General features: G+C 40.8%; 5 protein-coding genes across 5 annotated transcripts in view; 1 reads left to right on the top strand and 4 right to left on the bottom strand.

The window, feature by feature from the left end:
- Positions 1-18,560: 18,560 nt before the first annotated feature.
- On the bottom strand, positions 18,561-30,391 carry LOC311047213 (uncharacterized protein). Its single transcript, XM_084059859.1, has 6 exons — positions 30,013-30,391; positions 29,208-29,284; positions 27,984-28,166; positions 23,569-24,213; positions 22,686-22,945; positions 18,561-18,901 (listed from the first exon to the last, which is right to left on the bottom strand). The coding sequence occupies exons 1-5, from the start codon at positions 30,259-30,261 to the stop codon at positions 22,687-22,689; spliced, it is 1,413 nt and encodes a 470-aa protein (XP_083915985.1). The 5' UTR covers positions 30,262-30,391; the 3' UTR covers positions 18,561-18,901; position 22,686.
- Positions 30,392-40,098: 9,707 nt separating this feature from the next.
- Positions 40,099-42,685, top strand: LOC311047203 (chemerin-like receptor 1). The gene is made up of 2 exons (XM_084059849.1): positions 40,099-40,152; positions 40,944-42,685. The coding sequence occupies exon 2, from the start codon at positions 40,950-40,952 to the stop codon at positions 42,072-42,074; it is 1,125 nt and encodes a 374-aa protein (XP_083915975.1). The 5' UTR covers positions 40,099-40,152; positions 40,944-40,949; the 3' UTR covers positions 42,075-42,685.
- Positions 42,686-45,009: 2,324 nt separating this feature from the next.
- Positions 45,010-48,245, bottom strand: LOC311047178 (nuclear factor 7, ovary-like). Its single transcript, XM_084059816.1, has one exon. It carries the CDS (start codon positions 47,934-47,936, stop codon positions 46,509-46,511), a length of 1,428 nt encoding a protein of 475 aa, XP_083915942.1. The 5' UTR covers positions 47,937-48,245; the 3' UTR covers positions 45,010-46,508.
- Positions 48,246-61,282: 13,037 nt separating this feature from the next.
- LOC311047355 (uncharacterized protein) lies at positions 61,283-70,405 on the bottom strand. Its single transcript, XM_084060046.1, has 5 exons — positions 70,321-70,405; positions 66,622-66,749; positions 64,741-65,016; positions 63,004-63,370; positions 61,283-62,629 (listed from the first exon to the last, which is right to left on the bottom strand). The coding sequence occupies exons 2-5, from the start codon at positions 66,659-66,661 to the stop codon at positions 62,059-62,061; spliced, it is 1,254 nt and encodes a 417-aa protein (XP_083916172.1). The 5' UTR covers positions 66,662-66,749; positions 70,321-70,405; the 3' UTR covers positions 61,283-62,058.
- A 443-nt stretch (positions 70,406-70,848) lies between these two features.
- The window catches only part of parp12a (poly (ADP-ribose) polymerase family, member 12a), a 13,895-nt gene continuing 12,654 nt past the window's right edge, over positions 70,849-72,089 (bottom strand). The window contains exon 15 of the mRNA XM_084060231.1: positions 70,849-71,990. Within this exon, the coding sequence (XP_083916357.1) occupies positions 71,731-71,990 (260 nt within the window). The 3' untranslated portion in view covers positions 70,849-71,730. The remainder of the gene's footprint in view (positions 71,991-72,089) is intronic.

Genomic DNA, 72,089 nt, shown 5'->3' with positions numbered 1-72,089 from the left:
AAAAAATTCACAAAAAAATCACTACCAATCAGCTTTAAATTGCCTGAAACGTGCTCCTAACAGGTTTTTGGGGGAACAATTTTTTTTCTGTTTTCGTCACTCGTCACTTTTCGTCACTACCGAAACGGGAAAATAAATTCACAAAAAAATCACTACCAATCAGCTTTAAATTGCCTGAAACGTGCTCCTAACAGGTTTTTGGGGAAACAATTTTTTTTGTTTTCGTCACTCGTCACTAGTCGTCACTACCGAAACGGAAAAAAAAAATCACAAAAAAATCACTACCAATCAGCTTTAAATTGCCTGAAACGTGCTCCTAACAGGTTTTTGCGGGAACAATTTTGTTTCTGTTTTCGTCACTCGTCACTTTTCGTCACTACCGAAACGGAAAAAAAATTCACAAAAAAATCACTACCAATCAGCTTTAAATTGCCTGAAACGTGCTCCTAACAGTTTTTTGGGGGAACAACTTTTTTTCTGTTTTCGTCACTCGTCACTTTTCGTCACTACCGAAACGGAAAAAAAAATTCACAAAAAAATCACTACCAATCAGCTTTAAATTGCCTGAAACGTGCTCCTAACAGGTTTTTGGGGAAACAATTTCTTTTCTGTTTTCGTCACTCGTCACTTTTCGTCACTACCGAAACGGAAAAAAAAAATCACAAAAAAATCACTACCAATCAGCTTTAAATTGCCTGAAACGTGCTCCTAACAGGTTTTTGGGGGAACAATTTTTTTCTGTTTTCGTCACTCGTCACTTTTCGTCACTACCGAAACGGAAAAAACAATTCACAAAATAATCACTACCAATCAGCTTTAAATTGCCTGAAACGTGCTCCAAACAGGTTTTTGGGGGAACATTTTTTTTTCTGTTTTCGTCACTCGTCACTTTTCGTCACTACCGAAACGGAAAAAGAAATTCACAAAAAATCACTACCAATCAGCTTTAAATTGCCTGAAACGTGCTCCTAACAGGTTTTTGGGGGAACAATTTCTTTTCTGTTTTCGTCACTCGTCACTTTTCGTCACTACCGAAACGGAAAAAAAAAATCACAAAAAAATCACTACCAATCAGCTTTAAATTGCCTGAAACGTGCTCCTAACAGGTTTTTGGGGGAACAATTTTTTTTCTGTTTTCGTCACTCGTCACTTTTCGTCACTACCGAAACGGAAAAAAAAATGCACAAAAAAATCACTACCAATCAGCTTTAAATTGCCTGAAACGTGCTCCTAACAGGTTTTTGGGGGAACATTTTTTTTTCTGTTTTCGTCACTCGTCACTTTTCGTCACTACCGAAACGGAAAAAAAAATTCACAAAAAAATCACTACCAATCAGCTTTAAATTGCCTGAAACGTGCTCCTAACAGGTTTTTGGGGGAACAATTTTTTTTCTGTTTTCGTCACTCGTCACTTTTCGTCACTACCGAAACGGGAAAATAAATTCACAAAAAAATCACTACCAATCAGCTTTAAATTGCCTGAAACGAGCTCCTAACAGGTTTTTGGGGAAACATTTTTTTTTGTTTTCGTCACTCGTCACTAGTCGTCACTACCGAAACGGAAAAAAAAAATCACAAAAAAATCACTACCAATCAGCTTTAAATTGCCTGAAACGTGCTCCTAACAGGTTTTTGCGGGAACAATTTTGTTTCTGTTTTCGTCACTCGTCACTTTTCGTCACTACCGAAACGGAAAAAAAATTCACAAAAAAATCACTACCAATCAGCTTTAAATTGCCTGAAACGTGCTCCTAACAGGTTTTTGGGGGAACAATTTTTTTTCTGTTTTCGTCACTCGTCACTTTTCGTCACTACCGAAACGGAAAAAAAAATTCACAAAAAAATCACTACCAATCAGCTTTAAATTGCCTGAAACGTGCTCCTAACAGGTTTTTGGGGGAACATTTTTTTTTCTGTTTTCGTCACTCGTCACTTTTCGTCACTACCGAAACGGAAAAAAAAAATCACAAAAAAATCACTACCAATCAGCTTTAAATTGCCTGAAACGTGCTCCTAACAGGTTTTTGGGGGAACAATTTTTTTTCTGTTTTCGTCACTCGTCACTTTTCGTCACTACCGAAACGGAAAAAAAATTCACAAAAAAATCACTACCAATCAGCTTTAAATTGCCTGAAACGTGCTCCTAACAGTTTTTTGGGGGAACAACTTTTTTTCTGTTTTCGTCACTCGTCACTTTTCGTCACTACCGAAACGGAAAAAAAAATTCACAAAAAAATCACTACCAATCAGCTTTAAATTGCCTGAAACGTGCTCCTAACAGGTTTTTGGGGAAACAATTTCTTTTCTGTTTTCGTCACTCGTCACTTTTCGTCACTACCGAAACGGAAAAAAAATTCACAAAAAAATCACTACCAATCAGCTTTAAATTGCCTGAAACGTGCTCCTAACAGTTTTTTGGGGGAACAACTTTTTTTCTGTTTTCGTCACTCGTCACTTTTCGTCACTACCGAAACGGAAAAAAAAATTCACAAAAAAATCACTACCAATCAGCTTTAAATTGCCTGAAACGTGCTCCTAACAGGTTTTTGGGGAAACAATTTCTTTTCTGTTTTCGTCACTCGTCACTTTTCGTCACTACCGAAACGGAAAAAAAAATTCACAAAAAAATCACTACCAATCAGCTTTAAATTGCCTGAAACGTGCTCCTAACAGGTTTTTGGGGGAACAATTTTTTTCTGTTTTCGTCACTCGTCACTTTTCGTCACTACCGAAACGGAAAAAACAATTCACAAAATAATCACTACCAATCAGCTTTAAATTGCCTGAAACGTGCTCCTAACAGGTTTTTGGGGGAACATTTTTTTTTCTGTTTTCGTCACTCGTCACTTTTCGTCACTACCGAAACGGAAAAAGAAATTCACAAAAAATCACTACCAATCAGCTTTAAATTGCCTGAAACGTGCTCCTAACAGGTTTTTGGGGGAACAATTTATTTTCTGTTTTCGTCACTCGTCACTTTTCGTCACTACCGAAACGGAAAAAACAATTCACAAAAAAATCACTACCAATCAGCTTTAAATTGCCTGAAACGTGCTCCTAACAGGTTTTTGGGGGAACAATTTTTTTTCTGTTTTCGTCACTCGTCACTTTTCGTCACTACCGAAACGGAAAAAAAAATTCACAAAAAAATCACTACCAATCAGCTTTAAATTGCCTGAAACGTGCTCCTAACAGGTTTTTGGGGGAACATTTTTTTTTCTGTTTTCGTCACTCGTCACTTTTCGTCACTACCGAAACGGAAAAAAAAATTCACAAAAAAATCACTACCAATCAGCTTTAAATTGCCTGAAACGTGCTCCTAACAGGTTTTTGGGGGAACAATTTTTTTTCTGTTTTCGTCACTCGTCACTTTTCGTCACTACCGAAACGGGAAAATAAATTCACAAAAAAATCACTACCAATCAGCTTTAAATTGCCTGAAACGTGCTCCTAACAGGTTTTTGGGGAAACATTTTTTTTTGTTTTCGTCACTCGTCACTAGTCGTCACTACCGAAACGGAAAAAAAAAATCACAAAAAAATCACTACCAATCAGCTTTAAATTGCCTGAAACGTGCTCCTAACAGGTTTTTGCGGGAACAATTTTGTTTCTGTTTTCGTCACTCGTCACTTTTCGTCACTACCGAAACGGAAAAAAAAATCACAAAAAAATCACTACCAATCAGCTTTAAATTGCCTGAAACGTGCTCCTAACAGTTTTTTGGGGGAACAACTTTTTTTCTGTTTTCGTCACTCGTCACTTTTCGTCACTACCGAAACGGAAAAAAAAAATCACAAAAAAATCACTACCAATCAGCTTTAAATTGCCTGAAACGTGCTCCTAACAGGTTTTTGGGGAAACAATTTCTTTTCTGTTTTCGTCACTCGTCACTTTTCGTCACTACCGAAACGGAAAAAAAAATTCACAAAAAAATCGCTACCAATCAGCTTTAAATTGCCTGAAACGTGCTCCTAACAGGTTTTTGGGGGAACAATTTTTTTCTGTTTTCGTCACTCGTCACTTTTCGTCACTACCGAAACGGAAAAAACAATTCACAAAAAAATCACTACCAATCAGCTTTAAATTGCCTGAAACGTGCTCCTAACAGGTTTTTGGGGGAACAATTTTTTTTCTGTTTTCGTCACTCGTCACTTTTCGTCACTACCGAAACGGAAAAAGAAATTCACAAAAAATCACTACCAATCAGCTTTAAATTGCCTGAAACGTGCTCCTAACAGGTTTTTGGGGGAACAATTTCTTTTCTGTTTTCGTCACTCGTCACTTTTCGCCAGTACCGAAACGGAAAAAAAAATTCACAAAAAAATCACTACCAATCAGCTTTAAATTGCCTGAAACGTGCTCCTAACAGGTTTTTGGGGGAACATTTTTTTTTCTGTTTTCGTCACTCGTCACTTTTCGTCACTACCGAAACGGAAAAAAAAAATCACAAAAAAATCACTACCAATCAGCTTTAAATTGCCTGAAACGTGCTCCTAACAGGTTTTTGGGGGAACAGTTTTTTTTCTGTTTTCGTCACTCGTCACTTTTCGTCACTACCGAAACGGAAAAAAAAAATCACAAAAAAATCACTACCAATCAGCTTTAAATTGCCTGAAACGTACTCCTAACAGGTTTTTGGGGGAACATTTTTTTTTCTGTTTTCGTCACTCGTCACTTTTCGTCACTACCGAAACGGAAAAAAAAATTCACAAAAAAATCACTACCAATCAGCTTTAAATTGCCTGAAACGTGCTCCTAACAGGTTTTTGGGGGAACAATTTTTTTTCTGTTTTCGTCACTCGTCACTTTTCGTCACTACCGAAACGGGAAAATAAATTCACAAAAAAATCACTACCAATCAGCTTTAAATTGCCTGAAACGTGCTCCTAACAGGTTTTTGGGGAAACATTTTTTTTTGTTTTCGTCACTCGTCACTAGTCGTCACTACCGAAACGGAAAAAAAAAATCACAAAAAAATCACTACCAATCAGCTTTAAATTGCCTGAAACGTGCTCCTAACAGGTTTTTGCGGGAACAATTTTGTTTCTGTTTTCGTCACTCGTCACTTTTCGTCACTACCGAAACGGAAAAAAAATTCACAAAAAAATCACTACCAATCAGCTTTAAATTGCCTGAAACGTGCTCCTAACAGTTTTTTGGGGGAACAACTTTTTTTCTGTTTTCGTCACTCGTCACTTTTCGTCACTACCGAAACGGAAAAAAAAAATCACAAAAAAATCACTACCAATCAGCTTTAAATTGCCTGAAACGTGCTCCTAACAGGTTTTTGGGGAAACAATTTCTTTTCTGTTTTCGTCACTCGTCACTTTTCGTCACTACCGAAACGGAAAAAAAAATTCACAAAAAAATCGCTACCAATCAGCTTTAAATTGCCTGAAACGTGCTCCTAACAGGTTTTTGGGGGAACAATTTTTTTCTGTTTTCGTCACTCGTCACTTTTCGTCACTACCGAAACGGAAAAAACAATTCACAAAAAAATCACTACCAATCAGCTTTAAATTGCCTGAAACGTGCTCCTAACAGGTTTTTGGGGGAACAATTTTTTTTCTGTTTTCGTCACTCGTCACTTTTCGTCACTACCGAAACGGAAAAAGAAATTCACAAAAAATCACTACCAATCAGCTTTAAATTGCCTGAAACGTGCTCCTAACAGGTTTTTGGGGGAACAATTTCTTTTCTGTTTTCGTCACTCGTCACTTTTCGCCACTACCGAAACGGAAAAAAAAATTCACAAAAAAATCACTACCAATCAGCTTTAAATTGCCTGAAACGTGCTCCTAACAGGTTTTTGGGGGAACATTTTTTTTTCTGTTTTCGTCACTCGTCACTTTTCGTCACTACCGAAACGGGAAAAAAAAATCACAAAAAAATCACTACCAATCAGCTTTAAATTGCCTGAAACGTGCTCCTAACAGGTTTTTGGGGGAACAGTTTTTTTTCTGTTTTCGTCACTCGTCACTTTTCGTCACTACCGAAACGGAAAAAAAAAATCACAAAAAAATCACTACCAATCAGCTTTAAATTGCCTGAAACGTACTCCTAACAGGTTTTTGGGGGAACATTATTTTTTCTGTTTTAAATTGCCTGAAACGTGCTCCTAACAGGTTTTTGGGGGAACATTTTTTTTTCTGTTTTCGTCACTTGTCACTTTTCGTCACTACCGAAACGGAAAAAAAATTCACAAAAAAATCACTACCAATCAGCTTTAAATTGCCTGAAACGTGCTCCTAACAGTTTTTTGGGGGAACAACTTTTTTTCTGTTTTCGTCACTCGTCACTTTTCGTCACTACCGAAACGGGAAAAAAAATCACTACCAATCAGCTTTAAATTGCCTGAAACGTGCTCCTAACAGGTTTTTGGTGGAACAATTTTTTTTCTGTTTTCGTCACTCGTCACTTTTCGTCACTACCGAAACGGAAAAAAAAAATCGCAAAAAAATCACTACCAATCAGCTTTAAATTGCCTGAAACGTGCTCCTAACAGGTTTTTGGGGGAACATTTTTTTTTCTGTTTTCGTCACTCGTCACTTTTCGTCACTACCGAAACGGAAAAAAAAAATCACAAAAAAATCACTACCAATCAGCTTTAAATTGCCTGAAACGTGCTCCTAACAGGTTTTTGGGGGAACAATTTTTTTTCTGTTTTCGTCACTCGTCACTTTTCGTCACTACCGAAACGGAAAAAAAAAATCACTACCAATCAGCTTTAAATTGCCTGAAACGTACTCCTAACAGGTTTTTGGGGGAACAATTTTTTTTTCGTTTCGGTAGTGACACCACTGTCACTACCAAAACGGGAAAAAAATTACTAAGTCCAGAGCTCGACGAATGTTAGGGACCAAAAATAAAGTCACTACCAATAAACTTTAAATTGCCTGAAACGTACTCCTAACAGGTTTTTGGGGGAACAATTTTGGCCTCCACACTTAGTGATTTTTTCGGATTTAACTTCGTTTCGGTAGTGACACAATGGTGTCACTACCGAAACAAAAAAAAAAATTACTAAGTCCAGAGCTCGATGAATGTTAGGGACAAAAAAAAAAGTCACTACCAATCAGCTTTAAATTGCCTGAAACGTGCTCCTAACAGGTTTTTGGGGGAACATTTTTTTTTCTGTTTTCGTCACTCGTCACTTTTCGTCACTACCGAAACGGGGAAAAAAAATCACAAAAAAATCACTACCAATCAGCTTTAAATTGCCTGAAACGTGCTCCTAACAGGTTTTTGGGGGAACAGTTTTTTTTCTGTTTTCGTCACTCGTCACTTTTCGTCACTACCGAAACGGAAAAAAAAAATCACAAAAAAATCACTACCAATCAGCTTTAAATTGCCTGAAACGTACTCCTAACAGGTTTTTGGGGGAACATTATTTTTTCTGTTTTAAATTGCCTGAAACGTGCTCCTAACAGGTTTTTGGGGGAACATTTTTTTTTCTGTTTTCGTCACTTGTCACTTTTCGTCACTACCGAAACGGAAAAAAAATTCACAAAAAAATCACTACCAATCAGCTTTAAATTGCCTGAAACGTGCTCCTAACAGTTTTTTGGGGGAACAACTTTTTTTCTGTTTTCGTCACTCGTCACTTTTCGTCACTACCGAAACGGGAAAAAAAATCACTACCAATCAGCTTTAAATTGCCTGAAACGTGCTCCTAACAGGTTTTTGGTGGAACAATTTTTTTTCTGTTTTCGTCACTCGTCACTTTTCGTCACTACCGAAACGGAAAAAAAAAATCGCAAAAAAATCACTACCAATCAGCTTTAAATTGCCTGAAACGTGCTCCTAACAGGTTTTTGGGGGAACATTTTTTTTTCTGTTTTCGTCACTCGTCACTTTTCGTCACTACCGAAACGGAAAAAAAAAATCACAAAAAAATCACTACCAATCAGCTTTAAATTGCCTGAAACGTGCTCCTAACAGGTTTTTGGGGGAACAATTTTTTTTCTGTTTTCGTCACTCGTCACTTTTCGTCACTACCGAAACGGAAAAAAAAAATCACTACCAATCAGCTTTAAATTGCCTGAAACGTACTCCTAACAGGTTTTTGGGGGAACAATTTTTTTTTCGTTTCGGTAGTGACACCACTGTCACTACCAAAACGGGAAAAAAATTACTAAGTCCAGAGCTCGACGAATGTTAGGGACCAAAAATAAAGTCACTACCAATAAACTTTAAATTGCCTGAAACGTACTCCTAACAGGTTTTTGGGGGAACAATTTTGGCCTCCACACTTAGTGATTTTTTCGGATTTAACTTCGTTTCGGTAGTGACACAATGGTGTCACTACCGAAACAAAAAAAAAAATTACTAAGTCCAGAGCTCGATGAATGTTAGGGACAAAAAAAAAAGTCACTACCAATCAACTTTAAATTGCCCGAAACGTACTCCTAACAGGTTCTTGGGGGAACCATTTTTTTTTTCGTTTCGGTAGTGACATCACTGTGTCACTGCCGAAACGGAAAGGAAATTACTGAGTCCAGAGCTCGATGAATGTTAGGGACCAAAAAAAAAGTCACTACCAATCAACTTGAAATGGCCTGAAACGTACTCCTAACAGGTTTTTGGGGGAACAATTTTTTTTTCGTTTCGGTAGTGACACCACTGTCACTACCAAAACGGGAAAAAAATGACTAAGTCCAGAGCTCGACGAATGTTAGGGACCAAAAATAAAGTCACTACCAATAAACTTTAAATTGCCTGAAACGTACTCCTAACAGGTTTTTGGGGGAACAATTTTGGCCTCCACACTTAGTGATTTTTTCGGATTTAACTTCGTTTCGGTAGTGACACAATGGTGTCACTACCGAAACAAAAAAAAAAATTACTAAGTCCAGAGCTCGATGAATGTTAGGGACAAAAAAAAAAGTCACTACCAATCAACTTTAAATTGCCTGAAACGTACTCCTAACAGGTTTTTGGGGGAACAATTTTTTTTTCGTTTCGGTAGTGTCACTACCGAAACGGAAAAAAAATGACTAAGTCCAGAGCTCGATGAATGTTAGGGACCAAAAAAAAAGTCACTACCAATCAACTTTAAATTGCCCGAAACGTACTCCTAACAGGTTCTTGGGGGAACCATTTTTTTTTCGTTTCGGTAGTGACATCACTGTGTCACTGCCGAAACGGAAAAGAAATTACTGAGTCCAGAGCTCGATGAATGTTAGGGACCAAAAAAAAAGTCACTACCAATCAACTTGAAATGGCCTGAAACGTACTCCTAACAGGTTTTTGGGGGAACAATTTTTTTTCCGTTTCGGTAGTGACACCACTGTCACTACCAAAACGGGAAAAAAATTACTAAGTCCAGAGCTCGACGAATGTTAGGGACCAAAAATAAAGTCACTACCAATAAACTTTAAATTGCCTGAAACGTACTCCTAACAGGTTTTTGGGGGAACAATTTTGGCCTCCACACTTAGTGATTTTTTCGGATTTAACTTCGTTTCGGTAGTGACACAATGGTGTCACTACCGAAACAAAAAAAAAAATTACTAAGTCCAGAGCTCGATGAATGTTAGGGACAAAAAAAAAAGTCACTACCAATCAACTTTAAATTGCCTGAAACGTACTCCTAACAGGTTTTTGGGGGAACCATTTTTTTTTCGTTTCGGTAGTGTCACTACCGAAACGGAAAAAAAATGACTAAGTCCAGAGCTCGATGAATGTTAGGGACCAAAAAAAAAGTCACTACCAATCAACTTTAAATTGCCCGAAACGTACTCCTAACAGGTTCTTGGGGGAACCATTTTTTTTTCGTTTCGGTAGTGACATCACTGTGTCACTGCCGAAACGGAAAAGAAATTACTGAGTCCAGAGCTCGATGAATGTTAGGGACCAAAAAAAAAGTCACTACCAATCAACTTGAAATGGCCTGAAACGTACTCCTAACAGGTTTTTGGGGGAACAATGTTTTTTTCGTTTCGGTAGTGACACCACTGTGTCACTACCGAAACGGAAAAAAAATTACTAAGTCCAGAGCTCGATGAATGTTAGGGACCAAAAAAAAAGTCACTACCAATCAACTTTAAATTGCCTGAAACGTACTCGGTTTTTGGGGGAACAATTTTGGCCTCCACACTTAGTGATTTTTTCGGATTTAAGATACAGGACTAACAAACTCAAAGTTCTTAGTTCAAATCCACCATTTACATTTTTCCAAGTTTTTACCTGCATTACCACAAGCAGAAACATTTGTTTTTGCTTTTCTTTTTCTTTTTCTTTTACATTTTCCACGTTTTGCCTGGTTCTTGTAACCTAATGTTTGACTGAAAGCCCCATTAAAGAACAGATTAATCACAGTAGAGCAGCGGTTAAGATGCAGTACTCGCTCACAGAAGGTTATGGGTTCAAAACCAGCATGGAAATTTTTCCAACTTTTAACTGGCTCTTTTACGTTTATCTTACCTTTCACTGAACACCCCGTAATTGAATAGATTAAGTACAAACCACAGTGGTGCAGTGGTTAAGGTACAGGATCTGAAACCAGAAGGTTCCTAGTTCAAATTCAGCAAGGAAATCTTTCCAACTTTTACCTGACTCTTGCACCTTTATATAATCTTGCACTGAAGAGTGCGCAAGAGAACCAATAATGTTTACTTAGTCTGCTCTTTTTACCCTCTACACCTATACATCTTTGCCAAAAATAGCAGATCGGCTATAAAGTTCTCCTCAGAAAAGGGATGCTAGGGTTCAAGTGGTTAAAGGACGACTTCACCACTTTTCAACATATCTTCATATAATAGGTCCTCACTAATGCTCATGATAAAATTATACAATTTTTTTCTACTTGGTCTGTGTCTCATAGGAGGGCTGTGGACAGTCCAGAAACCCGTCTACCAGTGACATCATCGTTAGGCAGGATTTTTTTTTCCAAACGGATTACAATTTTTTTATTCAGATTTTTATTAAGGCGAGAACAATGGGATCTATTATTGCATTGCAACTTTCCAGGAATACAAAGCCTGCAGTTTCTATTAGCTTGGATTCCTCATCGATGATGTCACTGGTAAACGGGTTTCTGAACTGTCTACAGCCCTCCTCTGAGACACAGACTGATTAGAAAAAAATTGTACCATTTTATCATGAGCATTAGTGAGGACCTATTATATGAAGATACGTTGAAAAGTGGTGAAGTCGTCCTTTAATGTAAAAAAATAATAATCATAGCACACAAAGTTTTGGCGGACCCCCTGTAGTAACTCAGAGGACCCCCTAGGGGTCCCGGACCCCCTGTTGAAGACCCCTGGTGTAGGTATATTTTGCTTGTTGATCTTATTTGTGTTTGGTTTTTCCCACGCTTTGTTTCGATGTCCCACGTCCTAATTGATTGATTAGCTCCTGCTGTGTTTCCCCTGTCACCTTTAGTTTATGTCAGGTGAGGTGTGTGTTTGGGCAGCCTGGCATTCAGTGAGAGAATGGGGGTGAGCTAGGCTCAATATTTTGAGTTTGGGTTTGAACCCCTAACCTCTGGTTTGAGAAGCAACATATCTCTAGCTCAGGGGTGGGCAACTCTGATAATGGAGAGGGCCACTATATTTCCACACTCACTATGCCATTCTATGTCACACAAAAGTTGTGACGCGTTTTGAGCTTGTAGATCGTCTATTTTTGCTATTTTTTTTTTATTGGAATCCTGATTTTTTTTTGCTACTTTTGAATTGGGATCCTGAAAAGTAACATTTGTATTTAATTTGAAATGCATTTAGTTATACTTATATTAACCTTATGAACTTAATTACAAATACATTGGACATAAAAAGACAATAGAATTGTAATACTAGTCATCAAGCTACTAATATAGACTGAAGTAATTAAAGCGGGTCATGTTTGCATGTTTGGAATTGTAACAGCTGAAATCAATAATATATCAGTATTCTGATATTAACCTGCGGGCCGCTTTAAGTGAGGGTGGGGGCCGCGTGTGGCCCCCAGGGCCGCCAGTTGGCCATGTATGCTCTAACTGCACCAATGGGGTTTCTTAGTTGTCTAATGTCTTGTATGCTCTTCAGCAATGGTGGGAGAAGTAAGGCCCAGCATCCCTATTCTGGCGGCAAACATTTGTCAAGATTTACAATGTGTCGACGTGTTGTGATCTTGTAGATTGACAATTATTTGTGAAAAGATCTGGTGTAGATGGTAACAAGGCAAGCGGGAAAGTAAAGTTGCAACTTTACTAAGAATAGAGGGTTTAAGTGGTGAAGTTAATGTAGAAATACACTGTGCATCTAAATACTAAAAGGATAAGTATTTCCTTCTCATCTGAATGTTTCATGTCTCTGTGGCTCAAGAGATGTATCACTGTGAATGAACCAAAGAGTTTAAGGTTCAAAGCTCCTAAAGAACATTTTCATTGTCCATCTCAATCCTGAAAAGGTGGTTTAAGTATTATGTTCTCAGTTGCATGGTTCATGCCACCATGGCTCAAGAGAAAACTCTGGGTTTATAAACCGAAGGTTTAAGGTTCAAAACTCCTGGAGCACATTTTCACTGTCCATCTAACTTCAAAAAGGTGGTTTAAGTATTACGTTCTCTTTTGTATTATCCATACCTGTGTGGCTCAAGAGATAAACACAGGGTCTGAAAGCAGAAAGTTTGGGGTTCAAAGCTCCTGAAGAACATTTTCACTGTCCATCTAAATTCTAAAAGGCGGGTGAAGGATGACGTTCCCAATTGTACTTTCCATGCCAGCGTGGCTCAAGAGTTAAACACAGGGTCTGAAAGTAGAAGGTTTGGGGTTCAAGGCTCCTGAAGAACATTTTCACTGTCCATCTAAATTCTAAAAGGCGGGTGAAGGATGACGTTCCCAATTGTACTTTGCATGCCAGCGTGGCTCAAGAGTTAAACACAGGGTCTGAAAGTAGAAGGTTTGGGGTTCAAGGCTCCTGAAGAACATTTTCACTGTCCATCTAAATTCCAAAAGGCGGGTGAAGGATGACGTTCCCAATTGTACTTTCCATGCCAGCGTGGCTCAAGAGTTAAACACAGGGTCTGAAAGTAGAAGGTTTGGGGTTCAAGGCTCCTGAAGAACATTTTCACTGTCCATCTAAATTCTAAAAGGCGGGTGAAGGATGACGTTCCCAATTGTACTTTGCATGCCAGCGTGGCTCAAGAGTTAAACACAGGGTCTGAAAGTAGAAGGTTTGGGGTTCAAGGCTCCTGAAGAACATTTTCACTGGCCATCTAAATTCTAAAAGGCGGCTGAAGAATGACGTTCCCAATTGTAACTTCCATGCCAGCGTGGCTCAAGAGATAAACACAGGGTCTGGAAGCAGAAGGTTTGGGGTTCAAGGCTCCTGAAAAATATTTTCACTGTCCATCTAAATTCTAAAAGGCGGGTTAAGGATGACGTTCCCAATTGTACCTTCCATGCCAGCGTGGCTTAAAAGATAAATCAAAGGTTCACAAACTAAAGGTTCGAGGTTCAAAGCTCACTCAAAACAACTACTAAATAAAAACTAAAAGGGTAATACAACAAAAAAACAATGGAGCTGTGTTCAATACAAACTGGTGATGAAAAAAAACAATAAAAAAATGTTTCAAACAAATTCATGTGAAAAAAAACAGTGGCCATAAAATCACAAAAAATACTAAAATAAAAATCTTTAATTAATATGTAAATGTATTAAGCTCCTCCCCCTGGAGGTGGGCTCCCTCCATGCTCCTCCCTCTCCTACCGGAGCTAAAAGAGGGCGTGAGGAGGGAGGCGGGCTTCATCCATGGTTCTCGCCTTAAAAAGACCGAAAATTGAGATCTTCCCTGACCAAGATTCAAACCCACGACCATCCACTTGTGAAGCCTATGCTTTATTCTTGCACCACCAGGCCTTTCACATTAATTAGGATTTTGAGGTTATATTTAAAGTTAAAGCGAGAGGTGACAGGTCAAAAGATGTAAATCCACAGCAAACACCTCTACCCCTGACAGAATAACTGGATCTACTAGATACACCCTCTGATGATCAGGGAAAGGGTTCATTATGACACGACTGAGATTTAGGTTGTTTAAAACCATCTGTTAGAAAACGTTTACTCTGGCTGAGTCTGAACCCAGATTTACACTTTCATTGAAAGGAAACAGAGAGATGTTTCGTAATGTCATAAAAAATTCATACCCTTTTTGTCATTTATAAATTCCTTAGTTTCAGATGATCAAAACTATAGCAGTTTTGGTGTTAAATCAAGTAGGCTACATTGTTCTCACTTTGGACTGGACATTCAAAAATATGTCTTAAGTTTTCAACTATAGTTCCTCAAACAGTGCTGTATTATGACCACAGATCCTCTATGATTAACTGAATTAAGTTTAAGAAAATACCACTTCGCACTCATGGCATGCAGCATATCAGAGGTGGGGACTTGGACTCGAGACTCGAGACTCGACTTGACTTGAAGTCCCGATTTTGATGACTTTAGACTTGCTTGACCAAATCAAAAATAGACTTGGACTTGCTTGGGACTTGAATGCCAAAGACTTGAGACTTGACTTGACTTGAACGCTAAAGACTTGAGACTTGACTTGACTTGAGCCCTCTTGACTTGAAAATTCAAGTCTTTTCAAGTCACTTTCAAGTCACTTTCAAGTCACTTAAGCAAGCCAAAAATGTTTAAAAAGTGTGCATCAACTATATGTTATTAGTCAGAAATCCCGGCCTTCAGTGACACTTAGTGTAGTGTTGCCAAAGCTGCTTATCTACCCTAACCTTTGGACAAAATTTGGTTTGTTTTTGGCTTGTTTTTGGAAGTCGGTTCGCTTGTTTCTCTCCCGATACTTGGCAACACTGGCCCACATGTTGCACGTTACCAAACAAACCACTGGTGGTTTGTTTGGTAAAGGTGGTTTAAGTATTACGTTCTCTTTTGTATTATCCATACCTGTGTGGCTCAAGAGATAAACACAGGGTCTGAAAGCAGAAAGTTTGGGGTTCAAAGCTCCTGAAGAACATTTTCACTGTCCATCTAAATTTTGAAAGGCGGGTGAAGGATGACGTTCCCAATTGTACTTTCCATGCCAGCGTGGCTCAAGAGTTAAACACAGGGTCTGAAAGTAGAAGGTTTGGGGTTCAAGGCTCCTGAAGAACATTTTCACTGTCCATCTAAATTCTAAAAGGCGGGTGAAGGATGACGTTCCCAATTGTACTTTCCATGCCAGCGTGGCTCAAGAGTTAAACACAGGGTCTGAAAGTAGAAGGTTTGGGGTTCAAGGCTCCTGAAGAACATTTTCACTGGCCATCTAAATTCTAAAAGGCGGGTGAAGGATGACGTTCCCAATTGTACTTTCCATGCCAGCGTGGCTCAAGAGTTAAACACAGGGTCTGAAAGTAGAAGGTTTGGGGTTCAAGGCTCCTGAAGAACATTTTCACTGGCCATCTAAATTCTAAAAGGCGGCTGAAGAATGACGTTCCCAATTGTAACTTCCATGCCAGCGTGGCTCAAGAGATAAACACAGGGTCTGGAAGCAGAAGGTTTGGGGTTCAAGGCTCCTGAAAAATATTTTCACTGTCCATCTAAATTCTAAAAGGCGGGTTAAGGATGACGTTCCCAATTGTACCTTCCATGCCAGCGTGGCTTAAAAGATAAATCAAAGGTTCACAAACTAAAGGTTCGAGGTTCAAAGCTCACTCAAAACAACTCAAAACAACTACTAAATAAAAACTAAAAGGGTAATACAACAAAAAAAACAATGGAGCTGTGTTCAATACAAACTGGTGATGAAAAAAAACAATAAAAAAATGTCTCAAACAAATTCATGTGAAAAAAAACAGTGGCCATAAAATCACAAAAAATACTAAAATAAAAATCTTTAATTAATATGTAAATGTATTAAGCTCCTCCCCCTGGAGGTGGGCTCCCTCCATGCTCCTCCCTCTCCTACCGGAGCTAAAAGAGGGCGTGAGGAGGGAGGCGGGCTTCATCCATGGTTCTCGCCTTAAAAAGACCGAAAATTGAGATCTTCCCTGACCAAGATTCAAACCCACGACCATCCACTTGTGAAGCCTATGCTTTACTCTTGCACCACCAGGCCTTTCACATTAATTAGGATTTTGAGGTTATATTTAAAGTTAAAGCGAGAGGTGACAGGTCAAAAGATGTAAATCCACAGCAAACACCTCTACCCCTGACAGAATGACTGGATCTACTAGATACACCCTCTGATGATCAGGGAAAGGGTTCATTATGACACGACTGAGATTTAGGTTGTTTAAAACCATCTGTTAGAAAACGTTTACTCTGGCTGAGTCTGAACCCAGATTTACACTTTCATTGAAAGGAAACAGAGAGATGTTTCGTAATGTCATAAAAATTCATACCCTTTTTGTCATTTATAAATTCCTTAGTTTCAGATGATCAAAACTATAGCAGTTTTGGTGTTAAATCAAGTAGGCTACATTGGTCTCACTTTGGACTGGACATTAAAAAATATGTCTTAAGTTTTCAACTATAGTTCCTCAAACAGTGCTGTATTATGACCACAGATCCTCTATGATTAACTGAATTAAGTTTAAGAAAATACCACTTCGCACTCATGGCATGCAGCATATCAATCAAATCAATGATCAATTATAGGCCGAGCTCCATACTTCGTTTTGAGGTATTCTAGTGACTCAGGGATAACAAATTACATAAATTCAACCACTTAAATGTAATGTATATATTGCAACAACCAACCAAGAGTGTTGCAAACGGCTGAGTTTGTAACAAAATGAGGAAACTCACACAAACAAAGAACGTTTAAATTATTTTATTGAAACTAACTTAACCCCATATGGGTAACCAGTGAGCCTCAGGGCTCAATACTAGTGTATTTTCTGTTTTGTGTTATTATGAGGAAAGTTTTGACTGAAAATAGCCGATCGACAAGCTCACAACGGCTATTTTCTGCTAAAGCTATACCGACAATACGGATACTGGGGTGGTTAACAGTGCTTAAAGGGCAAGACCACTTTGGTAGAGGTTTGGGTTGTGTAGTTACCTTGCCATGATGCATCTCCAAAGGTGGGCAAGAAATCTAAAATAATTGCTCCATTGATAATAAAAAAATATGCTCCTCATTGAATTACATTGTAGGCTGAAACAGCTCTCAAAGTCACTCTTTTAGCACAAACAAACGCAAATAAAGTTGATTCAGACTATATAGAACATCACCAAACCCAGTACCGTTTGTTTTTTAAATAAAAATGCTAACATCCTGTTGATTTTGCTATTTTTATTAAAAAAGAACTCGGACTGGATCCGCGGATCTGGATCTTCAAATAGTAAAATCAACAGGAAGTTGACATTTTTATTTAAAAAAAAACAGTACTGGGTTTGGTGATGTTCTATATTGACTGAATCAGCTTTGTTTGTGTTCGTTTACGTGCTAAAAGAGTGACTTTGAGAGCCGTTTCACCGTACAATGTCAATGAGGAGCATATTTTCAATTATTATACAGCAATTATTTTAGATTTCTTGTTCACCTTTGGAGTTACATCATGACAAGGTAACTACACAACCCAAACCTCTACCACAGTGATCTTGTTCTTTAACAAGCAAAATCCAAAAGGCTGGAGCGCTCCCAGTGAGCTTCACGGTGAGGGAGAGAACCAGAATGAAGTCCAGCCACCTCTTTTATAGAGAACAATCCAGGTGGGCCAGATCTCCACTGATGACACACTCCACCCTCCAATCATTCTGACACACATGACACATGGTTAGTAACCATGACAACCACACCAGTCACCCTGACAACCCCCAGGGTTGTCACAAGAATTAAATATAAAAATAGATAGCTGTGCTGAAGAGCGTGCAAGAGAACCAATCAGGTATGAACCACAGTAGTGCAGTGGTTAAGATACAGGACTAACAAACCGAAGGTTCTTAGTTCAAACTAGCATTTACATTTTCCCAAGTTTGTACCTTCATTACCACAAGCAGAAACATTTGTTGTTGCTTTTCTTTTTCTTTTTCTTTACATTTTCCACGTTTTGCCTGGCTCTTGTAACCTAATGTTTGACTGAAAGCCGCATTACAGAACAGATTAATCACAGTAGAGCAGCGGTTAAGCAGCAGTTTAACTGAAAAATATATATATATCACTCATGGCATGCAGCATACTGTACATTAATGAACAATTATTAACTGAGCCAAACTGCATTCAGTTTTTTAACTGATTTTACTTTAGACAGCATTCTGTCTGTTTGACTTGAAATGTACATTGAATTGATGCCAATCACCTCCATTCAATGTCTTTCTTACAACATAAAAACCTCATGACTTACTATGCTATGTTCAATATAACCATCAATATAGTAGAAAAAAACTCATGTCATAGGACACTACATAGTATTATATTAAAGTTGTCATGGGATACTGTCAAAAAAACATGGAAAGATGGGTTTTGATTTCAAGACATCTTTATTGACACAAATGCATAATGAATAAACATATGTAAAAAGTGCTCCTTTTTGTGTGTGTGTGTGTGTGTGTGTGTGTGTGTGTGTGTGTGTGTGTGTGTGTGTGTGTGTGTGTGTGTGTGTGTGTGTGTGTGTTGGGAGGACAGCAGATATAATTATTACAGAAAACAAGAAAATCAATAATAAATTAATTAATACAATGTCCAATTAACATATACAACTAAAATATGGGTGTATGGAACCTGTTTTTAATCTCAAATAATGTTGTTTTGCGGTGTCATGTCCTTTGATAACACTCAGGCAGGGTGTGGTGTTAGGGTTAAATTCTTACCCTCTGGTAACATTCTGGCAGGGTGTGGTGTTCTTGTGGTGCTAGGGTTACATTCTTACCCTCTGGTAACATTCAACCAGGGTGTGCATGGTCTATATACTGTAGAAGGTGGAGTTCTCTGCATCAGGATCCTGATCGACTCCCTCAACAATGGATCCACACTGAAGTCAAACACAAAGGTCATAGGTCACAAACCGATGCACACAGTGATATTTATAAGCCATTCATTTCACTGGGGCTCTTTTACAACAGTAGATGATCAGATCCTACAGTCATAGACAGAGCAGCCAGAGAGTGGTCACCGCCCGTGGGGTGGTGGGGAAGATTTTTTATAATTTAGTGCCCACCTGTGGTATGTTGGGTCAACTATGCAGTGGTGGAAAAAGTACTCAAGTAAAGAAGTAAAGAACAGTAATTCTTTACTTAAGTAAAAGTACCAATACTGCAATATAAAAATACTCTGTTACAAGTAAAAGTTCAGGATTCAAAATTGACTTGAATAAAAGTACAAAAGTATTGGCATCAAAATGTACTTAAAGTACCAAAAGTAAAAGTACTAAATATTTTCAAATAGCCTACAGTATGTATAAAATAGGGCTAAAGTGGTTAATGTATATTTCATTATATCATAATTTATATCTGAAAAGTAACTAGTAACTAAAGTTTTCAAGTAATTGTAGTGGAGTAAAAGTACAATATTTGCCTCTGAGATGTAGTGGAGTAGAAGTAAAAGAATTGGAAATTGGAAATACTCAAGTAAAGTACAAATACCTCAAAATTGTACTTAAGTAAATGTACTAAGTTACTTTCCACCACTACAACTATGGCCCTTTGTGGGTGATTCGGATTGCACCTCTAATGTACAACTGTGTTCAAAGAAGTTAACAACTAACATTAAGTGTGTGTGCGCGCACAAATTGTGAAAAATGCGGAATGTTTGGGAAGCAAATGTTTTCAGATGGGGTTGACGGCCAAATACATAGTAATTTTGGGGTCCTTGACATGAAATTATTTGAGAAGCACAAGATTATGAAGCATGCCCAACTTTGCTGGAAAAAAAGCCCAAAGTCGCTTATAATAAGTGGACATGGCAATTGTAATCGGATGTTTTCCATTGTTGCTATTGTTCTTCAGAATTTTGGCTGTGCACGGTACCGCTCTGAGTTGTCCACCTCCTCCTTGATTAAAAATACATATTTTTTCCATAATGAGCACTTCACCCATGAGCATTAGTAATGACCAATTATATGAAGATACGGTTTGAAAGTGGACGATACTGGATGAGCAACAGGTTAGTTAACAAGAGTGTTATATTTTTGTATAACGGAGGGAGAATCCGTTATACAAAGGAAGGAGCATTTCGCCCGACGATTTTCTTACCTTTTTTATGATGTTATAATATCCTAGGACGAGTGGGTACACTAGAGAAATTTCATAACTCCAACCGGGTCAGCCGCAGTTAAAAACTTGCGTGCCTATGGGACTTGCTCTAAATCGTGTATTTTAATATCTATTTGTATTTGTTTTTTTCAGGTGAATGTGCCCCACCGTAAGTCTCACTTTTGCGACACTAACGGTGGGGCGCCGGAAGTGTCGCAAAAGCGAGACTTAGGGTGGGGCACATTCAAGACAAACACGTTGCTTAGTGTTCAGTCACTATGAACATTAGATTTCACCCGGGGAGAAAAAAAGCTATTAAAATACACGTTATGACATTTCTCTACAGTACCACTCATGCTAGGACAGGGGTCTTCAACGTTTTCAGGCCAATGACCCCCTAGCTGAGAGAGAGATGAAGCAGGGACCCCCTCTATATCGTATAAAATTGTGTTTCAGATTTTTTTTTTAAATGATTTCCGTGGTCTGCTTTTTTTCCCTCTACACCTATGCCTCTTTGCCAAAAATAGCCGATCTACAAGCTCACAACGCCTCGCAGCGCGAGGCGTTGTGAGCTTGTAGATCTGCTATTTTTGGCTGAAGTTCTCCACAGAAAAGGGATGCTAGGGTACAAGTGGTTGAGGTAAAATAAAAAATCATATCACACAAAGATTTGGCGGACCCCCTGTAGTAACTCTGAGGACCCCTAGGGGTCCCGGACCCCCTGTTGAAGACCCTTGTCCTAGGATATCATAACATCATAAAAAAGGTTTAAGGGGTGCTGAATCCAAATCTGATGTATGCCCAGCTTGAAAATGGCTACAAATGCCTCAAAATTGACCATATGCTGCAACTGGGTCTTTTCAAAGTCTGGGTCTTTTCAAATACATATACTGTATGTACATAATATTTTGACAGCCGACCTAATAAAGTCATGGGACATGTCAGTTGGTTGGAAAAACGTATTCACCAATACATGACAATGTACACAATACTATATATCTGAGCTTCAAGCCATTTCCTCACATTTGATCTCAAATCAGAATATGGCATTATATATCCCCCATACAGTATGTGTACATTGATTGATTGTGTTTCTTGTTGTTGGGCTAAATAAAAGTGAGAATCAATTCAGTAGTCCTGCATACTGTTATCATGACTAATATTTACCCAGCGTGACAATATTAAAGGTAGGGTAAGTGATATTTTTGGGTTAAAACAAAAAGTATTTTGTTAAAAGGTTAAAACACTATATTCTGATAGTAATCATTGCTATAGAGTGTTTGTTCAGTAACAGGAGTCTCCCCGTCTCTCCAGCTCTTTAATAAACAGAAAATCCATTTTTCGGTAGGTGTCAAAATCTCAGCCAATCAGGAGAAAGTACCCATTTTTAAGCTTAATTTGTATAGTGTTCCAGGTCCAATTTTATCTGCTCATTTCTTAGTGTCATCACTTCCAATTTCACTTGTTTAATATGTATCCTGATTGAGTTCTCTGTCCTGGTTGGATAAAATTGGAAAAGTAACTGAAACGAAAATGTTTCAGTCTCTCCACATAAGAGGTGGAGAGACAAGGAGACTTTTACTGAACAAACACTCTATAGCAATGAGTACTATCAGAATATAGAGCTATTTAACACTTATTTTAACCAAAGCAAATCACTTACCCTACCTTTAAGTTACTAAATGTGACATGGAACCTTGACAACAGATTAGGTTATAAACAATTGCCACACAATCATCACAAACAAGGCAACTTTTGCACTTTTTAGTGTCTCTGTCTGAGCCACATGGAACTTCTTAGTGTCTCTGTCTGAGCCACATGGAACCTAACGTCCCTATTCCTAACCAGTGGGGAAAAATAGCTGTATCTAAAAGCTCACAACACGTTGCAACGTGAGCTTGTAGATCAGCTATTTTTTGGTGAGGATACACTGTCAAATTCTCAGTGATAATTTAACTCTTAAGATTGTACAAATGGAACCAGAGCCTGTAAGGGTCCATTTGGTTCCCAACAAACAATCATGTCGCTCGCTGGGGACCCTTGGAACCTCCTTAAAAGGAGGGGAAAAAGGACCAATTATAGAGCTCTGGGGGACCATTGTCAACAAGTATATACTGTAGGGGTTTAACCCATTGAGACCTGAAGCCGATTCTACATGTCTCCTAAATCTCAACAGTTTTCTGAAAAACGTATGTTTCTATATCAGTGGTTCTCAATCTTTTTCATGTGAAGGACCCCCAAAATGATATGTATTTGGCCGCGGACCCCCATCAAAATATTTTGTTCCAGGGACCCCCCAGAAGCAAAGATTTGAGTTACAAACGTTCGCTTTAAAAAATATATATTCAAAGATTTGCACACATTTTCACGATTTTTCAAAAATAGCAGATCTACAAGCTCGTAGCGCGGCACTCGTGCCGCGCTACGAGCTTGTATATCTGCTATTTTTGAATAGCCCAAAGTGTAAAATAATGCTTTTTAGCGCAAATCTAAAAATTACACAGTTCCAGGTCTTAATGGGTTTAAGTGATTACATTCATGGGTGAGTGAGAGGGTGACTAGTACCTTAAACATAGTCGTTCAGCCAAGCCACAGCAGTGGCCGGTGAGTTGAAGTACTCTGTGAACTTCTCTCTCACGGAGAGAGCCTCTTGACTGGCACAGTGGCTCCCGACCATTCCGACCGGGCGGAGAGCGTCTGCGGTCTCCACCGCCGGAGGAGCCGCGTGGGCGGCCGTGTCCTGCTGGTCCCGTCTGAGGAAGTTGTGCAGGACGGTGGTGGCTCTCACGATCTTCTGCGCGGTGGCGGGGCTCACCTCCATCACCCTGTGTGGTTAGGGATTATCGTGATATTAAAAAAACGCTCACAATAATCGTATCGCCGAGATTTTAATTTATCGGGAAATTGTAGAGCTGTGCAAATTCAATACCACTTAAACCCTCTGTACTTGATAAAACGGACCATAAAGGAGCATTTGGTATGCTCTTATTTCACTCTACACAAATACAGTCGCCAAAAATAGCAGATCTACAAGCTCACAACGTGTTGCAACGCAAGGCGTTGTGAGCTTGTAGATCGGCATTTTTTGGCGAACGTTCCCCCCAGAATAGGGATGCTGGCCCGTTCAAGTGGTTAACAAAAGTGGCAGCGGTGGCCTAGTGGTTAGAGGGGCGGCCTTGATACCGGAAGGTCCCTAGTTCGATTCCCCAATTCATCACATCAATCATGAATCACCGCTGAATAGCCCTTGAGCAAGGCTTCCATGCAGGGTCCGGCTGGAAACAAGCTTCGTGCTTAGTCCGACACCCTGGGTAAACAACAAACTTTGCTTTGCTTTGTGGCATTTTAAGTTTTAAGCATATTTTGATAATCGTGATAAAATTGTTAATCGCAATAAGTTTTTACACAATAATCGTGCCATGAAATTTTCGTATCGTCCCATCCTTACCTGTTGTACACTCTGAACTGCGAGGCCAGCTGGCCGAAGGCGCTCTCCGCCACCCCCCGCGCGCGGGACAGGTGGTAGTTGAAGACCCGCTGAGCGTCCACGTGAAGGGGCCTCCCGGGGAACGGACAGAGCACGTTCCGCTGCGGAGCGAGCGCTTCGTCGGCCGCGAAAACGTACGGGACGGGTCCCAGGTGCTCGGCGGTCTGGATGGGCGAGTCGTCCGGCAGGTCGAGCGTTCCCTCGTGCAGGGCCTTTCCGAACTCGGACGCCGAGAGGATCTCGCCGTCGCCGCCGCCGCTGCTCCTCCCGAAAGCCCCCACGTCCGCCGTCCGGAACAGGCCGTTGGCGTCCACCACGGCCAGCAGGACGATGGAAAACTGTTCCCGCCTCGACTTTGAGTGCGCGGGCGCCTTGATGACCACGTGCTTGGCCTCCAACGCGCCCACGCAGTGAGGGAAGTCCCAGCGTTGGCCGAACTCGTCCGCTATGGCTTTCCACTCGTGCTTCTTCGGCGCGGGCATGAACTCCTCGACCAGGCTGTTCCAGATGGCGTCCGCCACAGAGGACAAGATGCCCACCACGGTGGATTTGCCCACCCGGAAGCTTTTGGAGATGGACGAATAGGAATCGCCGGTGGCGAGGTATCTGTAAGAGACAGGTCAAATACATTCAAAATAAAACAGTTTTAATGTTGAGACAAGAGCTGAACTGACGTATAAAAAGTCACCGGCTTCGAATGCTATCAATGCATTGAATGGGAGATTATCACGTTTTATCAGACCATTGAATGGGCGAGTAGGCGACGAGCAGGCGATATACTGACCTACCCGTGATTTGTCAGACCATTCATTGGGCATAATCAGGAGCTACTGAACTACTTGGAGGCGGAGCAGTCCCCACAACACGATTTACGATTCTGTGCCTATCGGTACATAACTCCAACGGCGCTGAGTAGGCTAAGACGAATGTCACAACGTTCAGGACGGCAACTCGCTTGCTTTAGCTCCCTCGGTGGTTCTTCACGTGGTTCCAGTTCGCCTGACTGCGCGCCTCCGTCATGGTCCCAAACCAAAACCGAAACTAAACTAAATAAATCGCGGGTAGGTCAGTACAGTATGTCGCCTACTTTGCCCATTTAATGGTCTGATAAAAGGTGATAATGTCCCATTCAATGCATTGATAGCATCCGAATGGGGTGTAAAAAGTGTAGTTGGGGCCTTGCGGCACCTAGGCTCATAAGCAGCCTGTCACAGCGCGTCACGGTTTTGAGTCCCGTTCCCGACGACCTTTGCTGCGTGTCTCTCTTTTCTCTCTCTCCCTCTTTCCTGTTTATCTTCACTTAAGAAAATCTATCAATAAAGGCAAAAAGTCAAAAATAGCTGGTATAGTTAGTGAAGCCTACTGTATGTGGACAACTACTTTCCTTTGTGGATCCACCATGTGACTTTTTACCTTTTTAATTTGAAAAGACCCCCCAGTTTGGTATGCATTGGTGCCACGGACCCAAAGTTACAGACCCATAAGGGTCCATTTGGTCCAACACTATGACTATCAATCATATAGCTGGCAGGGAGGAGACGCACTGGAACAACCCCCACCAAGGAAAAAAAGTAAAAAAGTGAAAAAGTACTCAAATTCTTTACTTAAGTAAAAGTATCAATACTGCAATACAGAATACTCTGTTAGGGTGCGCTCCCACCGCACTTTTATTTGACCTCTGGGGCGGAATCTGCCAATGCTTTGTCAATCTAAATGTGTGGATTCTTGGAAAAAATCCGCAAGACCATGAATCCACACATTTGCATTGACAAAGCATTGGCAGAGTCCGCCCCAGAGGTAAAATAAAAGTGCGGTGGGAGCGCGCCCTTACAAGTAAAAGTCTAGAATAAAAAAATTACTTCAGTAAAAGTACAAAATTATTGGCAATCAAAATGTATTTAAAGTACCAAAAGTAAAAGTACTAAAATGTTTGAAAATAGCCGATCTACAAGCTCACAGATGCGACGCGTTGTGAGCTTGTAGATCTGCTATTTTCAAATAGCCTAGGTATAAAATAAGACTGAAGTGGTTTCATAATATCATAACTTATATCTGAAAAGTAACTAAAGTTTTCAAATAATTGTAGTGGAGTAAAAGTACAATATTTGCCTCCGAGATGTAGGGGAGTAGAAGTAAAACTATTGGAAATTAGAAATACTCAAGTAAAGTACAAATACCTCAAAATTGTACTTAAGTACAGTACCTAATAAATGTACTTACAGTGGGGCAAAAAAGTATTTAGTCAGCCACCATTGTGCAAGTTCTCCCACTTAAAAAGATGAGAGAGGCCTGTAATTTTCATCATAGTTATACATCAACTATGAGAGACAAAATTAGGAGAAAAAATCCAGAAAATCACATCGTCTGATTTTTTAAGAATTTATTTGCAAATTATGAGGAAAATAAGTATTTGGTCAATAACAAAAGTTCATCTCAATACTTTGTTATATACCCTTTGTTGGCAATGACAGAGGTCAAACGTTTTCTGTAAGTCTTCACAAGGTTACCACGCACTGTTGCTGGTATGTTGGCCCATTCCTCCACGCAAGATCTCACATCTTTTTTTTTTTTTTTTTTTTTTAAGAGCGGTGAGCAAAAATCCCAGAACCACACGGGGGGACTTAGTGAATGACCTGCAGAGAGCTGGGACCAAAGTAACAAAGGCTACCATCAGTAACACACTACGCCGCCAGGGACTCAAATCCTGTAGTGCCAGACGTGTCCCCCTGCTTATAGTCCAGGGGCCAACACTGATATTTTCACAAATTGGTAACACCTGAGGTGGCCGTAAAGTTTTTGTATTTTTGTATTCCTACATGTCTCTAGTTTATATTTTGGTATGATACATCTTCCAATTCAGTAGCTTAATGGCAGTTATCACTACCTACCGGCTAATGTATCCGGTAGGAGACACACAGTAGAATCTTTGTGTCTCCTACCGGAAATACAGCCGGGCATCAAATTATTGCGACAAAAAACAAAATATATCCATGTATTCAAGGCTTCATGGGGTGTGCAATTGATAACTTCTCAGATTTTTGGTGTTTGCAAAAAGACTGCTTTCCATAAGCTTGTAAAAGTTGACCCTCCTTCGGTCTAGGGTGGTCATAGCTGAATGGGTAGAGAGTCCCCCTGGGAAACTTAAAGGAGGAGTTCACCGAAAAAATGATTCATTTTCTATCAATTGCACACCCCATGAAGCCTTGAATACATGGATATATTTTGTTTTTTGTCGCAATAATTTGACGCCCGGGTGTATTTCCGGTAGGAGACACAAAGATTCTACTTTGTGTCTCCTACCGGATACATTAGTCGGTTTAGAGTGATTACTGTCATTAAGCTACTGAAATGGAAGATGTATCATACCAAAATATAAACTAGAGACATGTAGGAATACAAAAATACCAAAAATGTACGGCCACCTTAGGTGGTACCAAAATCTGGCTTGGCCCCTGGACTATTAAGCCAGTACATGTCCAGGCCCGTCTGAGGTTTGCTAGAGAGCATTTGGATGATCCAGAAGAGGATTGGGAGAATGTCATATGGTCAGATGAAACCAAAATAGAACTTTTTGGTAGCAACTCAACTTCTCGTGTTTGAAGGAGAAAGAATGCTGAGTTGCAACCAAAGAACACCATACCTACTGTGAAGCATGGGGGTGGAAACATAATGCTTTGGGGCTGTTTTTCTGCAAAGGGACCAGGACGACTGATCCGTGTAAAGGGAATAATGAATGGGGCCATGTATCGTGAGATTTTGAGTGAAAACCTCCTTCCATCAGCAAGGGCATTGAAGATGAAACGTGGCTAGGTCTTTCAGAATGACCAGGATCCCAAATACACCGCCCGGGCAACGAAGGAGTGGCTTCGTAAGAAGCATTTCAAGGTCCTGGAGTGGCCTAGCCAGTCTCCAGATCTCAACCCCATAGAAAATCTTTGGAGGGAGTTGAAAGTCTGTGTTGCCCAGCGGCAGCCCCGAAACATCACTGCTCTAGAGGAGATCTGCATGGAGGAATGGGCCAACATACCAGCAACAGTGTGTGGTAACCTTGTGAAGACTTACAGAAAACGTTTGACCTCTGTCATTGCCAACAAAGGGTATATAACAAAGTATTGAGATGAACTTTTGTTATTGACCAAATACTTATTTTCCTCATAATTTGCAAATAAATTCTTTAAAAATCAGACGAAGTGATTTTCTGGATTTTTTTCCCTAATTTTGTCTCTCATAGTTGATGTATAACTATGATGAACATTACAGGCCTCTCTCATCTTTTTAAGTGGGAGAACTTGCACAATGGTGGCTGACTAAATACTTTTTTGCCCCACTGTAGTTACTTTCCACCACTGCCCACATTGAGAACCAGGTTGAGTCACCGTAAACAGATGGCGAGCCGCTCGGCCGGGTCGATGGCTTCGCGCCAGCACGTGTCTCGTCTGTAGATGTCCGCTGAGATCTTGTCCAGCAGCAGGTCAAACTGCCGCACGCTGAGCGTGAAGTCGGCCATGAAGCGATCCTCATCCTGCCGCAGCTCCCGGTGATACTCCTCCAGCTGCTTCCTGGGTAGGGGTATAAGCAACATTTAAAGGAGAATTTTGGACTACGTTTTTCTTACCTTTTCTATGACGTTATGATATCTTAGGATGAATGGCACAGTAGAAACATTTCATAACTCGATCCCGGGTCCGCCACAGCTTAAAACGTGCGCGGATAGGCCTTGCGTTAGAGCATATATTTTAATAGCTTGCAACCAAAGCTATTAAAATATGCAAAAAAAAAAAAAACGAGATTGAAATCTCGAGATTTCAATCTCGTCTAGCTTTTTTTTTGGACAGTGTTCTGTCACTATGAACGTCAGATCTCACAAAAAAAAAAAACGGGATCGAGTTATGACATTTTTATACTGTACCATTCATCCTAAGATATCATAACGTCATAGAAAAGGTAAGAAAAACGTAGTCCAAAATTCTCCTTTAACCTAAGACCTGGAAGGCATCTGTGTCATTTTTTTATTTGAGCTAAAAAGCATTATTATATTATATATTATATATTATATTATAGCAGATATACAAGCACAAGCTTGTAGATCCGCTATTTATTTTCAATTCGCGAAAACTTGTGCAAATCTTTGAATATATATATATTTTTAAAGCGAACATTTGTAACTCAAATCTTTGCTTCTGGGGGTCCCTGGAACAAAATATCTTGAGATGGGGGTCCACGGCCAAATACATATAATTTTGGGCGGTCCTTAACATGAAAAAGTGTGAGAACCACTGACAGCAACATAGGTTTAAAAATGTATCAGACATTTTGTAGAATCGGTCTCAGGTCTTAATGGGTTAAGAGGCCAACACACTGAGCAGCACTATAACTAAACAAATATAGTTTTGAAAATCGTTCTAAGTCAAGTGGAGGAGAGAGTGCACACCAACTATTTAAAAAAAATACAATGGAGCACGATATAGTTATAGTGCTCAGTGTGAATGGCCCTTTAAGAAAATAGATTAACAATCGTTCCTCAATTTTACTATTAATAAAACATCAAATCAATAGAATAACTGCGTTGAAAACAGTGGGTAAGTAGGTTGCAGCCCTACCTGGTTCTGAGGAACGGTTGCACCCACAGCCTCTTCCTCTGCTTCTTCGGGTTCATCTGGACCTCAACCTTCTCCACCTTTGATTGATTGATTGAATACTTTATTAGTCAGAAATGTAAACAGCACGTGGTACAGTAAGACATTTAGGCTAAAAGGACAACACCATAAAAGTCCTGGGGACTTGTTTCCATTGTGGTCCTGTGTGTGTGTGTGTGTGTGTGTGTGTGTGTGTGTGTGTGTGTGTGTGTGTGTGTGTGTGTGTGTGTGTGTGTGTGTGTGTGTGTGTGTGTGTGTGTGTGTGTGTGTGTGTGTGTGTGGTCTAGCCATGGTTCACATGCCGTTCGTACATCTACATAAACGTTCAGATTTCAAATATAAAGTGCTTAACCCACGGCCACGGATGTAACAAGTTAAAGCGCCCGGGTCTAAGTACCCGTGTCTTCCGTATTATTCAATAACAAGCATTTTAATCTGATCGACGGCCATTATTATTATTATGTTGTTATGTAGTGCATAACAATTGTAGTGAAATACACCTTCCAACCACTAGGGGCGCGTAGTAGAAAGCTTATGGAGGAAATTTGGAGAAAATGGCCGTCGATCGGATTAAAATGCTTTTTTATTGATCAATACGGAAGATATGGGTACTTAGACCCGGGCGCTTTACCTTGTTACATCAGTGGCTTTGGGGTCAGCACTTTACATTTGAAATCTGAACGTTTATGTAGATGTACTGGTTGTAAATGTAAAATGTTACAAGACCAGGAACAAGTAGCGCCATGACTGTGAGTGGTAGTGGCCCTACCTTCTGGTCTTCTTCTCCTTCTTGTTGTTCTGCTTCTTCTGGTTGTTCTTCTGGTTCTTGTTGTTGTTCTGGTTGTTGTTTTATAGGACGAGGTCTTCTAGGAGTAGCTGAGGGAGAATAAGGAGCAGGAGGAGGAGGGTTGTAACTGGGGACAACAACACGTGTGCCGCTCCTTAGTCTCCTTCTCCTCCTCCTCCTCACCAACAACAACAATGCCAGTATCTTCCTCTGCTCTAAAGAAACAAACATTCTGTTTCTTTGTGATATTATTATTATAACCACAACTATTGTTGTGTAGAAACAAGAGGCTGCAGCTGAAAGCTAGCGAGGCTAATGCTCAACCAACAACCATCCTTCCCGACTAGACTACAGTACACGAACCCCACACACAAACGGACTACAAACATGGGGATGTAAATAAACTACAAACCGGAAAGGTGGATTCCGTGTGCGTCACAGCTCCTACTTCTTCTTCCTCTTCTTTTACAGAGCGAAGAGTTCAACACAGAGTGCAGGGCGACACTTGCTGGTCAGTGTCAGTATAGTTTTTGGCCATTCCAGTGTTAATTCTGTTGACTAAGACTAGACAGTCGTTCATTCAACATTTCAGATGACTAGAATAGGACTGAAACTAAATGGTGTGTTATTCAAAAGAATACATCAGAATTTGCTGTCAAAATGACCACTGTTCCAGTCACACTGTCCACAACTGAGCAGTGGTGGAAGTACTCAAATGTTTTACTTAGGTAAAAGTATCAATACCACAATGTAAAAATTGTCTGTTACAAGTAAAAGTTTGGTATTCAAAATTGACTTAAAGTACAAAAGTATTGGAATCAAAATGTACTTGTACCAAAAGTAAAAGCACTCAGTGCAGAGTGTCCCATTTCAAAATGCAAAATAGCAGATCTACAAGCTCACACTGCTTCGCAATGAGACGCGTTGTGAGCTTGTACATCGGTTATTTTAAAATAGCACATATATATATATATATATATATATATATATATATATATATATATATATATATATATATATATATGTGCACAAACCTAACATGGGGCGAGGCACAACATGCTGCACAGGACAGGACCAGATGAAGCAGATAGTCACAGCCTTATGTTCCACAGGGAACGAAGATGAAGTAATTAAGTAATATATGTCACAGTACGATTGGAAAACCAGTCTGATTGAAAAAGGTGCATTCGGTTTCACCAACGGAGGCGAGCCCTCTGAAGGGGACTTGAGCCACGCAGAGTGTTCCGAAGTCACCTTCAGTCGACTCAGCGCCATCCGAGTTATGTACCGATAGAGACATAACTTGGGGACAGAAGCGTAAATCATCGCCCCCCCATAGTCTCTGTAACGCCGAGACGTAATACATTTTTTTGACCGGGGGGGGGGGGGGGGGGTGAACTCGAAGAAAGCGAACACTCCTTTTTCAATCATCACACTCACACACAGTGCGTATGTGAAGTCAAGTGGTTAATGTATGTTTTCTAATAATCAAGAAGTAACTAGAGGTTTCAAATAATTATAGTGGAGTACAAGTACAATATTTGCCTCTGAGATGTAGTTAAGTAAAAGTATTGAACATTTGAAATACTCCAGTAAAGTAGATACTTAAAATGTGTTCTCAAGAACAGTACTTGAGTAAAAGTTACTTTCCACCATTGCAACTGAGCTTATTCTTTAAGAATATCTTCACAGAAAGCAGTAATGCAACTGAGTAACCGTTTAAATCAAAAAATTTAAAGTAATTTCCAACACTCAGGATTTCCCAGTAAGATGTCGCTGTCGGGTGGAAACCTTGTATGTCAAACAGTTCTAATTTTTTAAAACATTTTAAAGTAGTGAAAATAGTCGATCTACTAGCTCGCACGGCGAGGCGTTGTGTGCTTGTAGCTAGGCTATTTTCACAACCTTTTGTGTGACACTCTTGTGTGATGATAAAGTAGGCTTTAATTTACGAATTTAAATTCATGTTAAATTAGTATAATAGGTCTGTTTCATGTTCAACCAGTACACACTTCACTGAAACAGGATTAGACATACAGAATCTTTATTAACAAAGACATGAATCAAAGTCAATAACCGGGGGCACAGTAGCGCTGTCGCCTCACAGATAGAAGGCCCTGGGTTCGATTCACGCCGGGGACGCTGGGGGCGCGTCTTCTCCTCCGCGCGCTGCGTCCCACCGGGGAAACTCCCCCCTGTCAGGTGATAAGGTCAGTTGGCTCTCATGCATTGAAGGAGGCATGAGCTCGGTATGTCAGAGGACATGGAGTTTACAAACCCAATAAATCACAATGAAGATTGGGGTTTGTCTAGTGAAGCCATTTTAAAAACATAGCCAAGCAGGCTTTAAATAAATGAAAATAGACTACAGTAGGCTACAACAGGGGATCTCAAAGTGGGGTCCGGGTCCCCCAGCGGTCCTTAAGGGGGTCCCCAGATAAATTATTTGATAGTGAGAAACCAAATAGACCCTCATGGGGCTGTAACTCTGAGAAGTGTACAGATTGAACCAAAGGGACCCCCGTAACTATCAGAGTTACGGGGGTCCACGGACCAATAAAGGGATTCACAAAGTGGGGTACGGATTTTTTTTGATTCATTCCATTTTCGCCAGAAACGGGCTGTATCAAATATGAATGAATATCATAAACCCCCTGACAAAAAACGTCGGGGTGGTGTGTTTATGTTTGGAACACAGTTCTTATATGACGTGATCTAAGATTCCCAAATGGGATTTTAAAACAAAAAATAAAGCCACAAACCCGTGAAACAGTGCCCTCTAGCGCATTGGTTCTCAAAGTGGGGTCCGGGGACCCCCAGGGGTCCTTGAGGGAGTTCCAGCTAAATGATAGATTAGGCACCAAATGGACCCTTATGGGTCTGTAACTCTGAGAGTGTACAAATGGAACCAAATGGACCCGTTACACTTTCAGAGTTAAATTGACGTAGATTTTACAATATAAATTGCGGTCCAAGTGATAGAAATGCCATTAAATGGGGGTCTGTAGCCCTAATGCATGTCAAACTGGGGGTCCTTGAAATTAATATAGTTGACTCACTGCTAGAGCCATAAAAAATCTTCTCTTATGGGGGTCCCTGGCATATCTTTTGAAGTGGGGGTCCGCGGGCTAATAAGTGTCAATTTGGGGGTCCTTGACATGAAAAAGTTTGAGAACCACTGCTCTAGTGGCAGTGACATCAAATTTCAGTGCTCTATAAACAAAGGCTATAAACACAAATATCATACTCTCCGTCTGCAGACCTCCAGGACCAAGAACATGAAGTTGTCATCCTCGAAGAAGGCCGTGGAAGCCCACCGATGTGCGGGTTGTCCAGGCTCTTGTGTGGCGATCTCCGAGGTTCAGGATCTCCGGCTTCAGGATCACGGACTTGGCCACGATCTTGCAGGCGAACACCTGGCTTGTCTCCATGTTGGTGATCTTGTAGCACATGAAGCCCCCAATGCCCATGAACCTTGGGTTCTTGGTCTGGGGGTCCACCAGCACATCTGAGATCTCCTTCAGGATCTCCGGCTTCAGGATCACGGACATGGCCACGATCATGCAGGCGAACACCTGGCTTGTCTCCATGTTGGTGATCTTGTAGCACATGAAGCCCCCAATGCCCATGAACCTTGGGTTCTTGGTCTGGGGGTCCACCAGCACATCTGAGATCTCCTTCAAAGGGGCTATTTATAAGCCGTGTCAAGCACCTGTGCCATCCTTTAAGCGCCAATTGTTTCGTGACGGATTGATCGAATACTAGTTCAATATAAGGTCAGCTAAGAGGATTTTAAACCCAAGAATTTGAAATTTATATTTGATCAATGAAATTCCGAAAACAGTCCATTTTCTAAATACCATTTAGAAATGGTTAAATCAAACTTAAACATGACAAAGCAAGCAGACCCACACATTCAAATATGGAGATAAGAGGTTTCTCCATTGGTTCTTGGGCAGCGCCCACTGTCTAGTACAGATAAGTGAGTTCTGGTCCTGTATCCACAGGGACATTGCAGGCAGGGATGTACCAGAGGGACCAGACTGCAGCCTGACTGTTATATTACAGCAAATCACCGCTTTCCTTGCAACAAAGCCGTCCGAGAATAAACGCTGTTCTTGCAACAAACCGTCCGAGAGGCGTACGAGAGGTCCCTCATACGCAAAAGTGAGAGCAAACACTTTGTCATGTCCTCTCAAATATCTGTGTTCAGATTCCACCCCAAGCTGCGAATGGCCTTGTGTCTCTCCGCTGATCACTGAACTTATCTTTGTGAATTGTGATAACTATTAATAATGGTAATGCTGACCAGAGGTGGAAAGAAACACCACCGTCTGTTATGCCGTTATATTTATATTGTATTATATTTACTCAACTACTGTTTTGAGGTACTTTTACTCTACTTGAGTATGTACATTTTATAATACTTGATATTTCTACTCCACTACATTGCAGAGGCAAATATTTAACTTTTCTATTCAGGATGGTGATCGCAAAACTTGATGACTTTGAGTCCGACTTTGAGACCTTGTATTTTCTATTCCCCTACATTTTTTTTTCAGAACTTTCATTCTGCTCTATGAAATGGATTCTGGGGGGGGGGGCAGTGAGGAAGCTCCCCCGGTCTTCTCCAGGTCATCAGCTTCCTCGTGGCCAGGGTCAAGGAACACCATGCAGATCTGCCTCCTCTGACAAGAAGGATGATTTGACTCCCTTTGGACACCTGCATCCAAGCTGAACACAACACCTCTCAACACAGCCGTCCATGCATATCAGGATGATTTGACTCCCCTTCTAGTGCTGACCTGCTCGAGGTGCCTACAATGACATAAAAAAACACAGTGAAGCATTCTGCTTCTACGGGCCGACAGCGTGGAATAAACTCCCATTACACCTAAGACAGGCAGCCTCTGTGGATAGCTTTAAAGCACAGCTCAAGACCTATTTCTTCACTCTTGCTTTTAGTTGATTTTTAAATCTGTGTTGTTATTCATGTTCTCACTGTTTTGCCTGAGTCACTGCCTTTTTGCTATTATTTTAATGTTGTTTTATGCTTTGCTTTTCTTTTTTGCTTTATTGTTAAACTAGTTGTACTTTTTCTGTAATTGTATTCTTGCTCTGTAAAGCACTTTGAGCTGCATTTCATGTCATGGAAGCTGCTATACAAATGAAGTGCATTATTATTTGGACACCTGCATCCAAGCCAAATAACACTACATCTCTCAACACAGCCCCCCATGCTGAAGACTTTGTGACCCCTCCTAGGATTACTACCCTCAAGCTAGAAAACCTTTCGCTGACCCCAGCCCTACAGCTGTTCCACGCTATACGTCAGCAGAGGGCAGTGGCGTGTACAGACATTTTGAGGGGCAGGTGCTCAAGTAAATTATACTTTTTTTTGTTTACTTGGTCTTCTCTTTTTTCCCTCTACACCTATACCTCTTTGCCAAAAATAGCCGATCTGCTATTTTTGGCTAAAGTTCTCCTCAGAAAAGGGATGCTAGGTTTCGAGTGGTTATGGTAAAAAGAAAAAAGAAAAATCACATAAAGATTTGGCGGACCCCCTGTAGTAACTCTGAGGACCCCCTAGGGGTCCCGGACCCCCTGTTGAAGACCCCTGCACTTCTGGTCAAGAGGGCAAAGGGCAGGTGCTCTAGCACCACCTAGAGTCTATCTGTGCACGTCCCTGGCAGAGGGCCAGTCCAGAACCTGAGCATGGAAGAGGAGCTGAGGTCGGCCACAGCGTTGGCTGAGACCCCGCTGTCATTCAGCACCACTATGCCTCTGGCGGGCCTCATCGGCCGGGGGAGGCCACGTTGGTGACCGTGCGGCCGGGGGGAGGGCTGTGGCTCTCCAACAGCTACCAGCTGTGGAGGCCTGGCTGCCTCGGCAGAGGCAGTCACCAACAGAGATCGTCTTCTTCACAGCAACGTGGTGGACACCCGACATGGACGATGCTCTGTGGGGAGAACGTGGAGAGGAAGAGTTCACTAGGGCTGACACCAGCGTCATGACATTTGACTTCACCCTTAACTGATCAGGATTGGTATTTAAAAGAATAGTTCACCCCCCCCCCCCCCCCCCCCGCAAAAAATAAAACTTATTTTCTATCAATTACACACCCCATGAAGCCTTGAATTCATGGACATTTTTTTGTTTTTGTCTCATTCCTATGCCAATAATTTTACTGTCTCCTACCACTACACTTTTGTACAGTATGTAGGGCTTAAAAGGGGATGAAACCCTTTGTTTTCTGGTTAAGTTTAAAAACTACAGCAGTGTAGAAACAGCAGGTCATTTCATAATATTACAGTACAAGCACTAAGCACACTGGATATACACAGTGGGCACATCATGTTAAAGTGGCCGTTTTTCAAATAAGACCAATTTCTTATTTGTTTTAAGTAACGCAAAGTACACATGATTTGAACATCACGGTACATCATAATCAGACCTGAATTCGATCATTAAGGCGTGTCCATGTCCTTTGACAAGTTATTAAATCTAAATCCAATACACCCAATAGTGTAGAATGTAAATATAACGCATCATTATCCATGTCTAATTTAAATCCGGCACAGTAGTGTACAATTTAAATCCAACCCAGCCAGTAAATGTGATGGCACCATAAAGTCTTTAGTTCAACCACTAACGAACTGTTGCAACCAGACAACCACACAGTATAATACACTTTTTAACGTTTATCCCTTCGTTTTATTTACCTACAAACGTTTCTCCATCGTCAGTTACAACCAGTCATGACATGCTTAGGGGGAGTTTTAGTAGATCTACAAGATCACAGCGCCTAGCAATGCGTCGTGTTGAGAGCTTGTAGATCTTTTTCTCTCCCTCTCATTTCTTTCCGCCGTAGGACGAACAGCTACAACAGTTTACACTGTTTAGCGTAAAGGTGAATAAAACATTGTTACCTGGTTGGGAAACCTTGAAGTTGATGATAAAACAGATTAAATGTCTGTTTAAACTTCCGTCCCTCTCAAACAAACTGGCCCAGCAATCAGAAGTTCAACTCTTTATATATCACATCCAGCCAATCACAAGGCTCTGTAGGGTGACGTCAGACAAGAACCTCGCCCCCCATTGGCTGATATGGATGACCAACGGCAGACCCAGAGAGACAGTTAAAGCAGGACTGACTTAAAGGGATAGTTCACCCAATTGATTAGTCACCCCATAGAGACTTGAATTCATGGATATTACTTTGTTTTTGTTGCATTCGCCTATTAAAGCCAACCATTTGATGACCAGAGGAGCGCTAGGCAACGGTTCCGGTAGGAGATACAAAGGAGACTCTGTGTGTCTCCTACCGGAACCACTGCCGGTCATCAAATTATTGGCTTAGGAATGCAACAAAAACAAAAAAATACCCATGAATTCCTCTACAGTAGACAGACATAGAGGATCTGGTATGAGGGCTCTGGGGCTTGAGTGGTTAAAGTGGTTAATGCAAACAGTCAGGGACGTGCACAGATAGACTCTAGGAGGTGCTAGAGCACCTTCCCTTTGCCCTCTTGACCAGAAGTGCCCTTTTGAAAAAAAGGGGGGGAAAAAGCTTCTTTTTTTTCAGTTTACAGCAGCAGGTCTTCAACAGGGGGTCCGGGACCCCTAGGGGGTCCTCAGAGTTACTACAGGGGGTCCGCCAAATCTTTATGTGATATGATTTTTCTTTTTACCATAACCACTCGAACCCTAGCATCCCTTTTCTGAGGAGAACTTTAGCCAAAAATATATTTTTGGCAAAGAGGTATAGGTGTAGAGAGAAAAAAGAGCAGACCAAGTATTAAACAAAAAAAAGTATAATTTACTTGAGCACCTGCCCCTCAAAATGTCTGTGCACGCCACTGCAAACAGTGTTGTTTTTTTTTGCATCTCAGTTAAACTTTGACATTTAAATGTGTGTGAAGCACTTCAATGTCTACAATAGCCTACCCGTTGTTGCTTACCTTCACTATCACGGGGACGTCCCGTAGCTCCTACATGACCATTGGGGCTTCACCCTAGCTGAGGTCACCATGAAGGCCCAATTATGTGCTGACCTTGGCTTCAGGACATCACAAGGCAAAGGAGGGCGAGCAGTGAGCGCAGAGCAACACTGACCTCAGGTCTCTGGTTTTCTGCTTCATAGACCATATTCACACGGCGGCCATTTTGGAATTTAACATTGAAAGTGCCATCCCGTTGCCGTGGGAACCGGGGTGGCACTTCATTGACTTAATAGCAACACGTGTCCATGAAAATGAATGAATAAATGTTCTGACCCACGATGGTGAGACTAAAAAGTTTGAGATCCTTGCAGGAGTCCAATAGGGTGACGCCCTGGCCCTCTTTCTGTTTATTGGGGCTGTAGATGAAAATACATCAAGTGCTGCAGTATTCTGCAAAAATTGCTCAGTGGTGGTGAAGAAGGGAACTTTTAGACAAACCACAAATGTGTGATTCTTAACTTACAGGAACAGGCCCAGCCCTCAGGATGTTATCTGCTAACTTTTTTTCACTATTATTTCCTGTTAGCATATACCTTGGGCCATTACAACAAGTTCATACCGAACACCCCCAACTCTGGGCCGTTTGGTCTCAGGGGCCCCCAAACCCCTTTTTTGGTATATGTCTCTGGCGAAATGATGTTAATGAGAATATTAATTTACAAAAATAATATAATTTGTATATAATTTGTCTTACACATGAAATTTGGCATGGAGTATCCTGACACATAGGGATAAGTAGCAAAATAGGATTCTGGTGCTTGCTACCATTGTATTTCAAAACATCACCCACAACATCTCCAGAAACACAAAAAAAAAAAAGCTGTCCACTTGACAAATTCTCATCAAATATGATTATTTTCCAACACTTTATGGTGAATATAACTACTTCTCTTGTAGGCTATATAGAAAACTTCCCACATTCAAGCTTCAATTTGAGCCCAAGATTACCTTTCTATCTTAAAAATTACTGTTTCTGAAGCCATAATACTGCATTATACCTCAAATCAGAGAAAATAGAATATTCAGTCAGTAGCTTTCCAGAAGCCTAGAATGTATGTAGCAATAGGTTCATATGTACTGCTAAAACTGTTATCTTAAGTTTGAAATATGAAAAGTGAATAATCCAGCAGGAAAACAAATGCTTTTAAATGGATTTGCACAAAATAGTTTAATAGTACTGTATTATACTGTACTGTCCTGTCCTGTCCTGTCCTGTCCTGTCCTGTACTGTACTGTACAGTACTGTACTGTATATACAAGATAGGTAGTTATATTCACCATAAAGTGTTGGAAAATAATCATATTTGATGAGAATTTGTCAAGCAGACAGCAATTTGTTTGTTTCTGGGGATGTTGTGGGTGATATTTTGAAATACAATGGTAGCAAGCACCAGAATCCTTTTTTGCTACTTACCCCTATGTGTCAGGATACTCCATGCCACATTTCATATGTGTAAGACAATTTATGTAATTTTAGTACATTTATATTCCCGTTAACATAATTTTGCCAGAGACATGTAGGCTACCAAAAAAAGTGGTTTTGGGCCCATGAGACCAAACGGGCCCGAGTGGGGGGTGTTCAGTATGAACTGGTGATGGCCCAAGGTATATGCTAACAGGAAATAATAGTGAAAAAGTTAGCAGAGAAGGGCTGGGCCTGGCTCCCGGACTACTTGGCTCGAGTGTCGAGTCCAACTGTAACTTTGTCTCTATCGTCTGCACCATCATGGCTGACACATGGATCAAATGAAAGCTCACTTTTATGTTAATGTTATTAATGAGAGTCCACTACGATGTTGTTTTTTCCCCAACTCATGTGAGACATTCTCAAGCATGCATTATTTTGTGCACTTTAGATGCAACACATTAAAACATGAAGTTCATAAAATGTACAGATTCTGCAACATAGTAGTCATACTTCTCTCTTTTATCTTTTTGTCATCGGCTTCCTCCCACAGAATGAAAGAACGTAGTTACTACTGTCATTTCTCCTTCCATCCCTCCCCCTGCGTATGGCTGACGTGATGTCAGACACACCTTATTAGAGATAAGAATTCCTCAGCATTCACTGACTACATGTTTGAAGAAGTCACTTCTCTGGTTCAACACATTGAAGCTGGTATTTATTCTTCTTTTATTTATCTAAACAGTCAGAATAAGGAATAATTGCTATTTAACACTTATTGTAACATTAATATCCAGTGGTGTAAAGTAACTAAGTACATTTACTCAAGTACTTTACTTAAGTACAATTATGAGGTACTTTTAGTTTACTGGAGTATTTTAAAATGTCTATACTTTTACTTCTACTCCGTTACATCTCAGAGACAAACATTGTACTTGTACTCCACTACAATTATTTGAAAACTAGTTACTAGTCACTTTGTAGATTTTGATTATTATTACGAAACATACATTAACCACTTCAGCCCTATTTAAACTTTGGCTTTTTGAAAATAGCAGATCTACAAGCTCACAATGCATCGCATCGTGACGCATTGTGAGCTATTTTCAAAAGATTTTTATACATTTTATACATTTGAAAACTTGTAAAATGGGACATTCTGCATAATGAGTACTTTTACTTTTGCACTTAAAGTATATTTAGATAGTTGATACCAATACCTTTGTACTTTTACTCAAGTAAATTTAGTTTACCGGACTTTTACTTGTTTTACACTATTTCTACATTGCAGTATTGATACTTTTACTTAAGTAAAACATTTGAGTACTTTTTCACCACTGTATATCACCTCTAAATAAGGGTTGTAAATGTTGATGTGTGAAATGATTCATCATGTATTTAGGACATTATACATGGTTATGGAGTCTTACTGAACCATATGCAGGAAGACATTAAGACAATGAATAAATGGTGTAATAAAACAAAGCTTTGTTTTGTAATTTTAGTTTTTTATGACCACGACTGCTGTCTATCACTATAAAACCATGGATCTGTCTGGAGGAAACAGCTCTTTCTGGGAGGACAAGGACAGGGATGAACATGCTGAAGTCCATGAGGATGAACTCAAGAAATCCCTCAAGATCGTGTCCCTCACCATTTACAGCCTGGTCTTTGTGCTCGGTGTGTTGGGGAACGGAGTTGTCATCTGGGTGACGGGCTTCAAAATGAAGAAAACCATCAACACTGTTTGGTATCTCAACCTCGCTGTGGCCGACTTCCTCTTCACAGCGTTCCTGCCCCTGAAAATCACAGAAACAGCTCTGGACAACCGCTGGCCCTTTGGCAAATTTATGTGCAAACTGAACCCTACCGTTCTACACTTAAACATGTATGCCAGCGTCTACACTCTGATGGTCATCAGTGTTGACAGATGTATATGTGTGGTGTGGCCAGTGCGGGCCAAGAACCACCGCAGTGTTAGAAAGGCCTCTTGTGTGAGTCTGGGTGTCTGGGTACTGGCCTTGGCTCTCAGCTCCCCTTACTGCATCTTTCGGGACACACAGCCCTCCTTCCATGATAAGGACATCATCTGGTGCTTCGACAACTTTGCACCCACCGGTGACTACAGTCCACCTGCAGTGAAGCAGTTGATTAATTTTCGACTTGGGGCGATGATCATCACTCGCTTCCTCGTGGGATTCGTGGTCCCTTTCACCGTCATCGTCTCCTGCTATTCTGTGATCATCTACCGGCTCAGAAGGAATCAGTCTCTGGCCAGCCACTCAGGTCGCCCCTTCAGAATCATAGCAGCTGTTATCACCACTTTTTTCCTTTGCTGGGCCCCCGTTCACATCATAGATCAGATTCAGTTGGTGAATATCTTGGTGACATATCACAGTGAAACGCCGAATAATGTGATCATCATTGGGTTACCCATAGCTGTCAGCCTGGCATGTCTCAACAGCTGCCTTAACCCAGTGTTGTACGTGTTCATGGGTCAGGATTTCAAGGATGTATTTCGCAAGTCTATCCTGAAAGTGATGGAGAAAGCCTTCACTGAAGAGCTGCCTCAGCCCAACACTTACACAAACCCAGGGATCATCAGTCATAGCAAAGATAGAGAATCCCTTTTCTGAGGCACAGTTGTAGGGTTATTAGAATTGATTTTAGTAAGCGCAATTGTAAAAGAATACATAAAAAAAGTATTATTTGTAATCGTAGACAGTCACAAAACCCATTTTAATTTTGTGTTGGCCATTGGTTTATCAAGATTTATGTTTAGCAGGCATATGATGATGAACTCCAGCTTACAACTTAATTTAAGTTGTACTGGTTTATTATGATTAGTTTATTATTATTTATTTTCATTATTATAATTGTTTTTGTTTGAAAAATGTTGCATACTTTAGAATTTTTTTAACACAAATTCTATTCTCTCCAGGGGGTCCCTGCCACAAAACATTTTCAGATGGTGGTCCGCGGCCAAATATATATCAATTTGGGGGAAGAAAAAGTTTGAGAACTACTGATTTAGAAGGCATTTGTATAATCGGCCTCAAGCCTTAATGGGTCCGTTAAACATTTGAATAATATGATCTTCAGTTTTGGAAAAGGTAGCCTCTTTGCTCAAGTAAATACTGAAGTATTCAAAAGTACACATTACATTTTCTTTTTTAATATCAATGCATTACAAAAACATGCAAAAACATTGTTTCAATTTGAATTAAATGAATAAATAAATAATAAATTGTTATTATTACCTTTCTATTTATATAAACTATATATTAAACTCCTGGTCAATATTACTGAACTACAAGTGAAAGTTGCTCTGTCAAATTTGTATTTCAGTTAAAGAACTGGAGTACTTGCTTTTAAAAATACTCAGGTATTCAAAAGTATAAATTACAAGGCTTCAGGACACCACAAGGCAAAGGGGGGCTACTTTTAGAGCAACCCTGACCTCAAGTGGTCGTTCAGTGAACTGAACACTGCTCTGGTGTGCGTTCCACAATTTAGTCAACAAATGATATGGAAAGAAGCGGTGAACACAGGGAAGGAATTTCATGGAGGCCATGGCCCATGGTCGCCGTTGCCCCTCAGTTTGGCCTTTTGCCCCTCAACAAATGACCTGCTCTGAGGCCACTGTGGCCTTAACGCCCCGCCCACACTGCCCCAGCTGATTATACCAGGGCCGGATCGTCCATAGGCCTTGCCCCGGGTCACCAGAGAGTTCTGCACTTTTGTTTGTGGATTTTGAAATACAAATCTAATCATATTCTGTTTGAATTCATGTAATTAATGTACTGGGGTTTGATCCTGGCTCAGGATAATTAATATTACACATTATATTGCTTATCGCCTCAATTGCTGATCTATGAACATTAAGCTGATGAAATGGTTGCTTGCAGCAATTGTTTTATATATACTCTGTAATGGTTTAGCATAGTCCCCATACTGGCCATTATGATGGAAAAAAATATATTTAACATAGCATTGCATTCAGATTTATGGTATGGTATGGGGTGTGTATGGCATGGTATGGTATTTGTGGGCTCATGACTGCTATGGTGTCATATTTGGTGAGTTTGTACTGTAGCTAATATCATGTAAACCAGTGGTGTCAAACTGGTGTTTCGTCAAATCTGGCCCGACTGGACAAACTTGTTCTATGAGAACAATCCGTGAAGCCACAGCCAAGGTCATTAGCATACAGAGGACCATCACCATGGCCTTTTGTTAGGCTATTCAATATTAGTTTTAATTTCTTGAAATCATATTTATTTAATTTGCAATAATTCAACTGTATGGCATGCTAATGTTTTGAGACATTGTATTATATTACTACACAATAGTCAATAAATGATTCTACACAATAAATAAATATGTTTTAAATAACTGATCTAAATATGGATTATAGTTATGATAAGTGTTATAATATAATCATGTAGCTCTACAACAGAGGCATAGCCATGACAGCAATGGTACAAAATAATATTTAAAAAAATGTATATATTTTTTTTTTAAATAATAATTTCCAGCCATTCGGCCAAGTGTTTCCTATATTCGGTTTTGGCCAAGAATTTGATATTATAGCAGTGACTGAGATGTAGTGGAGTAGAAGTAAAAGTACTGGAAATTGGAAATACTCTAGTAAAGTAAAAAAATACCTAAAATCTTTACTTAAGTACAGTACTTGAGTAAATGTAATCAGTTACTTTACACCACTGTTGTTCTATAAATCTAAGTATTTTGCGGAAAAATTCTGGCACTGTAGTGAAAACATGGCTTAAAACATGGTAATCGTTACCTAACCACCCACACACATTAACAGGTATTGTTTAACTTCAAATTGAATTATTCTACTTAAAATGGTTTATTGGGGCTCCTTACAAATTGCATTTTTTTTTTAATGTCAATAATTAAAGTAGCTATTCTTCTTAATACATAAAAAAAAGTGATATACGTAGTTAGTGGCAGTGTCTGAGACAATAGATTCTGTAGAACTGAACTGAATACGTGTGAGCGCGCATGCGCATCCGCAACTGGTTTCGGCCCACATCAAGTCACCATTTGACCAATGTGGCCCGGACCCCAAAATGAGTTTGACACCCCTGCTCTACGGCAACCTTCTTTAGCCGATCTACAACCTCACAATGCCTAAGCTTGTAGATCGGCTATTTTCACACACAAATATTTGGTGGCCCCCCTGTAGTAACTCTGACGACCCCCTAGGGGTCCCGGACCCCTTGTTGAAGGCCCATGAATTATGGCGTGTTGCAACCATTGCTTTTACTGCAGGTGCATACCGCCACGGGAGTATGAAGTATGGGTCTGGATTACTTAATAATAATGATAATAATAATATTGAATTGAAGTTAAATGGAGAAAAAGGACATTTACCCAATATTTTATTGTTATATTATTTCAACACTTTTAACTAACATTTAATACAATACACTTTAACATCGATTCATATTTCTTTGAAAATTAACAAAAACATCAACTGAATATGTTGACAAACAACTGATGGAGATGGTTTGTTTGATTGATTGAATACTTTATTAGTCAGAAATGTAAACAGCATAGTCAGGCATTAAGGCTAAAAGGATAACACAAAAAAAGTGCTAGGGACTTGTTTCCATTGTGGTCCTATGTAATCAATTAATCAATACATTCACGGATACTGATTAACACTAGCATTTGCTTGCATCTTTCATAGATGAAGCAGACAAATACCCCACCCACAACAACACTGTGTTGAAGGACAAGTAATTGTAATTATTTAGGTTACAGAATCCTAAAATATTCCGTAATAAAATAACATTTTATTACCCATAAGATATTTTACAGTAGATTGTATTTTTCACATTATACTTTTCTCTCTTTTAGAATACTGTACATGAAACCAGGTCATCACACAGCTATTCAAGAGAGAGGGAGAGAGAGAGAGAGAGAGAGAGAGAGAGAGAGAGAGAGAGAGAGAGAGTTATAGAAAAACAATTAAGAGAAAAAAAGTAAAAGACCATTAATGCATCAAAAGTAATCAACAAACTGTACCATAAAAAACTGGTCAAACATTGGCCAAATTGTCAAATAATATAAGAACGTTTTGAAAATAGTAGATTTACAAGCTCACAACGCCTCACAGTTATTTTCACAATACTTATCTGTCGAATCGAGTCAAACTAAATTGAATGCCTCAACTCCTACAATTACAGTAGAGTACCCTACAAGTTTAATGCATTTCTCCAGACAGTTTTCACGGCGCGCGCACACACACACACACACACACACACACACACACACACACACACACACACACACACACACACACACACACACACACACACACACACACACACACACACACACACACACACACACACACACACACACACACAGCCAAGTCATGTGTACTTGACTAATGAACAAGAGCTTATTTGAAATAGTCCGTGCTGGTATTAGAAATAAGGATGGGTGGTGGTGCTGGAGTGTGTGTGGATGAGGGGCAAAATTTGTACCATCCCCATGTCCATAACTCCTAACGTCTGGCTGGCTTGTGTCTATTGTTCAGACATTAATCCTCCTCCTCCTCATCATGTCTAACAGAGGTGTAAAGTAACACCACTCAAGTACATTTACTCAATTACTATACAGTTTTGAGGTATTTTTTACTATACTGTACTACTTTTACTTTTACTCCACTACATCTCTGAGGCAAATATTGTACTTTTACTCCACTACAATTATTTGAAAACTTATAGTTACTAGTTACTTTGTAGATTTTGATTATTATTACAAAACATACAGTAACAACTTCAGCCCTACAGTATATACATTTCGGCCATTTGAAAATAGCCTGCTATTTTCAAAAGATTTTTGTGACATTCTGCATAATGAGTACTTTTACTTTTGGTACTTTAAGTACATTTTGATGCCAATACTTTTGTACTTTTACTCAAGTACATTTTTTATACCAGACGTTTACTTGTGACAGAGTAATTCTACATTGCGGTATTGATACGTTTACTTAGGTAAAGAAAATTGAGTACCCTTTCCACCACTGATGTCTAACTAAGTTGTTCCACAGTAACAGAGACCTTCCTTGGTAACATCTTCAGGGGGAGAGTATGAGGAGTGATGATGTAGGGAAAGAGTGTGTCAGTGAAGGTGTGTGTGAAGGCGTGTATGTGCGTGTCGGTGTCAGGATCAGAGAACGACAGCTTTCCTTCGCTCCAGTCCAGCTGGACTCGGATCCTCTGGGGTTTCCAGTCCACTGAGAGGTCGGCGTCTGACCCCGTCGTGGAGTATGCCGTGTATTTACCTTGGCGCAAAGATATTCTCCAGAATTGACCCAGTCTGTTTCCCTTCCTCTGAAAGGCCTCTGACAACACGCCCAGTATCCAGTAGGTGTTGTCTCCGACCTCGACGTCCCAGACGTGAGTCCCTGAGTTGAAGCCCTCGGAACCCAGGACGCAGGGACAGCAGTCGAACCTCTCCGGGTTGTCGGGGAGCTGCTGTCTCTCTCCGCGTCTCACACTGGTCAGATCGGAGGACAGGACGTATTCCGGATGGGCGGTGTTGGGGTCCAGAATGACAGGAGTGTAGGAGACGATGTCCTTCATCTTGTCCCAGACTCTGAAGGCCAGGTTGCCCAGGTGTTTGGTCACGTCTATCATTGCTCCCAAGACCACCTGTGGGTCCTGCAGCGTGAACTGGAGTCTTTCCACTGTGGTCTTGTAGTTCTGCAGGAATGAGACGTGTTCAGCTCTCAGCTCCTCCTCTATGGCTCCGATTGTGTCTGAAAGGCTTAAAATGTCTCTGTACAGACCGTCGATCTTCTCCTTCATCATCTGACTCTTCTGCTGCTCTTCCTCCCTCAGCGCAGCGACGCTGGCCTCCTCTTCCTTTTGTAGAAACTGATGAAGCTTCCTAAACTGCTCCTTCATCTGCACCTCTGTGCGCCAGGCCTGGACCTTAATGTGTTCTGCCGTTTGATCACAATTTGTTTTAACTTTAGTAAAGACCTTCAGTTTCTCCTGTAAATCCCTGTGTGATTTCCGGACTCCCTCCTTGAGGTCCAGAGCAGCCTCATCGACGGGTCTGAATCTGTGACTGGTGTGTTTCTTAGACTCTCGACACACGACGCACACTGGCTGTTGATCCTCCTGACAGAAGAGTTTGAGTTTCTCGGCGTGCAGACTGCAGAGATCGGCCTCGGACCTTTTTGACGTTCTCTTACGTTTTGAAGCTCTCTGAAGTCTCTCCTGCGTGAAGGCCTCACACAGGCGCTTCAGAGCCAGGTTACAGGGTGGACGACCCCTTGGATGCATTTTCTTACAAACCGGACATTCCTTCATTTTCTTCTCTCTCCACCATTCCCTCAGGCAGGTTTTACAGAAGCTGTGGCTGCATGACAGGACAACAGGATCCTTAAAGATGTCGTGACACACAGGACAGCAAAAATCCTCCTCTGAGAGAGACGACGTAGAAGCCATTTTGTCCCCGAGTGAAGCTACAAGTACAAACACTCAATACAGGAACTCAGTCAGTGAGTCGTGGTGACACTCCCTCCTCTCGAGCGTTTCCTGAAAGTTTACTTTCACTTTGAATGCTGTCGTCTTTGCTAAAGTCTATTCAGCTGACAGCCAGCAGCAGCGTGGTTCATGTGGTCTGGGTCAGTAATTCCCTCCTGTAGCTGTAGAGAGTGCCAAGTCTGTCCACCCCGTTGAGCTACAATCCTCCCCATTGAGCTATATAATAGTGTCTCTTACTGGAAGATCTTTGTTTGATCTGAAGGTAACTCTTATCAGCTAGTCTGACACTGGCTGGGGGTGGAACTTTGACATACCAGACCTGTTGCCAAGTTCTCTTTCTCTCTCTCTCTCTCCCTCTCTCTCCCTCTCACTCACTCACTCACACACACGCACTTGTGTTACTAGCATTACTTGTGAGGACTTCAACATTTTTTAGGAATGCTGTCTTTGTATTTTTAAACCTAGCCCTAAAGCCATAAAAATAAGTCGATATACAAGCTGCAATTCCTTCGGTGCATGACACATTACAGCCATAACTCCAACCCTTAAACCTAACCCCAATCTGAACATTTTCCTGAATTGTTAAACTAACTCTTTAAAAAAAAGTCTTAACAATACAACTATCCTTTTCTTTTGGGAGGACAAGGAAAATGGTCCTCACATTGTCTATTTCTAAAACGCTACAATACTTGTGGGGAAATTTGACACCCTCACAAGTATAGTAATACAAGCACACACACACACACACACACACACACACACACACACACACACACACACACACACACACACACACACACACACACACACACACACACACACAAGTTAAACCTGTCTCTCTTCCTCTATCTCCCCTCAACTGCCTCGGCGCCTCTTAAAGGAACAGTACTGTACATACAAGCATTTCCTGAAAGTACCACGGCACCCTGTATCTCTCATTACAAATACACACCAATAAGGAAACCCATTCGGTTATTATTTTTGAGTGGTGTTAGCCACTCCAAGGACTGACTATGTCTGTGTGTCCGTCCGTCCGTCCGTCCGTCCGTATGTTTGCGGACGGCCTCAACATGTTTGTGCCTGGCCTCAACAGCTGTGGCTGATTGCAACACAAAGATGCAACCAGTTACACTAATTATATGCAAACAGGAGTGCAACACACACACACACACACACACACACACACACACACACACACACACACACACACACACACACACACACACACACACACACACACACACACTGTGTCTTCGGAATTCAGTAGCCTACTTAAAGTACCAAAAGTAGAAGGTACTCATTATGCAGAATGTCCCATTTCACAAGTTTTCAAACGTATAAAAGGTAGACTAATTAGAGGTAGACTAGAAAATAGCAGATCTACAAGCTCACAATGCGTCACATCGCGACGCATTGTGAGCTTGTAGATCGGCTATTTTCAAATGGCTGATCATGTATAAGGCTGATATGGTCAATATATGTTTTGCAATAATAATAAAAATCTACAAAGTAACTAGTAACTAAAGTTTTCAAGTAATTGTAGGGGAGTAAAAAGTACAACATTTGCCTCTGCGATGTAGTGGAGTAGAAGTAAAAGTATTGCAAATTGGAAATACTCTAGTAAAGTGAAAGTACAGTACCTCAAAATTGTACTTAAGTACGGTACTTGAGTACAGGTACTTAGTTACTTTCCATTCCACCACTGGTCTCTTAGTCACTTTATACATTCCCCTTGCCCTGCTGTATAGCACGTTATAGAAAAGAGGAAATTACCTACCTAGGTCAGTAAGTCAGAAACAAAAAGTGTTCTGAACTTCATAAATGTAGGATGAAACTCACCAAACACTTCAACAAAGGTCTCGAAACCCACCTAGTGAAATCCATAAGAGAGAGAAACAAGCTAAGAAAAAAGCTACTGAATAGTGTTTCTGAACACATTTGCATACATAGTGTATATCTGTTGCCAGAACCTTAATAAAATAAAATAAGTACACATTTTGTCTGTGTACAAAATAACTTGAGAACAGATGCATTCTCATGAAACTTGGTGGGAATGATCAGTAGGCTAGGCTGCCTACCCACAGACAAGACCGAGGCAGAACAGAGGGTTTCTTTGTTGCGTGCGCGGGGTTACGAGGACCCGTCGGTCTATGTGTGAAATGTTTGTGGTCTCGACCTAACTCACTGGAACTATGTGTGAAACTAACTGGAACTGTGAATGAAACTGAACTGTACCATATAACCACTTAAACCCTATATTATACTTAAAGGTGCACATCGGACCACAGGTCTCTGCCAGGTCAGGTTAGCCTGGGCAGCATACCTTTTCGGGTCTATGATCCGGTCGGGAGCGGAAGTAACCCTACGTCACGTCACCAGGCGCGTCATCCGCGTCATCGCGCGGCCGGATCAGACAGATCCGTCTTGATCACATGGCTATAGAGATAATGTGTACCGATTTGCGTGATGTTTGGATAAAATCTGTAGGACTTATTTTACTATTTGTTAAGAAATAATCAGACGTCCTTGTGGACGTTTGTTTCACGGCATTTGGACGCTGACTTTATGATTTGAGGCATTTTGTTCAAAACAAGCCACTCCTGCAAACTTTACATGCCAATCATAGCCAATCAGAACAGGATGGATTATGAAAAATCGAACAGATCCTTGTTGATCGCATGACTATGGAGATAATGTGTATCGATTTCAATTTGCGTGTTGTTTGGACAAAATCTGTAATATTAAGTGTTTTGCAATCGGCCTCCTGGTGGCGCTATTTCTTCGCTAAATGGGATTTATGGAATAGGTTGAATATCGGTGATGTTTTCCCTTTAAATGGATATACTGTACTTTTAACCAAAAAACGCCATGAGACCTATTGCTTTCTATGTGCATTTCAATAAGTTAATTATTAAAGGGTATAATTTCATTTTGAAATTTTGCACATTTAGCAAATTCACATTATTCCCAAGTTCGTTCTGACATTTTTCCAGAAATGTGCTGAAAATGTTCAGACCTTTTGCAGATGTTATCATTACTAATCCTTCAAGTCTGAAACCATCATTACAATACTGTAATTTATATTGATATCTACAATTGGGATATTTTGTGTTTGTATTGTATTTGTATTTCTAAGCCAACCATCATTTTTGATGAATTGTTGCCCATCCCAGCACTGTGTTTGACACTGTACAATATACTAGCTAATGTCCTCGTTGGCATGTTTTGAAACAAGCTCTGGTGACTCATTGTCTCATTAGACCCGAAACATAATCATTTTCCAACATCGCACCTGTTGACAGACTATTTCATAGCCCCTGGCCCAGATGTCATCACTAGTAAACACATACTGTTGATTGCCCGTCTCATGTTTCATTCGCACCCTGGGAATAGTCTTGCGATGCCAGACCATCGGAATAAGCAAAGTCAGAAACAAAGGTACGTACACCCACTGCTCTAGACACAAATAATGTCACTGACCCAAAATGAAGGACAAGCATAAAGACTCGGGAAACCATTTTGTTTTTACTCTCTAATTGTTTCCACCAAGTTTTAGCGATGGAAGCTGAGACATTGTATCAGATAGTTGAGTAAAGCGTTTAGAGACCGACCTGGTAATTTTCCAGGTGCTGGAGCTCGTAAACAACCTGTTCCTCTAGGGCAGTGTTTCCCAACCTGGGGTTTGGGGCCCCTGGAGAGGGGGACGATCACACAATGAGGCTTACTTTAACTTACTGTCGTCCACTGTCTGCCTGTATGTTCTTAATATGATTACAGTCCAAATGTAACTTTAACATAGCCAACTCCCACATGTAACACCATTGTATTAAGTACAGTAATAATCTGTACATTATCTATGGCAGGCCGGAAGGCCGTCGGACTCATGGTGGCGTATAGCAAGTTTTGGACAATAACTCTTGTCATATATTTACTAGGACCTTTACTGCTCCTGATATATGTAAACGACATGACATCAGCTTGTGACTGCAACCTGTTCCTGTTCGCGGATGACTCGGCTCTGCTGGTCTCGGACAGGGACAGGTTGAAGGTTGAAAAAGCCCTTAGCTCCGAACTCGGTTAGCCTGGGTGCCAGCCTGCTTCGCTACGTTCGGCGGATTTATTTTTTCTCTCTGCGCTTCTCAGTCTGGAATGCCTCCTATCTCCAGGAGGCGGGACACAGCAGCCAAGGTTCGAAACCTACCGTGGCTTCTGATTGGTCTGTGGTGCGGGGCGGGACAAAAAAAATGGTGTGATCGTTTTGATTCGTCATTCGTTTGAACAACATCCAATCAGCAACGACGTTGCCTAACGTAACATATGTAGTTCCAGTGTAGTTCTACAAGACGAGTCAATCGGGGGCATTCCAGACTGATAAGCGCAGAGAGAAAAAAAAATCCGCCGAACGTAGCGAAGCAGGCTGGCACCCCGGCTAGAACTCGGTAGGATCTGCATCTGGCTCGCTGATAACAAACTATCATTACACCTGGGAATAACTGAATCCATTCTCTTTGGGTCTAATTCTAACCTTGGCAAGGCCGATAGCTTCACAATCAAAGTGGGTGACAATGTTATCATGTTGCCTAGGTTCCATTTTAGAGGCAAACATTTCCAGTGATAAAATGGCAACAAGAGTAATCAAAAAAGTCAACCAAAGAACACGTTTTCTAGTATAGGATTTCCTGAGTAAGAATACTTTGAGGACTCAGGGGCCCTCATCCAAGGTTACTTCGACTATGCATGCACCTCATGGTACCACAACACCACAAAGGCCTTAAAAACAAGGCTCCAGACATCCCAAAACAAACTGGTAAGGCTACTTCTTGGCCTTACACCTACAACTCATCTAACCCCTGCTCACTTTGCTAGGGTCGGATGGCTCAGGGTTGAGGACAGAGTACAGCAACTTGCAATGCGCCGTGAACGCACACTCCCAGTAGTAGGCCAAGGAAGAACGGCCACCCCAAATCTTTGAAATCGGCCTCATGGTGACGCTATAAGAGGTTGCGTCATGTTTTGGCCTGGAACTCTTGAAACCGTATGTCAGACAGTCAATTTTTCGTTTTCCCTGGATTCCTTGGATCATCATGCCACAACTCCCCATAGACGCCCTCCCCATATGTGTCTGACAACATTTTTTTTCGCCATTTTGCATTTCTTTCAAAACACATTGTTTGCTACCACTCCATGGATTTTGTCCAAAACTCACACAAATCGATACACATTACCTCAGGAGTCATGTGATCAACATGTGCCCTTAGTTCTGGCTCTGCCCAGATGGGTGCTGTGAAAGATTACGTAATGACACGAGTTGGCACAGGGGATGGCACAGGCGGTGGCATATACACAGTGCAAAGCACTGTGTATAAAATGTAGCGACTGGGCAAACAATTTGAGAAAGGGGTTTGACAGGGAAGGACAGTCATGGGTGCTTCTCTAGACATACGCCTGCTTTCATCATACCTGTACTTGACCTTCATATTGCTCTCTCGATTTTCTTGCATGTCTTCCTCATCTTCCTCTTCTTGTGAGCTACAGGCACAGTTTAATCTCAACAGAATGTACAAGGCTGGGGGCTTTGCTGTGGGAGGCTTGTTTCCGCTCCATTACTACGCTGTCTTCCCTGAGCTGTCTTTCACCTCCAAGCCACAGGGGCCCACTTGTCATGGGTGAGTATCACACATACAGTAGCAGGCAAGAGAACAGGGCACTTGTTTTGATAGATAGTGTCATGATTAGGTGTTGTTGTAGGTTTCAACAACGATAAATATTAAAGGTTACAATGTCATTGTGTGTGTTAGTTTCATAGTTAATGGGTTCAGATGGGCCCAGACCATGGCTTTTGCCATTGATGAGATCAACAGAAACACCAGCCTACTTCCCAACGTGACTCTGGCATATAAACTCTATGATGACTGTCTCACACTTGGAGTTGGATTACGTGCAGCATCGTCATTGGTCAGTGGGACAGAGGAGCAGTTTAAGCTGGACGAGCAGTGTGTTGGGTCCCCTCCGGTGCTTGGAATTGTTGGTCATGTTACCTCAACAAATTCTATTGCCATCTCTAGTGTGTTAGGTTTGTACAGAGTTCCCCTGGTAAGTTTCCTACTTGAACCCCATTTTACCATCACCAAATTATTGGTAACTTGCTTATTTACAAATTAAATATGATAAACAATGTATAGAGTATTTTTTACAGCTTGAAGATTTGGGTCATTCATATCACTGCGTAGATATTAGTCTGGAATCTCTGTGTGGAACCTGCGTCTCCAAGGGACGAATCCATTTAATGTTTTCAAGAGAGAGACAGACAGTGAGAGAGAGGGGGGGAAAGAGATTTATTTTTCTCCCCTCTCCGCTCACATGCTCTGTTTGCAGGGGAAATTTGACAAAGAATTTGGTGTATTTATTACACAACACATGTTTTGTGCCTTTTTGCAGATAAGTTTCTATCCCTCCTGCTCCTGTCTGTCTCTGAATCAGTTCCCATCCCACAATAATCGCCCTCTAGTGAGTGTAATTGATATTCTATATTGCCTCATTTAATTTGCTTGTTTCTGTTATTGCTGGAGCAGAAGGCGTCTGTTGACAGTGCCAAAACTGAATTATATATTTTCCAATGTAGAATCTTTGTAGGAGATTCACTGATTTGCCACTAAGTGAATAATCATTCTAGCCTAAAGATTTATACAATCCCTCCATTCTTTATCCAATCAGGTGCGAGCTACACTCCAGATTTTGGGGCGGTTTGGGTGGACTTGGATAGGACTGTTGATTATTGATAATGACTATGGCTACAATATTGCCCAAGTATTCCAGTCTGACTTGGCCCAATCTGGTTTGGGTTGTCTTGCATATTTTGAGGTTCTGCCCTGGAACCATGACCCAGCTGAACGTGAGAGGATCGTCACATTGATGAAGAAATCCACAGCTCGTGTGGTCATTTTATTTGGATATGGGATCCATGTGGTTAATCTCATGGAGGAGGTTGGTGTAATTTAGGGGTTCATAATTATAAGGAATCTGAAATGAGTTCTAGTGAAATAGAGTATGTCCTTGAAGTATGTTCTTGTATGAAGTATGTATGTAGTATGTATGAAGTATGTCGTTGAAGTAATTTAAGTACGACCTTCATACTTTACATAAAATAGGTTGCAATGTTTTGCAGGCATTTTTTAATTGAAAAGCAGTTTAATCACTTTCTTCACACTGCTAACTAATTGCTATATTGTTATAATGATGTTAAATTGCATTGCCCTTAATAGCTTATAAAACCCTGGATTATACACGCACACATACAGTATCATGGAACTGTTGATTAGAAAAGTTCATGATAAACATTTTTTTCCCCTGTATCATTAGTCTTGTATTAAATGGCAGGTAATTGGCTGTATTAATAGGTCGTAATTATTCAAATGTAGTGTAGTTATAAAGCGATAATTAGGGTTGCGCCGTTCCTCTGATTTTCTTAATTAAAATGTATGATTTTATAACAAATCTAAAAAATACAAAAATTATGGAAATCAAGGATAAATGCAATGAAAAAAAAGTCAATAAGGCTTACGAGGAAAAAAAGAAACAAAAAAAAAAATCAAATAATTAATTAATTTACCTCAGCAGCATGGTCTGTCTGTCTGTCTGTCTGTCTGTCTGTCTGTCTGTCTGTCTGTCTGTCTGTCTGTCTGTCTGTCTGTGTGTCTGTGTGTGTGTGTGTGTGTGTGTGTGTGTGTGTGTGTGTGTGTGTGTGTGTACGCATGTACACACAACTCAACAGGTGGTAAAACAGAATGTGACAGGTCTGCAATGGATAGCTGGTGTGAGCTGGTCAATAGAACCAATATTCTGGACTCCTCACTTCATGCCATATCTGGGAGGCACTCTGGGAGTTCGGATGCGTCATGGAGAGATACCAGGTCTCAAGGATTTCTTGTCAAAAGTGCATCCTTACAATGACCCCGACAACAGCCACGGAAATAGCATAGTGAGTCTTCTGTTTGATTTGCCATTCAAGGTACAATTTCAAACTGATGTCTGTTTTTAAATACAAGGTATTTTACTCACGTTTACGTGTTTCTTCAGGTGAGGCAGTTTTGGGAGCACACATTTCAGTGTAAATTTGCACCCGTTCCATCAGAGTGGGTGGATGCTGGCGGAGGGGTGTGTACTGGACAAGAGGACCTAGGAACAGCAGAAAGTACTCTTTTGGATGTGTCTGAGCTCGGGGCAGAGTATAATGTGTACAAGTCTGTGTATGCTCTGGCCCATGCCCTCCATGACATGTTGCAATGTGTGCCAGAAAGAGGGCCTTTCATTGGGCACAGCTGTGCCCGTTTGCAGACAGTAGAGCCATGGCAGGTGAGATATAAATTCACAATTCATGTGTTAATGTGTCTAGTTACATTATTTTTTTCCCCCCAACAATATATTTATTGATTTTTTTTCTTTTTCCAAACAACATTACATTACATTACAGAAAAGAAAATGGTCAATTACATTAAACATTACAAGACAACCACACAAAATAACAACAACAAAAGGACCACACACAATGACAATAGCATCAACACTACTCCTCTCCTAGCCTCCCAATACACAAATCTGAATAGGTGGTTGGTTGTTGGTTGTGAATTTTTGGTCGCGACTTATATCCAGTGGCCTGTGGACGGTGCTCAATCAGACAACTGATTACAGAGCGAAGTCTGAGCAGCCAGCCAATATGCAACGATTTGCACATTCCCCACAATGGGACCGGGGTGAATGATAGGGGGACACAGTAACGTTTAATTAAACAGGCGACGGCGCCACTGCCTGGTTTGTCCGGCCTCTTCCAGGTTAATGCCATTACTATTTTCGCTTGTAAAAGACAGATATCTATAAATATTCGCTCATTGCGCTTTATTCTGTGTCCAACTGTACTGAACACAACTGGAGCCGTACACCATTGTTCCACTGTTAGATCCTCTTGTAGGCATTAAGCTTATATTCAGAGGACTCCAGAGAAAATGACATTAACAGTCTAGTTACATTCTAAAGTACAATAATAATGAATATGTAAATGTGACACTAGTGAAATAAATAAAAAATATGACATTTTTTACATAATAGGATGAAAAAGTATTATTCATTTTCTTACAGTGATGTATAGTGATATTGCCTGATAGTACATGTTTATCAGTGTGTACAATATACACTACTTTGTATATTGTACACAGTAGTTTTGTTTGTTTGTTTGCTTATTTGTTTGTTTTTTTGTCTCTTGCTCTTCATATTTTTTCTCATCACCATTTCTAGCTCATGTATTACCTGGAAAAGATCAATTTCACCACAGCCCTTGGTGATGAAGTATCATTTGATGAGAATGGTGAAGCTTTAACCATCTTTGATATCACAAACTGGGTGTGGCTCCCTGACGGAAGCACAAAGATCAATTTAGTAGGTCAATTTAAGAAATCAGCCTCCACAGGTGAAGAATTCGTCCTTGATGAAGACGGAATCTTCTGGAACTTTGAATCCACAAAGGTTTGTGACTTCCTAAAATATCTACTGTCGAGCGTATGTGAATGTAAGTTCATTTAGACTGAAATTATACTTTCTTACTTTTCTCTGTAGCCGCCTCGGTCAGTGTGCAGTGAGAGCTGTTCCCCTGGAACCCGTGTGGCCAGAAGGAAAGGGGAACCTGTCTGCTGCTTCGACTGTCTTGCTTGCTCTGAGGGAGAGATCAGCAATGAGACTGGTAAGTTTACACGATGTAGCAATGCACAGTAGGTTATGTTTAGGATGATACTGTGCATAGCTGGGCCTTTAATCCATAAAGACCGGGAACGCATCCCGTGTCATTTTTTGATTTCTTTGGGCTATTCAAAAATAGCAGATATGCAAGCTCATAGCGCGGCACCCGATCTGCTATTTTTGAAAAAATCATGAAAATATGTGCAAATCCTTGAATATAGGCCTATATATTTTTAAAGCGGACATTTGTAACTCAAATCTTTGCTTCTGGATATTCTTCAAATGTCTTCTAAATAGCAATTGTTTAGAAAATAATTATGTATCTATATATTAGTGGTGCTCAAACTTTTCCATGTCAAGGACCCCCAACATGATATGTATTTGGCCGTGGACCCCCATCTCAAAATATGTTGTTCCAGGGACCCCAAGAAGCAAAGATTGGAGTTAAAAAATGTTAGATCTGCTTTTGAATAGCCCAAAGAAATCTAAAAATGACACGGATGCGTTCCCGGTCTTAATGGGTTAATCTTACCCTCTTTGTTAGACTCTACAGAGTGCACCAGTTGTCCAGAGGACTTCTGGTCCAGTCCCCAGCGTGACCACTGTGTCCCCAAGAGCGTGGAGTTCCTCTCCTACCACGAGGCCCTGGGTATCTTCTTGACAACCATCTCATTGCTGGGCACACTTAACTGTGCTATCGTCCTGGGAATCTTCATCCATCATCGAAGCACACCTATGGTACGCGCCAACAACTCAGAACTCAGCTACCTTCTCTTGTTGTCCCTCAAACTATGTTTCATGTGTTCACTTCTCTTCATTGGCCGTCCGAGGCTCTGGACTTGTCAGCTGAGGCATGCAGCGTTTGGAATCAGCTTCGTGCTGTGTGTCTCGTGTATCCTGGTAAAGACTATGGTGGTGTTGGCCGTGTTCGAGGCCTCCAAGCCTAGCGGTGCGGACATTATGAAGTTGTTTGGTGCCATGCAGCAGAGAGGAACAGTTCTGGCTCTTACTTTCATCCAGGCAACAATCTGCACAGCCTGGCTTGTGTCTGCCTCACCAACTCCTCATAAAAACACGCAATACCACAGTGATAAGATAGTCTATGAGTGTGCTGTGGGATCAACGGTTGGTTTTGCAGTGTTGTTAGGTTACATTGGTTTACTGGCGCTCCTCAGCTTCCTCCTAGCATTCATGGCAAGGAATCTTCCAGACAACTTCAACGAAGCCAAGTTAATCACCTTCAGAATGTTGATCTTCTGTGCCGTGTGGATAGCCTTCATCCCAGCATATATCAGCTCTCCAGGCAAATATGCAGATGTGGTGGAGGTGTTTGCTATCTTAGCATCTAGTTCTGGCCTTCTGGTGGCATTGTTTGGACCAAAGTGTTATATAATCCTTTTGAGACCCGAGAGAAACACTAAGAAGTCCATCATGGGTCGAGGTGCCACCAAGACCTAGAAGAAGCATATATTCAATGACAATGCATTGTCTGTGTTTTTTAGAACAATAAGTGTATGTGGAGAGCTTTAATGGTTAATTAAATACTTAACAGGAATTAATGATGAATTCATTATAAATTAATGGTGAACTAATGTATGAGTGAATTAAGCCTTAATTAAGCATTAATTACGTGGGAGACCGGGTTGGTTGTCACGGTGCTAATTACAGCCAAACCAGAGGGCGTTGATCAGTCATGTGACATGACATCATGCTCATTTCTGCCTTGGACTTTTTTGGACGACCCCAAACACATTGAGGTGAGGAGAGATTTTATAATTTGTATGGGCCCCGAGTACATTTTCATGTTAGTGTTGTTTCTGTAATAAAACAGGGACCAGTGAGTGTTCCCTGTTGAGGATATAACAAACGACAGTGGGTAAAGATATTGCAAAAACGCCCACAATTGACGACTTGTCAATAGAAAAATTCCATTGACCGGATCTGTAGAGCAGTGGTTCTCAAAATTTTTCATGTCAAGGACCCCCAATTTGAGACTTATTATCCCACGGACCCCCCTTTGAAAATATAAGCCAGGGACCCCCATAAGAGAAGATTTTTACGGCTCTCTAGCAGTGATTTCAACCATTTTAATTTCAAGGACCCCCAGTTTGACATGCATTAGGCTACGGACCCCCATTTAATGGCATGTATGTCTCTGGGACCCCAATTTATATTGTAAAATCAATGTTAATTTAACTCTGAGAGTGTACAAATGGAACCAAATGGACCCGTTAGGGTCCATTTGGTTCCATTTATACACTCTCAGAGTTACAGACCCATAAGGGTCCATTTGGTCCCTGTCCATCATTTAGCTGGGGACCCCCTGGAACCCCCTCAAGCACCCCTGGGGGTCCTCGGACCCCACTTTGAGAACCAATGCTGTAGAGGGCGCAGCGGAGTAACTAAATAATGTTTTCTTTCCGGTGAAATATTTAACATTTTGGCCAAAAAGTGTATTTTAGATGTGAGATGGGGGGCTCAGGGTGTTCCCACTTCGTAGAGTTGGCTTTCAACTCCATAAAACCGTCTTTGTTTTGGTGGGTAACGAAAGTGTATTTTTTACTGCAGACGAGAGGCTGTGCAGCCTGTGGTGCGTGCGGAAACTTCTGGAAAGGCATCGTTTTCAAGATGGCACAGATTCCCTCCCAGCTTATAGGCATTTTAAGCTCCCGCCTTCTTTAAAATGATGTCTTTACAGGAGTTTGATTTTCCTACATTTTTAGTATGTTATTTAGCATACCCAATAGTAACAGAATCCATTGAAAATACCTTCTATAAATTAAGTTAATATTCAATATTGGGGCGCTCGGGTGGCGCAGTGGTAAAAGTCACTGCCCACCACCACGGAGGTTGTGTGTTTGAATCCACCATGGTGCATCCGGCTTTGTCGAGCGTCTACTACACGAACACAATTGCCCGGTGGGCCCTCGGGGGAGGGAAGCCGGGCGGGGGGATATTGGTCATTGCACATACTCCTACGGGCTGGGGCGGCACCTCACCTGTCAGCGGGGAGTGTTGGGCATAGGAGTAGGACGAAGGCTCTACGTCCTCCTGGTGGGTAGTAGGATACGACAGCAGTGACAACACAGAAGTGTGTGGGGAGGAATCAATTGGCATAACGACTAAATTGGGGAGAAAAAGGGAGAAAAAAATAATTGGCTACTCTAAATAAAAAAAACATAAACAATATTGGAATCAATAGATACGCAATGTTACAGCACTTGTGTTAAGTAACATTCACACAGCTACTGTTTCCTTTAGACCACACACACACACACACACACACACACAGTATGTATGATGTGTTTGACCCTTAGATGGTATCAAGTACGACAATTTACTTACCAACATATATCACCGACAATAAAATGTGCATATATATTTTTTACATGATACATACGTATATCATTAAGACACATTTTAACTTCATCTGAAACCTCACCCTGCTGTTCCTGTGAAAACGGTGTGTTTGAATCACTTGATTTGTGTGTAGACAAACTGACATAATCGTGGAGTAGCATTTGTAATCATTTCAGCCACCAGCATTTTATTTGAATGTTTCCTGTGATTACACAGTGGCTACTGAACATTTTGATGTACAAAACAGGGGTGTTTTTCTACATCTTCAATGAAAAAAGAAAACAGAATCATGGAACTCACTTTAACTTTAAAATGCTCCAATTCAATTCACAGTAGCAAGCAACAGTTGCTTGCTTTTTCTAAAGCTCCAATTTGTGTTTTTTTAACTTAAGCTTGGTGTCAATCACTGAAGTTGACGCCTATTTTCTACCAATATGTTATATTACATGGTTAAATTCACACTTGGGTATACTAATGTAATGGTTCCCAAACTGGGGGTCTGGACCCCATGGGGTCCCCAAAGTTTTTGGGGGTCCCCAGATGATTAGCTCAATGTGCAACATTATTTTCTCACTCAACAGTTAACAAACCAACATACACTATAAGTGTATACAGGGTATCTGCACATTTCTACAGTGACAATTTAAGGACTTTTAAGACCTTTCTAATACCTCTAAAATGAAATAAAATAAAATAATAACCATTACTACATAAAAAGTAACCAACAAACTATACTACAGTATAACAAATGGTCAAACATTGGCCAAATTGTCAAATATTACGTAAATAGCTTGTAGTTAAGCTATTTTCACAATATTTATCTGTGGAACAGAGTCGAACTAAATATAATGCCTCAACTCCTACAATTCCAAGTGCTTCTTCAGGGTGAAGGTCCCCAGTTCAAATTATGATTATTTTGGGGGGTCACTGCCTGAAAAGTTTGGGAATCCTTTGTACTAATGCACCAATACTTGTCTCAAATGTCTAGCTACATTTATTAGTCAATTGAAAGATAATTGTAGTAAGGCTTCGGGTTAGGGTCTGTATGAGTGTGCATGTGCTGATCCATGCTTTTTTTTGACCTGAAGCTTATATCGCAATCTGCGCAATAAAAGGAATTTACAGACGTCAGGCCCATGAACAGCTTTTCACTTAGAGACATTTGTCCTTCCGCAGGTTTCTTGTGCGATTTCTGCACGTTTAAGACTGACCGACCTCCCCTACAATTTGTATGAAAGTGCATGTGCCTCCTCACACCAGCTTTTGATCTGAAGGTTCTATCACAATCTGTACAATTAAAGGATTTTTGCCCGGCGTGAGTCCTCATGTGTTGCTTTAGAGCAGACATGTTAGCAAAGCACACGTGACAAAATGTACAGTTAAACCGTGCCTTCGTCCCCGCGTAACTCCTTGTGGACGTGTTCAAAACCGACAGACCCTCCCTGGTCTCCTCCCAATCCACATTGCTGTCTTCGGTATCGGAATCAGAAGAGCGCGGAGAAGAGAGGAGCTGGTTATCACTGGCTGGTTGTTGTTGTTGTGATGTTCCACAGTCCTCCACCCATTTCCTGTGTGTAGGGATGTCACGATTACACATTTAAGTTGGATGATTAATTGTCACTCAAATAATTGCGATTAACAATTTCATTGTGTGTTGAACACTGGAACATATGAAGCCTTTCAGATTCTTAATCAAAAATTGCACATGGGGCAGATATAGAAATATAGATAGAAATAACTGAAATTATTGACATATTTAATAATTTTATACATGTCATTTTTTTCCCACAGAATTCACACATTTTCACAGAATTCACATATTTTCAGATATTAAAAAAGCAGAAATAGCTGATCTACAAGCTCACACGCGTCACTTCGTGAGACATTGTAAGCTTGTAGATCAGATTCAAATAATTGCAATTAGACGATTTGACAGGCATACCTGTGTGATCTCAGTGCGTTTAGAACAGACAGACCCTCCTGATTTTCATCACCGTCTTCAATGTCAGATTCCGAAGAACGAGAAGAGGGGAGCTGGTCGTCAATAGTTGGTTGTGATGCTCCCCAGTCCTCTACATCAGCTTGTGTTTTCATGTGTTGAGGTGAGGTGCTGCTGGCTAGAGGCTCATCATCCTCACTTTTCACTGCTAGTAATGTCAACGTTGACCCGTCAGCCTCCTCTGGTCTTTGAAGTAGCTTCTCCTGTTCCTCTTTAATCTGTGGAAGCTCAAGTTCCTCCTCCTGACTGGAGTTCCTCTCCTGATCTTCGGGGGAAACCTCCTCCTTGCAAACAAGGAGGTGCACAAACTCTGGGCAAAATATAAAATGAGAGTTAACCGTTAAATGTTATAGTTCTTTGCTAGCTATGTTTGTCACACCATCAAACCCTTTACAATTACCAATTAAAAGTTAGAGATTATTGCTTTTGCAACACTCTTAGATAGAAGAAAATTATTATCTTGGAAATCTCCAAACATCACCCTCTCAGTCAATATGGCTTAATGATGTGATGTACTTCTTAACTCATCCACTGCCACCAGGGGCGCCGATATTTATAAGCTCTAGCGGGTGCCCAACAAGGCACACATGCACGCGTGCGCAGCGTGCGTGAGCGACTTTTGTGCGTGCGTGCGCGACGGTGTTTTGTAACTTTATTTCGGTTACTTAGGTTGTTCAGTGGCAATCTGAACCAGGCGATCTGATTTTGGAAAAAAAACAAAACGTTTTTTTTTCTTTTTGACCAACACCCAGTGGGTGCTCCTCACCCACAGTGGGTGCTTTAGCCCCGGGGCACCCACGGTATCGGCACCCTTGACTGCCATCCACTGATGTAAAAAAGGTAATTTTGCTAAATCATTTTTTAAAACAAGATCTCAACGTCCTTCATCTTGCAGTGACACATTTCATTGTAGCACACCCGGACACGGAAATACGTCAAATCAAAGATTTTCGCTCCCGCCCACTTCCTGTTTGGGTTCCGCTTTCAAACGCCATTTTCTCGGCTTTGCATTTCTCCGCCACGGAACACTGTTTCGCATCGCTGTTTTGAAACTGCTACTGCTGCAAAATGGAATGTCGCTGATTGAAAATGTCTTCTCTGGGCCACTCACACAACTACCCTGTGTGTCTACAAACAGTTGAACACACGATCATAAGGGATTTAGCGAGGTCTGTGGCGAGGTGGAAAAAGTAAGTGAGTTTTCCGTTCACATGGCCATGCATGGTGTTTAATGCTGGGCTGGAGGAGAAGGGCTCCGCCACGGCCAGAATGCTCTGTGTGTTTCAGTGGATTTCAGGTGTAGTGGACAGTGTTTCTCCCACTGGTGTAATGACACAATGACAGTGACTGTGACCCATGGTGTGACCCATGACCTTTTTGTTGTATTTATTTATGTTTCTGTTATGTTGCTGTTGTTTTTCTTTGTTGTGCGGTTTACTCGTTTTTTTTGTTTGGGGGGGATTGTATGTTGTTTGTTAAAAAAATATATAACAGGTGACATTATATGCAATGACTTTTGAAATGTTATAGTTCTTAAGCTTTAGACTATACTAACTTACTCAAGCTAGACAGGCCACTTGATAACCCAGCTACAATGAATTAAGACCTCAACCATGCTGCATTATATCAGCTCTGAGATGCAGAGACTGTGAGATAGAGAAGCGTGAGAAAGTGACCTACCAGCATTTTCCACGTGGAGAACATATCCGGATCCATAGATAACTCCATGTGATGTCAATGATGACCCATCAGCATCCTCTGGTCTTTGAAGTAGCACCTCCTCCTGTTCCTCTTTAATGTGGGAAGGTTCTGGTTTCACCCGGATCAGACTGGGACTACTCTCCTCCTGTTCCTCTTTAATGTGGGGAGGTTCTGGTTTCACCTGAACCAGACAGGGGCTCCTATTCTGGAGTTCAGGAGAAACCTCCTCTTTACACTCAGGAAGCAGTGGAATGTCTAGGAAGGAGGAGGAAACATCAGCAGAGAGAAACTAAAATGTTTCAAATTCCCTTTATATACTGATTCAATAAGTTGGTGTTATTAACTGTTGTACCCCCAATCTCTAGGGATTTCATTTTTGCCAGACCCAAGGGGTCGGGCTTACATGAGGCTTTGTATCTGTTTTCTCCATACATGGTATGACACTTTGTCCCCCGGCCCCAGCCAAAAAAGTCTGTCCCCCTTTCGTCATAGAAGGGACGTAGAAGGGACACACGTCATGCGAAGCCCAGCCATTCAATCAGATTTCAACCACTAGGGGTCTGGCAGTACCAGGTCTCCTGGTTCTAGTTTCATATTGCCTTGAACAGGTCTGTCTGTCTGTATCGGAGTGGTGTAAAGCGAGAGTTAAGACAACTCAATTCACTTCAATAGACCAATAAACCGCTCTCTGTCTCCCTCTCTGGCACCTTTACCACCGGTGTTGAACCGGTTCGGTTCTTTTTTTCCCCCGCCTAATTTTGAACCAGTTCAAAGTCTTTCCACTGAAAAGGAATCGGTTCAGAACCCTACAAGTCGGTTCGGAACTGGAACCAAACTATTCACTCTATATGTCACTATTCTACAGGTTGGAACAGGGGTGGGCAACTTTGATGATGGGGAGGGCCACTATATTTCCACACTCACTACAGAGGGCCACATTGCATATTGTCGGGCAGACACCTTATCTCCGTATTTGAACTTTTTTTGTCCGCCATTCTTTGTCACAGAAAAGTAGCACAAATAGCCGATCTACAAGCTCAAAACGCGTCGCGCTGCGACGCGTTTTGAGCTTGTAGATCTGCTATTTTTGAATTGGAATCCTGATATATTTTTTGCTATTTTTGAAATGGAATCCTGAAAGTTACATTTTTATTTAATTTCAAATGCATTTAGTTATACTTATGTTAACTTTATGAAGTTAAATACAAATACATTGGACATTAAAAAGACAATAGAATTTTTAAGCTACTACTATAGACTGCAGTAATTAATGCGGGTCATGTTTGCATGTTTGGAATTTTAACAGCTGAAATCAATAATATATCAGTATTCCCATATTAACCTGCAGGCCGCATTAAGTGAAGGTGGGGGCCGCATGTGGCCCCCGGGCCGCCAGTTACCCATGTATGGGTTGGAAGATGCAGATGCAGATATTTACAATGGCAAAAGCAAGTGAAAAATTATTTAAAAAAAAAAAAAAGGAAAACTTTAACTGCCATTGTCGATTGAATTTCCCCTGTGAAATGGACAGTTCGACCAGTCATATTCGACACATTGCTGGCCAGGCCGGGAATCGAACCTGGGGTAATTAGAGACTTCTGCTCCACAGGCTACCATTCAGCTATGTTGCCTAAAACTGGGGCTTAAAACTGGTTGAAGCACCAAGATTCCAAGAATCTAGAACGGAACCAGTTCTGGAACCAAAGTTATTTTGGTGGAAAATGGGCCTGTGTGTGTGTGTGTGTGTGTGTGTGTGTGTGTGTCTGTGTCTGTGTCTGTGTGTGTGTGTGTGTGTGTGTGTGTGTGTGTGTGTGTGTGTGTGTGTGTGTGTGTGTGTGTGTGTGTGTGTGTGTTACTCACAGCCTGCCTTGGTGTCAGTGCCGTGGTCGTTGTCCTCCATGGTGAAGATGAGAGGCAGGCAGGCAGCAGTCCTCCTCTAGGGGGCAGCAGAGCTCAGGGCTGGCGAGACTCAGGAATATCATATGGTCCTGAGGGGACATTATGTTTATATCATTTGACATGGACGATCACAATCACAATGGACAGACCAGATGCATTGCTTGAGTGTTCTAGCACACCTGTGTGAGGAGGCTTTTCAAAATAGAATAATACTTTAATCTGAAAACCAAATCAAACACACAATAAACTAGACGCGTCGCAATTCCGGGGAAATTGCAGAGTGTGGTTGCGCCGACGCCGGTCGCGGGTCGCGGCCGCCGGGACTCGAGGAATACGCCGGGAGGAATAACGTCGGAGGCTGCGCCAATTACATTGTGTCGTCACTCCTGAGATCGCTTGCGTTTCATTTTGAGAGGATCGATCCCCCCAAAATAAGGTTTTTGCATCAAACGGTTACATTTTGAGCATTCGTGGCGCCCCCTATGGATCAAAGTAGAAATGCTTTTGGGGATTGGTTTAGTATACCACCCTCGACATGTGATTCAAATTTGGGATTGACCGGACGTTTCGTTCGTGATTTATGGCATTTTTGGTCAAACGGGCCCCTCTCGCTAACTTTGGAAGCCATTTACGGACGAACGGTAAGGACAATCAAAATGCCGTTTGGATATCTTTACCGCATGGGTCCATAGATCATGTGTACCGATTTGTGTGAGATTAGGACAAAATTTGAAGGAAAAGGAGCAAAAAGTGTGTTTTGAAGGAAATTCAAAATGGCGGAAAATCTATCCTGACGCAAATGGGCGTGGCCTATATGGGGAGATGCGTCGGGACCCAAGGAATCCAGGTGAAAAGAAATTTTGATTTTACGAGCTACGGTTCAAGAGCTATAGGCCAAAAGGTAAAGTGGGCTGTTATAGCGCCACCATGTGGCCGATTGGTGTAATTATTTTTCTAATAATTTAGGACAAAATTATGAACCTCCCTTCCAAATGTGGTAACTGTAGCTCTTACGGTTTCTGAGAAAAAAATACTTGAATGGGAGTTTTTGCAATTCCCATTAAAGTGGATGGGGAAATTTAATGCACTAATAAATCAATATCAAAAAATCTATCCTGACGCAAATGGGCGTGGCCTATATGCGGAGATGCGTCATGACCCAAGGAATCCAGGTGAAAAGAAATTTTGATTTTAGGACCTACGGTTCAAGAGTTACGGGCCAAAACGTAAAGGGGGCTGTTATAGCGCCACCATGAGGCCGAATGGTGTGATATTTTTTTAAATAATTTGGGACTTAATTATGAATTTTCCCTCCAAATCTGATAACTCTAGCTTTTAAGGTTTATGAGAAAAAAATACTTGAATTTGAGTTTTTTCACTTTTACATTAAAGTGGATGGGGAAATTTAATGCACTAATAAATCAATATCAATTAAACTATTTAACCAATCTCTTAGCAAAATACAAGCGCACGATTCCCGATTTAGACGGTAAGTTTGATATATGGCACAACATTAGGGGAAAAACTGTGGGAGGAGATCCAAAGTATTGGACCGCACTTTCTATCAATAACAATAGTCTGGTTGCCCTGTTGGGCAACCATACTAAATATATAAAAAATAAAATCAACAATGAAAAAATCACATGGGGGCGCACACGTTGCTAAGTTGCTCTGAATAAAGACATTTTCTGACTGTATAAGAGAAAATCAAGTTTACTAATAGTTAGGAGAACTCCGTCAAACATTGCAGTTCACCCACATTTCCCAAAGTTGTGGGTTAGTAGCCTGTCAGAAAATGATCCTAAATGGATTAGCGAGTGGTCTTCTCAACTGGTGACTATGTGCCAGTCAGACATAAAAACAATATCCGTGATCTTACAATATCCTGACTGGCTTATTTGTATATTTGACTTAGCCAGGGGTCATTTTCTTAACCTCGAAGATCTACACACACACACACACACACACACACTCACAATCTCTCTCTGTATGCGTCAGGTAGGGCTGTCACGACGGGAATGTGTAGTTAATGCATGTTTTTGTAATAATAAAACAAATCTACAAAGTAACTAGTAACTTGTGACTAAAGTATAAATAATTAAAATAATTGTAGTGGAGTAAAAAGTAAAAGTTGCTTCTGTAGTGGAGTAGAAGTAAAAGTACTGAAAATTGGAAATACTCCAGTAAAGTGAACATACCTCAAAACTGTACTTAAGTACAGTACTTGAGTAAATGTACATGCAGAGATGGGCAGTATTTGAAATACATGTATTTGAAATATGTATTTGAAATACTTTTTTGTATTTTGTAATTTGTATTTGGCCGGGATGGAAAAAATGAAATGTAATTTGTATCAAAATACTTTCAAATATTTTTCAAATAGTATTTTCTGTATTTGAAATACATAAAATACTTTTTTTTATTTTATGGGCAGTATTTGAAATAGATGTATTTGAAATACGTATTTGAAATACTTTTTTGTATTTGAAATACGTATTTGAAATACTTTTTTGTATTTTGTAATTTGTATTTGGCTGGGATGGAAAAAATGAAATACTTTCAAATGTAGTATTTTGTATTTTCAAAATACAAAAATACGTATTTTGTATTTTCAAAATACATTTCTCTGACCTGTATTTATATTTTGTATTTTGATACTTTGTTTGACCCAGTATTTGTATTTTGTATCAAAATACATTTCTCTGACCTGTATTTATATTTTGTATTTTGATACTTTGTTTGACCCAGTATTTGTATTTTGTATCAAAATACTTTTCAATGTATTTTCGCCCATCTCTGTGTACATGGTTACTTTACACCAGTGGTTCTCAACCTTTTCCAGGCCATGAAACCCCAAAATAATCATATCCCCCCCCCCCTCCAATAGAAGATCTACAAGCTCGTAGATCTGCTATTTTCAAATGTTTTGCCTCTTCATATTATTTGACAATTTGGCCAATGTTTGACCAATGTTTATATAGTTTGTTTAGGTGTTAAAAAAAAGGCTCTATGCACAGCAGCCATAATGTGAAGACATCCACAGGTGTTACCAATGATACTAATGAAGGCTCTGTTCCATTTAGTGTATCACAGTGGTTCTCAGATTTTTCAATTTCCACGACCCCCATAACTCTGAGTGTACAAATGGAACCAAATGGACAAGGTGTACAAGTTTTCGTACAAGTACAAGGTCAAAAAGAAACAAGTTCGTACAAGTACAAGGAGGAACCAAACGCACAAGAGTGTACAAATGTACACTCTCAGAGTTACACACCCGCAAGGGGCCGTTTGTTAACCCCTTAAGGAACCCCAAATGTCCCACTCACTGGTGTAGCAGAGTGTTTCCAGTGAGCCACCATGCACAATATCAGCACCCTGACTGTTTGACCACAATGGAACAGAGCCTTCATTAGTATCATTGGTAACACCTGTGAATGTCTCACAATATGGCTGCTGTGCAGATAGAGCCTATTGTAACTGTACTGTCATCTGGGGACCCCCCCCCTCCCCCTCGACCCACAGGTTGAGAACCACTGCTTCACACCACTGTGGGAAACCCATGATAACGTTAGTTTTGATGCTAACATAACAGCAGATCCATTTCTAACCATTTGTACCAAACGTAAAAGACAAGAATAAAGCAGGTTAACTTTGACTCACCGCTGAGTGTGTTTATATCTGATATATTATAACTCTATGGTTATATCTGATAATATCTACTGGTACTGGAGGACTTTAAATAAACTACACTCGTCTCTCTGGCAGCGAACACAACAACATGACTGACCGACCGATGACCTGGATATGACGTCATAAACAAGATCCCCCCCCCCCCAAAAAAAAACAAAGACGGTGAGCGCCATCTACTGGATTGATTGATCGATTGAACATTTACCCATTTAGGCTATACCTGAGGCCAGTTTTTTGAAACAATATCTTAATTTATTTTTTCTTAATAAATATTTGTAAAAGTTTTCACAATTTAACCAAAAATAGCAGATCTACAAGCTCATAGCGCGGCACCGAGTGCTATGAGCTTGTATATCTGCTATTTTTTGAATAGCCGAAGAAACCTAAAATGACACAGATGCGTTCCAGCAAAAGAAATCTATAAATATATAGAATAATAAATGTTTTCCTTGATAATTACGCTAGACCAAACACAAAGCAGACTTTAATGGTGGTTATAAGGCATGATTTTGTTTATTTAATAACGACCTTAGAACAGTAACAACCTTAATAACAGTATGGCAAATGATGTCGTAAAATTAATGCAAAAACATACAGTATGCATGTGTACATACTGTACTGAATGTGGACATGTAGTAAAGCCAACTCAACACACAAGGCTGCTTCTTTCATAATAATGCAACAAAAGTGACAGATCATGTAATATAGGCACATTAGCATTCTACTGTACATCAGTGGTTCTCACACATTTTCATGTCAAGAGCCCCCAAATTGATACGTACAGTATATAAACCTTGGTCCCCCATTTGAAAAGATTTGATGCTATAGGGACCCCCATAGGAGAAGATCTTAGTTGTTAGATTAGATTAAGAACGGAATTCTACAGCTACTGTACGAGAGAGAAACCCATGACCCGAATAGTAATTCTTATGCAGTACATTCTCTCATTGGATTACCTTCTACCTAGCGACATCTGAGACAAATTAACCCCTTTCAACCTGGCGTCCCTATTTTGTGCATGTCTTAGGCAACAAGTAAAAGGAAAAAAAGAAAAAAGCTGATCTACAAGCTGACAATTTAAGTCACAACGTGTTGTGAGCTTGAAGCTATTTCTTTCACTATTTTCGAAAAATAGTTTTAAGTGGTTTAAACTGTTGCTCATTTTACTGGGAGCCCCCTGGAACCCCCTTAGTGACCCCTGGGGGTCCCCTGCCGGACCCCACTTTGTCTAGAACCAGGGGTTCTGGACAATCCAGTGTTTATCATAGTTTATTTAAGCCATTCAAAAACGTCCCAATAAACGTTTTGAAGTTAGCAATTCAACTACCAGCTCAAGAACAGATTTGCTCGATTATCCGGACAGTTGAAATGGATCAGAATTCACACATACTCAATGATGTACTCTGGATAAATCTGCAGTTTGTCAAAGATAACAAAGATGCCGGGGTTGCTCTCAGAGTCAACACAGCTATCGTAGAGGCCTGGGCCGCCGTCTTTGGCAGGGGGGCGCACGTAGGAGCTGCTCGCCTTGGCAGAGTCCCCCACGAGGACCAGAACCACAAACATGAACTTCCTCTGGCTGCCCGGCTTGGCCTTGGCGTATCGATCGGAGTAGGACGCGTCTCTGGCGAAGTAGCTGCCTAGACAGTGAGAAGAACATGACACAAGCACTTTGAAACACATGAACCCTACAGTGTCCCTAATGTGGGGGGCGCGAACATTCCACAAAAATACATTGT

Source organism: Gymnoscopelus microlampas (assembly GCF_963454915.1).
Source record: "Gymnoscopelus microlampas genome assembly, chromosome: 6".
Taxonomy (NCBI): Eukaryota; Metazoa; Chordata; class Actinopteri; order Myctophiformes; family Myctophidae; genus Gymnoscopelus; species Gymnoscopelus microlampas.
The sequence above is the reverse complement of the archived record's forward strand: the minus strand, read 5'-3'. Positions and strand labels throughout refer to the sequence as shown.

Excerpts from the sequence above, each read along its gene's own strand:
- LOC311047178 (XM_084059816.1), bottom strand. The coding sequence starts at position 47,936 with ATGGCTTCTACGTCGTCTCTCTCAGAGGAGGATTTTTGCTGTCCTGTG.
- LOC311047355 (XM_084060046.1), bottom strand. The coding sequence starts at position 66,661 with ATGGAGGACAACGACCACGGCACTGACACCAAGGCAGGCT. Across the intron at positions 63,371-64,740 it reads TCTCCACGTGGAAAATGCTG|AGTTTGTGCACCTCCTTGTT; the intron begins GTAGGTCACTTT and ends TATTTTGCCCAG. Across the intron at positions 62,630-63,003 it reads AACGCACTGAGATCACACAG|GAAATGGGTGGAGGACTGTG; the intron begins GTATGCCTGTCA and ends CCCTACACACAG.
- LOC311047203 (XM_084059849.1), top strand. The coding sequence starts at position 40,950 with ATGACCACGACTGCTGTCTATCACTATAAAACCATGGATCTGTCTGGA.
- LOC311047213 (XM_084059859.1), bottom strand. The coding sequence starts at position 30,261 with ATGTTTGTTTCTTTAGAGCAGAGGAAGATACTGGCATTGTTGTTGTTG. Across the intron at positions 24,214-27,983 it reads CGGCTCGCCATCTGTTTACG|ATACCTCGCCACCGGCGATT; the intron begins GTGACTCAACCT and ends TGTCTCTTACAG. Across the intron at positions 22,946-23,568 it reads CAGTTCAGAGTGTACAACAG|GGTGATGGAGGTGAGCCCCG; the intron begins GTAAGGATGGGA and ends CTAACCACACAG.